The sequence below is a fragment of the Galeopterus variegatus genome, unplaced genomic scaffold (genome assembly GCF_000696425.1).
Source record: "Galeopterus variegatus unplaced genomic scaffold, G_variegatus-3.0.2 Scaffold2849, whole genome shotgun sequence".
NCBI lineage: Eukaryota > Metazoa > Chordata > Mammalia > Dermoptera > Cynocephalidae > Galeopterus > Galeopterus variegatus.
In genome coordinates this window covers 141,646-207,799 of record NW_007728960.1, presented here as the reverse complement: position 1 = coordinate 207,799, position 66,154 = coordinate 141,646, and the positions used below count along the sequence as shown (strand labels likewise).

At 38.7% G+C, this 66,154-nt stretch overlaps 3 protein-coding genes across 3 annotated transcripts; all 3 read left to right on the top strand.

Moving 5' to 3' along the window:
* Window positions 1–6,971: 6,971 nt before the first annotated feature.
* On the top strand, window positions 6,972–8,060 carry LOC103599103 (olfactory receptor 1L3). The gene has a single exon (XM_008583196.1). It carries the CDS (start codon window positions 7,055–7,057, stop codon window positions 8,030–8,032), a length of 978 nt encoding a protein of 325 aa, XP_008581418.1. The 5' UTR covers window positions 6,972–7,054; the 3' UTR covers window positions 8,033–8,060.
* A 21,553-nt stretch (window positions 8,061–29,613) lies between these two features.
* LOC103599102 (olfactory receptor 1L4-like) lies at window positions 29,614–34,642 on the top strand. Its single transcript, XM_008583195.1, is given in 3 exon segments — window positions 29,614–29,635; window positions 33,617–34,202; window positions 34,205–34,642. Coding segments are annotated over 2 exon segments (948 nt in total). The 5' UTR covers window positions 29,614–29,635; window positions 33,617–33,692.
* A 20,236-nt stretch (window positions 34,643–54,878) lies between these two features.
* LOC103599101 (olfactory receptor 1L4-like) lies at window positions 54,879–55,910 on the top strand. Its single transcript, XM_008583193.1, has one exon. The coding sequence runs from the start codon at window positions 54,975–54,977 to the stop codon at window positions 55,908–55,910; it is 936 nt and encodes a 311-aa protein (XP_008581415.1). The 5' UTR covers window positions 54,879–54,974.
* Window positions 55,911–66,154: the final 10,244 nt, after the last annotated feature.

The window sequence follows — 66,154 nt, the reverse complement described above, 5'->3', positions numbered from 1 at the left end:
CACACACACACACACACACACATACACACACAAAAAAAAAAAAAAAACCGGGGGTGTGAAGAGGAAGATATAGCAACCACACCTTTTTTTTTTTTGAAGTTCTTACAACAAGAAAATGGAGGGGACACACCTGGGTGGGAGGGGTGAGAGGGAGCAGGGAGGGAGGTTTCGGTGATTGGACACAATAACTAACTACATTGTATATTGACAAAAGAAAAAAAAAGAAAAAAAGAAAATATAAGCTTCCTACAATAGAAAAAATAAAAATAAAAATAAATTTAATCTGCATTTTAAAAAAAAATAAAGAAAACTGAAGGAAACATATCACTACCAAAAAGAACAGAATAATTTTTCATTACATGACCCCCCAGAGAAATGGAGATCTACAAACTCCTTACAAAGAATTCAAATAATTGTTTTAGGGAAGCTTAGTGAACTCCAAAAGAAGACAGAAAAAAAATTCAACAAAACAATAAATTCTAAAATATTAGAAAGTTGGAGATTAAAATCATAAAAAAATCAAAAATAAATTCTAGAGCTTTAAAATACATTAAATGAAATGAAATTTGCAATAGAAAGTTTCAAAGTCAGACTTAATCAAACAGAAGAAAGATTCTGTGAGATTGAAAACAGATTATTTAAAAATATACAGAGAAGAAAAAAGAATAAAAAGGGAAGAAGAACATCTACAGAAAATAACAAATTCTGGTGAGGATATGGAGAAAGGGGAACTCTTACACAGAAAGAGAAATATCACATTTTCTCATTCATGTGGAAGCTAAAAAAGTTGGTCTCATAAAAGTAGGGAGTAACACAGTGGTTACTAGAGACGAGTAAGAGGAGGGGTAGGGGAGATGGGGAGACTGTGGTCAGAGGATACGAAATTGTAGAGATATAGGGAGAATAATATCTAGCAATATAGGGAAACAACAGCCAACAACAAAATACTGCATATCTTTGAGCAGCTCATCAAGAAAATGTTGAATGTTCCCAACACAAGTAAATGGCAAATGTTTGAGGTGATGGATATGCTAATATGACACCTTGATATGATTATTGCACACAATATGAATATATGCAAATATCACATTGAATGCCATAAATATCATGGATCAAATAAGAAAAATAAATTTAAAAGAAAAAAAAAGAAATAGAGAGTAGAATAATTGTCACCAGAGGCAGAAAAGAGAGGGAGGAAGGGTGATGGGGAAAGGCTGGTAGACTGGTACAAAGTTACAAAATTACAGTTATATAGGAAGAAAAAGTTCTGGTGCTCTAGGGTGACAATAGCTATTAATATTGTATTGTATCTTTCAAGATAGCCAGAAAAGAGGTTCTTGAATGTTATAACCACAAAGAAATGACAAATGTTTAGGTGATATATATGCTAACTATTCTGATTAGATCATTATACAATATATACACGTATTAAAACAACAAACTATATACCCCACAAACACGTACAATGAAAAAAATAAAGAGAAAAAAAGAGCCAAGACTGGATGTCTCCATAGCTAACTTCTACCAAATATTTCAAGAAGAACTAATAACAATCCTTCTCAAACTCTTCCAAGAAATTGAAGGTGAGGTGATATTTCCAAACTCATTTCACAAGGCCAGCATTACCTTGATACCAAAGCCATACAAGAGCACTACAAAAAAAGAAAATTCCAGGCCATATCTCTGATGAACATAGATGCAAAAATTCTCAACAGACTACTAGCAAAGTTAATACAACAGCACATTAAAAAGATCATTCACTATGTTCAACTGAGATTTATCCCTGGAATGCAAGGATGGTTCAACATATGCTAATTCATATATGGAATACAACACAGCAAAAGAATGAAGGATACAAACTATATGATCATATCCATAGTTGTGGAAAAGGCATCAACAAAATTCAACATCCTCTCATGATAAATACCCTCAACAAATTAGGTATGAAAGAAATGTACCTCAACACAATAAAGGCCATATGTGACAAGCCCATAGCTAACATCATACTGCATTATGAAAAGTTAGAAGTTTTTCCACTAATATCAGGAACTAGATAAGGATGCCCATTCTCATGACTTCTATTCAGCATAGTACTGGAAGTCCTAGCCAGAGGAATTAGACAAGAAAAAGAAAGAAAAGGTATTCAAATCAGAAAGATAGAAGTTAAATTGTCTCTGTTTGCTGATTATATGATCTCATATATAAAAAATCCCGAAGGCACCACCTAAAAACTGTTAGAACTATTAACTAAGTTCAGTACAATTCCAGGATACAAAATCAATGTGCAAAAATTAGTAGCATGTCTATACACTAACAACAAACTACCTAAAAAAGAAATCAGGAAATCAATTCCATTTACAATACCTGCCAAAAATATACTTAGATATATATTTAATCAGGGAGATGAAAGATCTGTGTACTGAAAACTATAATACATTAATGAAATAAATTGAAAAAGACACAGATAAATAAAAATATACCTCATGTTCATGGATTGGAAGAATTAACAGTGTTAAAAAGTTTATAATACCTAAAGTGACCCACAGATTGAATGCAATTTCTACCAAAATTCCAGTGACATTTTTCACAGAACTGTGAAAAAATTTCTAAAATTTGTATGTAACAACAAAAGACTTCCAATAGCTAAAGTAATCTTAAGGAAAAGATCAAAGCTGGAGGCATTGTACTACTTGACTTCAAAATACGCTACAAATCTGTAGTAATCAAAACAGCATGGTATTGGCAAAGTAACAGATGCACCAACCAATGGAACAGAATAGAAATCCCAGGAATAAATTCATTTAAGGTCAATTGATTTTTCAACAAAGGTGCCAAGAACCCACAATGAGGAAAGGACAAACTCTTCAATCAATGGTGCTGGGAAAACTGAATTTCACATGCAGAAGAATGTAGACCTTATCTCTCCCCAGAAGTAAAAATCAACTCAAAATGGATAAAATACTTAAATGTAGGATGTAAAACTGTAGAACTACTAGAAGAAAACATAGGGGGAAAGCTGCATGACATTGGCTTGGGCAATCATTTTTTTAGTATAATCCCCAAAGCACAGGCAACAAAAGTGAAAATAAACAAATGGGATTACATCAAACTAAAAAGCTCTACACAGCAAAGAAAACAATCAATAGAGTGAAGAGACAATCTACAGATTGGGAAAAAATATTTTCAAAATGTATATCTGATAAGGGGTTAATATCCAGAATATATAAGGAAATCAAACAACTCAATAGCAAAAAAAAACAAAAAACCTGGTTTAAAAATGGACAAAGGACCTAAATAAACATTTTTCAAAAGAAGACATACAAATGGCCAGCAGGTATATTGAAAAATGATCAACATCACTAATCATCAGGTAGATGCAAATAAATTATACCACAATGACATATCACCTTACACCTGTCAGAATTGCTATTAACAAAATGACAAAAGATAACATGTGAGCAAGCAAAGATGTGGAGAAAAGGGAAACTTTGTACACTGTCGGTGGGAATGTAAATTAGTACATCCTTTATGAAAAATGGTTTGCAGGTTCTTCAAAGATTAAAAATAGAACTACTATATAATCCAGCAGTCCCACTTCTGTGTGTACATCCTAAAGAAATTAAATCAATATGTCAAAGAGATATTTGCACTCCCATGTTCACGATAGTCAAGATATAGAATCAACCTAGGTGACCATCAACAGATGAAAGGATAAAGGAAATGTGGCATGTATATGTATACACACACACTTCATTTATACACGTGCACACATTATGTATACGCACACACACATTCATACACAGTGGAATGTTATTCAACCATAAAAAGGAAGGAAATCCTATCATTTATAACAACAGAGACGAACTTGGAAAACATTATGTTAAGTGAAACAAGCCAGACACAGAAAGACAAATGATCTCACTTGCCTTCGAAATCTTAAAAAGGTAAAAAGATCTTTGAAATGATCTAACTTATCTTATGATCTCACTTATCTTTGAAATCTTAAAAAGGTAAAAAGATCTTTGAAATGATCTTACTTATCTTTGAAATCTTAAAAAGTTGAACTCAAAGAAACAGAGAGTAGAACAGCAGTTGCCAAGGGCTAGGGGTTAAGGGAAATGAGGAGATGTTGGTCAAAGGGTACAAAATTTCAGTTATAAGTCCTGGGGATCTAACCCATAGCACGATGACTATAGTTAATAACATATTGTTTACTTGAAATTTACAAAGACAGTAGTTCTTAAGTTTTCTCACCACACACAAAATGGTAACTATGTGTGGTAATGGATGTATTAACTAGTTTGATTGTGAAAATCATTTCATATTGCATATGTATATCAAATCATTGCATTGTACACCTTGAAAATATGCATTTTTATTTGTCAGTTATACCTCAGTAAAGCTGGTAGGCGGAGAAAAGAAAAAAAAGAAGTAAAGTTAAGTGGTTGAATTGTAAGATGTAATCGGAAATAAGCAAGTGACAGGAAATGAACTATACATATTAGGCAGGGCATTTGGGGACCCTGATGTATGGATTTTGTGTGTTTCCATGAATCAAGAAAAGAAAAAGATCTGAAGCTGGTTCTTTCCCTAGTGGTCACGGCTAAGAATGGGAATCGAATATTTGAGCAGCAGACTTGGAGATTGCCTAATATGGGAAGGGTGATCTGAGGTTGCGTCCAAAGGTTATGACACTACCTTTTATTAGAGAATAGTGTCATAAGGTCACAGACACTAAACTAGAAGTTGTACCTAAACTTGGGAGGGTTGGGACAAATGTACCAATGATGTTGGAGTACTCTGGGGTAGTTGTCTTTGGAGAAATGGTGGCACCAGGGGAAAGCCAAATTGAAGTTATAGGTTCAAGGGGGAAACTACTCAGGTATCAATGCCTGGTACTCTGTCCTCAGTACTATGTAAAGCTTGGAAGAGCCAGTAATGGACATTTATTGTCCATCTTAAACACGTACACAAAGCTAGGCAGGTATTGCACTATAGCTGGAGGTTCAAAGGATGTGAGGCCACCCGGGGAGAGAGAACACTGTAATTCCTCTGGATTCTTGGAGACAATTCTTCACAAAGCTGATGAATGTTTGTTTTCTTACTCTCTCTCCCACCAAACACTAGGGATTCAGTGGCACAGTCTCAGAAGATACTCCCATGAGAGAGTAGGAGCTATGAATATCTACAGCTTGTGAATGACAGTCAGAATCCAGGTAAGGAAGCAGCAGATTCAAAAAGCATTAGGAGATTTTCTTCGGTTAGGTACCTTTTCTGTATGCTATTTCTTGGCACGGATTTGTCTGGGGTTTTTTGGGGGGAGCAGGGGGAGGCCAGCTGGCTGATACAAAGATCCAAACCCTTGGTGTAATAACACTGTGCTCTGACCAACTCAGCTAACCAGCCAGCCTGGTCTTATCTTTGACTAACAATTCCATGGAGCAGAAATGATGGCAGTGGAGTAAATACCTGAGGCAAGATGTCAATGTCCTTTCCAGGTAAGAAATAAACATTGAGAGCCCTTGTGAGAACGTGGGAATATCTGATCTCAGAAAGATAATTAGTCATCACTGGATACTAAATAAGAGAGCTAACTTATGTTCATCCTACATGCAGATGTTCTATATCTATATCCTAAAGTTGAATCTTCCTTTACCCCAGTCTACCTGAGTCACATTCCCCTGACCTCAGGATATGAATTATCAGCCAAAGAGCAGGGAAGTTTGGGAGAAAATTTTCTCACACAAGTTCACTCCCTCCCTCTCACTTTCTCTTCTCAACCTCTCCTTTCCCTATAACGGTTTACGTTCAGTTCAATGTTCTTTAGGTGACTTTCTTGCTTCCATTGTAAATGATGTTAAAAGAAACATCTCAATTTAAAAGAAAGGTTATTGAGGGCTAGCAGGTTAGCTCAGTTGGTTAGAGGGCAGCCTTATAACCCCAAGGGCACAGGTTCAGATCCCCATACTGGCCAGCTGCCAAAAAAAGTAAAAAAATTAAAGAAAGGTTATTTATCAACCACAAGCTAGGTGAGATGCTATCTCATTCTCTAGATGTAGGTTAGCCACTGATAATCTTTAATCAGAATATGACCTGTAACCTGCAATTATCAGCCACAGAATAAGAAGGAGGAAAAGGGAATTAGTCTCTAATCCCAATTCTCTCTCTCTCTCTCTCTCTCTCTCTCTCTCTCTCTCTCTCTCTCTCTCCCCCCGCCCCACCCACACCCCTTATATCCGTTTTCAAAAGATCTTACTATAGATTAAATTAAATGTTTGTGTTCCCCCAAAACCCTAATCCCCAATGTGATAATATTTGGAGATGTTGCCTTTGCAAGATAATTAGACCATGAGGGTTGGAGCCTTCACGATGGGATTAGTGCCCTTATAAGAAGAGCTTGCTTTCTCTTTCTGCTCTCTGCCATGTAAGGATACAATGATACAACGGCCATCTGAAAACCGAGAAACAGGCCCTCTCCAGACATCAGATCTACAGGCACCTTGATCTTGAACTTCCCAGTCTCTAGAACTGTGAGAAATAAATTGTTTAAACCACCCAGTCTATGGTAATTTGTTGTAGCAGCTCAAACTGACTAAAACAGGTCTCTACCTCAAAGATTTAAAAAGAAGTGAAAACATACTTTCAGCTCTGATTTTTTTCATACTCAGGGGAAAAAAAATAAATATCAGGGCCGGCCCAGTGGCGCACTGGATAAGTGCGCCGCTTGGGAAGCGCGGCAGCGCTCCCGCCCGAGGGTTCAGATCCCACATACAGACCGGTTCCCACTCACTGGCTGAGCGAGGCGCGGGAGCAACACCAAGGGTTGCAATCCCATTGCCGGTCTCTGGTCTGGTACGGGGGCAACACTGTGGGTTGCGATCCATTGCCGGACACGGAAAAAGACAAAAAAAAATAAAAAAATAAAAAAAAACATCAGAGTAAACACTCTATTAATAAATGCTTAGTGTAAAAGCAAGATGGAAAGATGCATGCCGTAGATGACATAAGAACCTTTCGTTGACAGTGTTGTTTGTCTTCAGGTGCATACAAGTCCATGAGAATGTCAAACCTGACAGAATTCTCTGAATTCATCCTCTTGGGACTCTCCTCTCGGCCTGAGGACCAGAAGCCACTCTTCGCCCTCTTTCTTGTCATATACCTGGTCACCTTGATGGGAAATCTGCTCATCATCTTGGCTATCCACTCCGATCCTCAACTCCAAATGCCAATGTATTTCTTCCTAAGCATCTTGTCCTTTGCTGATATTTGCTACACAACAGTCATAGTCCCTAAGATGCTGGTGAACTTCTTATCAGAGAAAAAGACTATTTCCTATGCTGAATGTTTGGCACAGATGTATTTCTTTCTGGTCTTTGGAAACATAGATAGTTACCTCCTCGCAGCTATGGCCATTGACCGCTATGTGGCCATTTGTAACCCCTTCCACTATGTCACTCTTATGAACCGCAGATGCTGTGTGTTGCTACTGGCCTTCTCCATCACTTTCTCCTGCCTCCACTCCCTCCTACACGTCCTCCTAGTGAATCAGCTCACCTTTTGTGCATCAAATGTTATCCTTCACTTCTTTTGTGATGTCAGCCCTGTTCTGAAACTGTCCTGCTCTTCCACCTTTGTCAGTGAAGTTGTGGCCATGACAGAAGGGCTGGCCTCTGTGATGGCTCCATTTGTCTGCATCATCATCTCTTACCTGAGAATCCTCATTGCCATTCTCAAGATTCCCTCAGCTTCTGGAAAATGCAAAGCCTTCTCTACCTGCAGCTCCCATCTCACTGTGGTGACCCTGTTTTATGGGAGTATTAGCTATGTCTATTTGCAGCCCTTGTCCAGCTATACTGTCAAGGACCGAATAGCAACAATCAACTACACTGTATTGACATCCATGTTGAACCCATTTATCTACAGTTTAAGAAACAAAGACATGAAACGGGGCTTAGAGAAACTGATAAACAGGATTAAGTATCAAATGCAGGGATTTTCTTCTATAAAGGCCAATAAAATCTGTGGACCCTGATTCTAGGTGTGTGTGTGTGTGTGTGTGTGTGTGTGTGTGTGTGTGTGTGTGTGTGTGTGTGTGGCAGCACCTGATGCAAGTCTTTTGATGAGAAATTCTTTTTCATCAATTGGTACTGCACCTTGCACTTTTTCATCCTGTGGTCTCTCATTCCATGATTGAACAGTTAGGATGCTTTGTATCTACGCTCCAATCGGTCCTAGGCCTCTTCTCACTTTGCATTATGTCCCTAGATCATCTCAACCACTCCAATGACTTCAGCCCAACCTCTCCCATGTGTGATAACATCCATCTCCCAGATGCCAGAACTTTTATTAAATAAAACACCTTTTTCCCACTGAGTTTAAAAAAAAAACTCTTGTATCATAGAGTAAGTTCCAATATATACTTGAATCTATTTCAAAACTCTTTATTCTGTTTCACTAATTTAATAGTCTCTACTTGTGTCAAACCATAATGTTTAAAGGTCATAGTTTTAAAAAATATATACTAAGGAAATTCTTCCTTCTTTGAATCCTTTTCAAAATGTTATCGACAATTCTCACACATTTATTTCTTCATGTGAAATTTTAAAAAGTGATATTCCTATTACCAACAATTTTTATGTGTGGTATAAATCAAGAACTAGGCGGCTTAAACTTGACTGTGTCCTTAGCTGTAGGATGAGGTAATTTGATAGGCAGGTGTATAGATAAATAATAGATAATTTCAACCATTCCCATGTCATAGATAGATAGATAGATAGATAGATAGATGGATGCAGATATATGGCAAAATTGCATATGAAAATTTCTTTAATCACTGTATATGTTTTCAAAAACCCCATTGGTCTTCTGGTTTAAAATATACATAGTTTGTATATGGATTTGGACAAAACTGACATTTTTATGATATTAGATCTTCCCATCCAAGAAATTTTTTATCTTTCCACAAACTCAGATCCAGAATGAAGAACTGATCACTCTTGATTTTCATACTAACAGTACGCACTGGGAATGTTTAACCAGAAGATGACATCTCCCTAACCTCTTGTTTCTAGGTTGTTTCTAGGGTAACATTTTTGCTTCAATTAGCCCTATGTTCCTGGATATCCCAAAATCTCACCTTAAATTTAGACAACAGTTTGTGTGTTATAAAACTTATTTCCATTCTTATAATGTACCCATTTCCATACTTTGACCCTTCCTACAAGCTGAGCACACTCTATGGTCATCTAGCATTTGTTTGCCTAAAATAATGCAGAATTCGTAACATAATGTGATAATATACCCAATTGTTGGATAGCTCCTACATTGATCAGAATCAGCCTCCCTGCTATGATGCCTTCTTATATTTTTGGTAATTTTCAATGTATTGAAGTTATTATTATGTTGTCAAGTTTGTCGGTCTTTTCTGTTCATTTTCTATTCCTTAGAAAGGTCTTTCTCTCTAGAAAATATCTCCTATAGTATCATCAGTTATATTCTTTAGTTGTACATATTTTGTAGCTGGATAAATGTAATAACTTCATTTTATCCAGATACATCCAATTACTCTGATAGCATTTATTGTTACTAATTTGAATGCTATCTTCAAAATATTCTAGGATTTCTGGTCAAGATGGCAGAATAGACGGTCCCCAGCATCACTCTCTCCCACAAATCAGCCAATTTACAACTATTAAAAAGCAACAATAGCCAAGCTGGGACTGCTGGAGCTCAGAGGAAGAGGAGGAGAGACCTACGGTGTTCATGAAGGCAGGAGAAGCCATGATGAGAGAAAGAAAGGATCGCTGCCACCATTTCAAGCCCCGACTGCTTTAATGCTGGAGCTGATGAGCACACAGAGCGAGAGCTGGCAAAAGCCGCAGCTGTGCCCTTCATATGAAGTTGCTTGGAGGTGGCAGAGGAGTAGAGGGCCTTGGTAGTTCCCGGGCCAGCAAGACCATTAACAGGGTTCCCATGGACCCACATAGGAGTGAGAAGCCACAACACCTGTAAAAAGAGCCACTCAGAGGCTGGTGAGTCATCTCAAGGGACTGGCGCATGGCCCATCCTATAAGAGGTATTTGTGTGGGTGATGGGGGAGACGGGCCACCAGGGGGACACTGGGGCACAGCCTGGACAGCTGATCTACCCTCCAATCAGCACAGGCCCACTCAGTGTAGACTGGTCAGGAAAATAGAACTGCAGGGGCTGCAGTTTGCTGAAAAGACCCAGGCCCAGACCAGAGTTTCCACACAACCCAAGTGTTCCAGACTTCACAAGACCCAGAAGTACTTACAAGGTCAACAATTAACACCTGAGCTGCACCCCAGAGAATCAGCAGAAAAGCAGCAATTTAGCTCAAGTGCTAGTTCCCTTAGGAAGTTCTCCATTTTAGAAGTAACCAGGGCCAGCCCGGTGGCGCACAGTGATAGTGCGCCGCTTGGGAAGTGCGGTGGCACTCCCGCCGAGGGTTCGGATCCCACATACAGACCGGTTCCCGCTCACTGGCTGAGCGAGGTGCGGGAGCAACACCGAGGGTTGCGATCCCGTTGCCGGTCCCGGTCCGGTACGGGGGCGACACTGAGGGTTGCAATCCGTTGCCGGACATGGAAAAAGAAAAAAAAAAAAAAAAAAAAAAAAAAGAAGTAACCAAAGGACAACAAATTAGTTCCAGTGCAGAGTTTAAGTGGTGGGAACAGCAAATAATCCAACACCGAACTGAAAGAAAAACCAAAATACCCACAGATCAAAGTTTGATATTAACCAGTAATGGTCTAATACCACCAAAGAACACCTCTATAACCTAGAAGGACCAGAAGCCCCCCAATCCAGGGAGCGGGGAAGGCCATAGGCCTCAGCCATGCCCCCCCAGTGAGCACACCCAGTCCAGCGACAACCACCAGGCCACCACCAGAAGTGCCCCGGGCTCCCAAGCCTGGGCAGTGGAGGACCGAGGGCCTCAGCCACGACCCCCTGACATCCGCAAGCAGCCCAGCAATGACCATGAGCTGCCACAGGAAGCACCCCAGGCTCCCGAGCTGGGGCAGTGAGGGGCCAAGGGCTTCAGCCACACCTACCTGATATCTGCATCTAGCCCAGCAACAACCAAGCCACTGCTGGAAGCCCCCTGGTCTCCCCTGCTGGAACGAGGGGGGTGCCATGGGCATCAACCACACCCCCTCTCATTCCTTCTCCTACCTCCCTATTTTCCTCCCCTTTTCCCTCTTCCCCTCCCCCCAACTGCTCCACATCTTACAATATAAAAAATAATATTGATAAATAAATTTTTGAAAAAGTGAGAAAAAATAAATAAATAAATATTCTAAATGCCCACACATACATTTGTCTCATTCTGGGTTTCTGGTTTTTTTCACTGATATGTTTGTCTATTTCTATACCCTTTTAATTGCTATAGCTAAAGAGCATATTTTTATTGAATATATTTAAGGTGTACAACATGATGTTTTGATATACATATACATAGTGAAATAATTACCACAGTCAAGTAAATTAACATATCCATCATCTCACATAGTTAGCTTTTTTCATGTGTTAAAAGTACCTAAAATCTACTCTTTCAGCAAATTTCCAGTAAACAATACAATACGGCTTCGTTGAATTTCTAGATACATTTGAGAGTAGGTTTATCCTTATAATATTGAATTTTCCCATACAAGAACATGCAGTATTCCTCTAAATATTTAGGTCTCTTTTTACAGTCCATCAGAAATCTCTTACTTTATTTCTATAGGTCTTCTATAATATTTTACTCTTCTGCCTATTTTACTTGTACTATATGACTGTGTCTCTTTACAAACCACCCCTGATGAAATAAATTATAGGTCTCCTCACCATTCTGGTCTTCTTTTTATGGATAGCTCCAATTTATCAAAGTCCCCAGTAATGTGTGACTTCAAAACTAAAAATGACTCTCCAGTTGAGGTCTAGCTAGCACAGACCCTCATAAATTCAGATTTGTTGACATGCCATTGCACTGCTGATTTATATGATGCTTGAGGTCAACTCAGCACCTCAAATCTCACCCTTCAAAAAATTTGACTCAAGCTCAAATTTTGACACAATTCTGTAAGATGTTGCCCCAGAGGAATGATTTTAAATCTCCTTCTTTTATCTCCTCCTTTATCCTCCTTGATTTCCATCCTCTGTGTCCAAGGGAAGATAAGGATTTGCTTCAGATGGACAGGATGCTGAATGGGGTACAATTCCTGCTGGGTGGAGTCACCTATATGGTAAAAGGTCATTTCTCAGATGTGCTTATCACTCCCAACAAGAATAAAAGCAGAGGTGGGTTGTTCCCAATTGGGAGGAGTCCCGCTATAGGGCAGCGATTAAGGCCACAGGCTCTGAAGTCCAAGTCCCTGGGCTCACATCTGGTTTTAACATTGACTAGCTATGTTATCTTTAGCAAGTTTCTGTACTTAATTCCTCAGTACCCGACATTTTTACCATAAAATGGTCTCAGTATAATAGAACTATTGTTAGAATTATATCGATTATATGTATAAAGTTCTTACACCAGTGCCTGGTTAATAGTAAGGATTCACTTAATAGTGCCTGGTTAATAGTAAGGATTCACTTAATATTGTTGTCAATATTGGTGTTGTAACTGTTACTTACTTGCTCTATTCACAATTCCTAATATGATAAAATGGAAGACTAGGATTTGAACATCATAAAAAGATTTTTAAATTTTTTTTCAGGCGAGCAGCTCTTAAATGTCTTTTTAAATATATATTTTTAATTGACACAGTTGTACATATTTATGGAACGATATTTTGATATGTGTAGAATGTATAATGATCAATTCAGGGTAATTAGCATATTCATCACCTCAAGACTTTATTATTTCTTTCTGTTAGTAACATTCAAAATCCTCTTTTCTGGGCCGGCCCGGTGGCGCACTGCTACAGTGCGCCACTTGGGAAGCGCGGTGGCGCTCCCGCCAAGGGTTCGGATCCCACATACAGACCGGTTCCCGCTCACTGGCTGAGCGAGACGCGGGAGCAACACCGAGGGCTGCGATCCCATTGCCGGTCCCAGTCCGGTACGGGGGCGACACTGAGGGTTGCGATCTGTTGCCGGACACGGAAAAAGACAAAAAAAAAAAAAATCCTCTTTTCTGACTATTTGAAAAAATACAATAAATTTTTGTTTGCTATGGTCAACCTACAGTGTTATAGAATACTGGAACTTATTCCTCCCATCTAGCTGTAATCTTGTATACGTTAACCAACCTCTCCTTATCCCCAGCCCTTCTACTCTTCCCAGTTTCTAGTAATCACTATTCCAGTCCCTACTTCTATGAGGTCAACTTTTTTAGCTTCCACGTATGAGTGAGAACATGCAGTATTTATCTTTCTGTGCCTGACATGTTTCATTTAACACGTCCTCTCACTCATCCACATTGCCATGAATGGCAGGGTTTCACTTTTTTAACAGCTGAATAGTATTCCATTGTATGTATGTGCCACATTTTCTTTATCCATTCATCTGTTGATATCCACTTATGCTAATTCCATATTTTGGCTATACTGAATAGTGCTGCAATAAACATGGGAGTGCAAATATCTCTTTTACATTTTCTTTGCTTTGGAAACATACCCAGTACTGAGATTGCTGGATCATATGTTAGGTCCGTTTTCAGTTTTTTGAGGAATCGTCATACTGTTTTCCATAATAGCTGTACTGATTCACATTCCCACCAACAGTATATAAGTGTTCCATTTTTCTACATCCTCACAGCATTGGTTATTTTTTGTATTTTTGATAATAGCCATTTTAACTGGGGTGAGATATCTCATTGTGGTTTTGATTTGCATTTCCCTGTTAATTAGTGATGTTGAGCATTTTTTCATATACTTACTTGCTGGCCATTTGTATGTCTTCTCTTGAGAACCGTCTATTCAGATCCCTTTTCTGTTTCTTTAAAAGGATAGTTTGTGGGGTTCTTTTGCTGTTGAGCTTCTTATATATTCTGAATATTAATTCCTTACTGAATTAATAGTTTGTAAACATTTTCTCCCATTCCTCAGATTGTCTCTTCAGTCTATTGTTTCCTTCGCTGCATAGCTTTTTAGTATGATGTAATTCCACTCATCTATTTTAGCTTTTGTCGTCTGTGCTTTTGAGGTCTTAATCATAAAATCTTTGCCCAGACCTATACTCTGAAGCATGTCTCCTGTGTTTTCTTCAAGTAGTTTCATACTTTCAGGTGTTAAATTTTAGTCTTTAATCCATTTTGAGTTAATTTTGTGTATGATGAGAGACAGGGGTTTAGTTTCATTCTTCTGCATATGGATATACAGTTTTCTCAGCACCATTCATTGGACATTGTTCTTTCTTCAATGTATGTTTGTGTTGCTTTTATCGAAATCAGTTGGCTATAAATACATGGCTCTGCTTCTGAGTTCTCTAGTCTGTTCTGTTGGTCTGGATGCCCATATCTCACTCGAGATTTGGAAAGTTCTTAGCTATTATTTCATTAAATAGATTTTCTATACCTTTTCTCATCTCTTCTTTTTCTGGAACTGCTGTACTTCAAATATCTGTCTGCTTACAGTTGCCCAGAAGTTCATAGGTTTCCTTCATTCTCTTTTATTCTTTTTTGTTTTATTTTGTTTTTATTTTTTTTTGTTTGGTTTTGTTTTTGTTTTTGTCTGACTGGGTTATTTCAGAAGACCTGTTTTCAAGCTCAAAGATTCTTTCTTCTGCTTGATCTAGTCTGTTGTTGACGCTCTCCACTGTATTTTTATTTCATTGATTGAACACTTCAGCCCCAATATTTCTGTTTGGTTCTCTTGAGGATCTCTATCTCTTTATTAAATTTCTCATTCAGCTCATGGATTTTTTTATTTCATTGAATTGTCTGTGTTCTCTTGTATCTCACTGAGTTTCCTTAATATTATTATTTTAAATTTCCTTTCTAGAAATTCATAAATTTTCATTTCTTTGGGATTAACTACTGAAGAATTTTTGTGTTTCTTTGGTACTGTCATGTTTCCTTGCTTTTTCATGTTTCTTGTATCCCTGCATTGATATTTGGGCATCTGGTGGAACAGTCACCTCTTCTAATTTTGTAGAGTCTCTTTCACAGGAAAAGACTTCACCTGCAGATGTGTCCTAGGATTTCAGGTGGATTGGGTGCATTGTCTTTGTTCTAGGTGGGTGCTTTAGTGTAATATCTGCGCAGTTTCTTCAGCTATAGTCAGTGTCAGCAATGCTTGAAAGTGCCTCAGTGGTTTAGGCTGCAGATGTTTGTGCATCTGGTCTGCCTATTCAGTATCTGATACCCTGGGGGCAAGACACCAGGCCAGTCTGTGCTCAGATGAAGTGCAGGGCGGGTCAGACAGTGGCTTGACTTGGGTGCTGCTCCCCTGGGGGCAGGGCACCAGGACAATGACCTAGCTCTGGTCAGGGTGCTATAGGCCCTAGGCTGGGGAAGATGGAGCACCTACTAGGAAGCTTGTTCTTACATGCTAGGGAGCCATAGCAGCTCAGCTTGGGAATGCTGCACTACCACATGTGAGCATGACGTAATGGCAGCAGAGCCTAACTCTGAAGCAGAACATACTCCAGCTGTGGCTTCAACTTCAAGATGGCACCTTACAGCAGCAGCTTGGGTAACAGGGAGGAGGGGCAAAAAAGGGGCTCCTCTGGAGCAATGCAGCCATGCGAACTCCCAGCAGTTCCCCTAACTGAGCTCAGAGCTTGTGAGAACGATATGATTCTCCAGCAGCAATAACTTCAGGTGTCCATGGCATTAACAGGGGCTGCTCAGGACTCCCTCTTACTTTCTCCTTGCACAGGGAAGGCCCTCCTGGTCTTGAGTTAGTCACCAGTGGAGAGGTGAGGTGGCAGTGGCATGGTGTCTTGCTCATCTCTCTATGCTACCATCACACATTTCCATGTTCTGCAGGATCTCTGCAAGTCCCCTGCTGTACTACGGTGTTTTCCCTCCAGACTCTGTAGTCAAAATATAGCTGTTTATTTGTTATTTTGGCCCCTTTCTGTGGAGAGGACAAGCACCAGACACCTGTAGTCAGCCATCTTGCTGATGTCACCTACTTTTTAAACATTTTTTTTTTTTTAAAGATGACTGGTAAGGGGATCTTTACCCTTGACTTGGTGTTGTCAGCACCACGCTCACCCAGTGAGCTGACCGGCCATCCCTATATGGGATCCGAACCTGTGGCCTTGGTGTTGTCAGCACCGCACTCTCCCGAGTGAGCCACGAGCCGGCCCAACTTTTTAAACATTTTTTTTTTTTTAAAGATGACTGGTAAGGGGATCTTTACCCTTGACTTGGTGTTGTCGGCACCACGCTCCCCCAGTGAGCTGACCGGCCATCCCTATATGGGATCCGAACCTGTGGCCTTGGTGTTGTCAGCACCGCACTCTCCCGAGTGAGCCACGAGCCGGCCCAACTTTTTAAACATTTTTTAAGTTCACAGATAACATATGTTTTTATATGTACACATAATGTTTTGAAGTATATATACTCATACATTGAGAAATAGTTAAATCTAGCTAATTAAAAAATGCATTACCTCACATAGTTATCATTTTTGTCATGAGCACACATAACCTCACTCTCTTTACATTTTTTCAGGAATACAATATCTTGTCATTAGCTGTAGTCACCATGCTGTACAAATACATCTCTTCCTTCTATGTAACCATAATTATGTATCCTTCAACCAACATCTCCTCATTCCTCCTCCCTTCTAACCATCCCAGTCCCTGGTAACCAACATTATACTTTCTACTTTTAGGAGATCAACTTTTTTAGATTCCACATATAACTGAGTTCATGTGGTTATTCGTCTTTCTGTGCCTGGCTTATTTCACTTAACATAATGTTCTCCAGGTTCATCCATGTTGTTGCAAATAACAGGATTTCATTCTTTTTTATGACTCAATAGCATTCCATTGTGCATATATACCATATTTTCTTTATCCATTCATCCATCGATGAACATGAATTGATTTCATATCTTGGCTATTGTGAATTATGCTGCAATAAACGTGGCAGTGACGATATTCTTTTCCATGAACTTCTCAATGTACCCTCATATACCCAGGTGTGGGACCGCTGGATCATATGGTAGTTCTAATTTTAAGTTTTTGAGGAACCTCTGTACTGTTTTCCACAGTGGTTGTATTAATTTACATTCCCACCACAGTGTGTAGGGTTCCCTTTTCTCCACATCCTTGCCAGCACTTGTTATCTTTTATATTACTTTTTTTAAAATAGCAGCCATTCTAACTGGGGTGAGGTGATATCACACTGTGGTTTTGACTTGATTTCTCTGATGATTAGTGATGTTGAGCATTTTTTCATACACGTGTTGGTCATCGGTGTGTCTTCTCTTGAGAAATGTCTATTCGGGTCTTTTGCCCATTTTTTAATCACATTATTTGCTATTTTACCACTGAGTTGGGTTCCTTATATGTTCTGGACGTTAATTTCTTGTCGAATAAATAGTTCGCAAACATTTTCGCCCTTCCCTGTCTCTTCACTCTCTTGATTGTTTCCTTTGCTGTGCAAAAGCTTTTTAGTTTGATGTAAACCCATTTGCCTATGTTTGCTTTTGTTGCCTGTGCTTTTGAGGTCTTATTCAAAAAAATTCTTGCCCATACCTATGTCATGAAGCATTTCCTTTATGTTTTTCCGAGATAAATTAGAGTTGCTTCATCCACAGCATGAGTTTAGTGTAAAGCTATTTAAATATAACTAGTTTAGAAACATTGTAGCCCATTGTAGCTTTCCAGAGTTCCCTGAATTAGAATTCTGGGCCCAAAGTCCGGACAACAATAAATTATCACTTGGCTTCCAGTTTTCCATTGCTCCCTGGGCAGCATTTCCCTTAACAACCTCGTGGAAAGAGGTACTTGGATCTCAGAGTGGAATCCAAATTTTTTTGAGTTTCCTGGTTGCAAAGCCCTCAAATAATTTCTATCACCTAGTGAACTAGCTCATACTTTTTATTGCATAATTTTAATAAATTTTAAGATGTCAACCGACGTGCACTAGGTTATCATGGTAAAGAAAAGGTAACTGCCATGACTAATTCTAAATCGCGAGTGCCTACCCTAACACCATGGGAATAAAGTGGAGATGTCTGAGGCCAGACCTTAACCTGTGCAACGATGATGTCACCAAGGACAGCCCTGTCCTCCCCCAGAGTCCCCTCTTGCTCTTATTTCAGTAGAGCTCTGAACCAGATGAGCCAATATTCAGATCAGCAGACAAACCCTTTTCCTCTCAAGGGATAACATGTTTCTCTAACTGGACTGTGGGATGGGTGTGCCTGGGTAGTCTCAGTTCTCTTTACCAGGAACTGTGTTGAGAGCAGCTGTGGCCATGGTTACATTGAGACTAACCTGAGGTGATGTGTTTAATTCTCAATCACCAATGCACCAAGGAGAAGCCAAACTTTTACCTCTGTACTTCGTTCAATTAGGCTTTCAAGAGCCACCCCGAGTGGTTAATTAGCATCAAAGAAAAGGAGCCTAGAAGTTCATCAGCAAGTCCTCCCCAGAGCCTCATTAAGAAAGCTGAGATTGGACCTGTCCCTCAGAGACAGCTTCTCCAAAGATGGTGGCTCAAAAACTTTCTAACACAACATCTTAAGTGAGGCCTCCTGGTTTTCCCACTGGGCTGCTTTCAAGGGACCACTTCCACTTTAATTTTAGAAAAGGGGAAGAAGATGCCATAACTCAGAGACTTTGCCTCCTCCCATTGGAAATGAGTCCTTCAGGGCAGCATTAGAAGGAGCTACTGAGTAACCAAGTTTTAAATGGAGAGCATTTTAAGCAAGTTCTAGTCAGGGCCTTTTTCTCTCATATTGTTTGAATAACATTGTCCTTTTGAGGCATACAAATGAATTCCCCCGTTTCTTTCCATCTCCTAATTTAAAACTTTTATGATGGTGTCTACTCAAACTAAAGCAGTGGTTCTCAGCCTCCTCTGCACATTTAGAATCACCTGGGGAGCTTTTAAAAAGATCCTCAAGCCCAGGCCACAACCTAGACCAATTAAATCAGATTCTCTGAGAATGCAACCCACATATCAGCATTTTTAAAGCTCCTGGGTAATTGCAAAGAGCAGCCAAGTTTGAGAACCACTGATCTCTTTAGAGGACCCCAGTTGGCTTGTAAAATTTGTTAGAGCCACTGTTGTGGGTTTAGGGTTCAGGCAATTAATGACCTTCTTCCCATATCTCCTAGATGTGGTTTTATCCATCATATGTTTTGCTTTGTTTTTTGTGGGGTTTTTTAAAAAATTTTTTTGTGTGCCAATATTTGATACAGAGGTCACAAAGTAAGCACTATGTTGAAAATACCTAACTGTTTTTCTGGTCTTCCATATTTTTATTTTCCATATTTTATTTCCTGAGTCCACAGATAACACATGAATACAGTCTAGTTGTGAAAATCAAACAGAAGTTAAGAAGTAAAAACTGAAAGTCTTTCTTGATTCCCACCCACAAACGCATTATATATATAAATATATCCTTATATATGCAAATACAAAGATTAATAGCCTTGAAATCACACTATATAAATAAATTTTGCAACTTGAATTTTTATCTAACGAGATGTATTGCAGTGGTTCAAAGTCATCACTATCTACAAGCTACACTATTGTTTTTAACTGCTTCATAGTATTGTAAAATACAAGGGTACTTCAAAAAGTTCGTGGAAAAATAGAATTGAAAGAGAATACTCATCTCTCCATGAACCTTTCAAAGTATGCTCATAGAAGACACCATAATTTATTTAAACATTTCCTTTTTCCCTTCCCCATTATGAATAAAGCTTCTATGAACATCTCGTACATATCCATTGTTCAAATGTGTACTATGCCTTATATACATAAAAGCGTAATTTGATAGATATGGTCAAATTGTCCTCCAAAAAGGCTGTGTGCATTTCTGTGCCAACCTACAGTGTGACGGCACCTGTTTCCTCACACAGTCAACCCCCTACAGTATCAACATCTTCCATGTTTGTCAATATACTGGTCATAAATAATATCTCATTGTTCCTTTAATATGCATATTATTTATATGTTTCCTGGTCAGTTCTATTTCTTCCACTGTGAATTAACTGTTTATATTCTTTTCTCAATTTTTACTGAATTTTTAGCCAAGAATAGACTATACATACTGCAGTAGCAAATTAATCCTAAAATCCCAATAGCACAATACAATATACAATAAAACTATTTTTAAAAGCACAGCTATAATTTATTTGAGGTTGGGAGTAATACAATTATATGAATAAATATACATCCACTTGACATAGTTGTTAGTCCTTCAGGTAGATAATAATTTCTATGTATACTTTTTAGATTCAGTTTCTGACATGTAAACTTGTGACATCCTATGGCTACATTTATAAGACAAATCCATTTATTTCTTTTTCTTAATTTTAATTGACACATAACACAACAAAACTTTTTCTCTCTCACACAACAGGTTCACTATGAGTCATGAGAGGTGCTCTATGGGCAGTGGCTCAGAGAAAACCACACTGATAGAGGTCCACCATGGTGCATCCAAATCACACCACCTCTTTAGCAGGGAAGGACTGCAGAATTGCATGTGGTTTTCCATTGCCTTAACCCAGAAATAACACACATTACTTAAACCCATATTCCTTTGGACAGAAGTAGCCATGTGTTCACATCAAGCTGCAGAGAATAAAAAATGTAAGTTTTCATATCGAATATTTGGTAAACATCACTGCCTCTGCCACATACAATAGAGAGAATAAAATGAATAAAATCAACATTCCTCCATGTTAATTTCGTACCCATCACACACCATGACAAACCACTTTGAAAACACACGGTGTCAACAAATGAGAGACTTTGAAGGATGTTGAGCAGAAAAATGACGAAATAATTATAAGATCATTTGTAATTTGTAAAGACCACTCTGGTCACCAGATGGAAGATAGAATAGGCTTGTGAGGACAGCTTCCATTTGTCTATTTAAGCTTCTCTCCACCCTTGCCCACCCTGCTCTGTGCTCCATGAGACTGAGGCATGTATCAAAAGTTTTCTATTCCCTTCTGCCAATGCCAGGTACTGGTAGGAGATCCAGAATACGGGAGGATGGTAAGATCAGGGTGTTTATTCTTCCAACTTCCTTTCTGCTGCTTATCGTGAATTACCTACGTCCACCTACCAAAGGCCACAGCACCTGTCAGGTGACCCTCTCCATACGGCCACTTTGTTCAGGTTCTGAAAACCACTTGTGTCATTCTCCCCTCCCGTCTAGGGATGTAATGGCTCCCTGCTGTGGCTAGCTCCAGAGCGCCACACTATCTTTTGACAATTTCCTTAAACCCTACTCCCACTTTCAAAAACAATCCCTTTTTCAGTGTTGTCTCATTTGGAGTGTTCCATCCCTTCTTGCTAGGACTGAATAACCTAAGACAAAAGATACTAGACCTATTAGGGGGTGGAGATCACACACCAAATAAGAGATGTTTACGTGCTGAGATAGGGCAGTGGCAGTGGAGACACAGAGGAGGGACAGAAGTGAGAAATTGTGACAGGAAGTTTTGGCAAGTGTTTAGTAATTGATTAAATTGGGGGAGGAAGAGGTGGCATTAACAGGGAGGAGTTAAGGGCTATTTCCAAGTTCCTGGCTTTGATGACCAGATAGATGATTGTGCCATCTGCAGGACTGTCTGTCATTGCCAACTTCATCTCTCCATGGTCTCCATTCCAGTCATTAGAGAATTTGAGCCATAAAAAGGAAGTTTCTGTGGAAATCTTTGATAAACCTCACTAAATCCATAAATATTCAGTTTCCTAACAACTCTGTTCCATTCTTCTCTTCTCAGCCTCCGCACAACTAGCCCAGCTCAGCCCAGGTCCAATTCCTTTTAACAAACATTTACTGAGCACCTGCTGTGTTACATAGAGTGTTAGGCATTTGAGATTCATATATTAATAGCAATAGTCCCTGCCCTCAAAAAATGCTCGCAGCCTAGTGGGGAGCATCCATACAATGACGATTACAATATAGTGGGAGGGGCTGTGATAGAGGATTAGCAAAGTATTGTGGAAGGCTCAAGGCAAAATTTTTTTGTTTAATTTTATCTAAAGCTTCACAAAAGAGATGGTATCTGAAGCAGGCCTCAAAAGTTAAGTGGAAATTTTTTAAACGGAAAGGAGCAAGTTTGAAAAAGACATTCCATTTAAAATGTGTCAGTTAGAGGTCTCGGTGGTATATTCCTGTGCAGTACAGATGGATGCACTCACCTAGAGTTCAGGAAAGAGCTCTTCCTATTCTGGTACCCAAGAGTGCCTGTCACCATAGGAATACACATAGTTCTCAAGATGCATCAGAGCCCAATCCGCTAGCTCTGTAGAGCTCAATAGGGTGGAGATGGGAAGGGAAATGGGCAGGAAGGTGAATATTGAATGGTCTGGGGACATCACATCATCGTTATCATCATCATTAACATTTATTGAGTGATAACTGTGTACTAGGCAGGACTGGATATATAATTTTCAGGGCCCACAACAGGTACATGAAAAAATGCTCAACATCAGTAGTCATCAGGGAAATGAAAATTCAAACCACATTGAGATATCATCTCACTCCAGTTAGACTGGCTATAATCAAAAACACAGACAATAACAAATGCTGACAAAGATGTAGAGAAAGGGAATACTCCTGCACTCTTGGTGGGACTGTAAATTAGTGCAACCACTATGGAAAACAGTATGGAGATTTCTCAAACAACTACAGAGAGATCTTCCATATGATCCAGCAATCTCACTTCTGGGCATATACCCAAAGGAATGGAAATTATCATGTCAAAGGGATACCTGCACTCCCATGTTCATCACAACTCTGTTCACAATAGTCAGGATATGGAACCAACCTAAAGGTCCATCAATGGATGATTGGATAAGGAAAATGTATATATACACCACAGAATACTACTGTGCCATAAAAAAGAATGAAATTCTCCCATTTGTAAAAACATGGATGAAGTTGGAGAAACTTCTGTTGAGTGAAATAAGCAAAGCACAGAGGGATGAACACCACACGTACTGATTCATAAGTGGGAGCTAAGAGAGAAAGAAGGAAGGAAAGAAAGACCACAGTGGTGCATTGGACTTGCAGAAGGAGAGAGCATATCTACAGACAGAAAGTGGAATGGGGACAAGGGGGATGAGGAGGGAGGTTGGGGATAATTGGGTGGGGGACACAGGGTACAATCACAATTTGTGGTAATGGACATACTGCCAGTATGGATCTGGCCATTACATCTTGGGAATGAGTGGTGACAATCAGCTTTATACCCCATGAATATTCACAACCAATAAAAAAATAATAATAACCTTCAGGGCCCACCCAATGCTAAGTGAAAATGTGATGCCCTTGTTCAAAAGTATTAAAAATTTTAAATCAGAGATAACAGAGCATTAAACCAAACCTGGGGTCCTTCTGAGCACACCCATGAAGCTATCCCTGGTACCAGGCAACCTGACTACTGCAAAACTAAAATCTTATTCAATAAGGTAATGAAGCCAGGATTACTATTATCCCTATTTTATAAATGGACAAACTGAGGCACAAATCTATTTAGTAATTTGCCTAATATCATTCAACTGGTAAGTGGTAGGCAGGGTTTTGAACTCAGGCATTAACTCCAAAACCTGTTCTGTTAACATACCATTGACTTCCTCCACTCTGCCCCAGTTCTATGTCCCTCTAATATACCCAAAATTCCATGACTTCCATGCCTTCACCAACTGACACACCAACCATGAGACCCTAGATGTCAGGGAACTCACCCAAGGTTACACAGCCAATGAGTGTAGAGCTGGGATACAACATGAGATAATGGGTCTCCATGGCTCACCCCTTACCCACTACACCAGAGTTCACATCCTGATTTACGACTTACCTCACCTTGAGTAAACTGCTAATCTCTAATTACAAAAGTAAAAATTAAGTCTCACCTAGGAATAGACCCACATAAATATAGCCAACTAATCTTTGACAAATAAGCAAAGCCATTTGACAATGGAGAAAAGATATTCTTTTCAACAAATAGTGCTGGAATAACCAGACATCCACATATAAAAAGAGATGAATCTAGACATATAGACCTTCCACCATTCACAAAAATTAACTCAAAATGTATCATAGACCTTAACGTAGATATAAAACAATAAAACTCTTAGAAGATAACATTTAAAAAAATCTATGTATCATTGAGTTTAGGTAAAATATCAAAAGAAAGATCCATGAAAGAAATAGTTGGTAAGCTAAAATTCATTAAAATTAAAAACTTCTATTCTGAGAAAGACACTGTGAAGAGAATAAGAAGACATACCACAGAATGGATGACAATATTTGCAAAAGATGTATCTGGTAAAGGACTATTCAAAATATACAAAGAAAACATTAAACCCAACAATAACAAAATAAGCAACCAAATTGAAAAATGGCCAAAAGATCTAAACTGACACCTTATCAAAGAATATATAGAAATGTCAAATAAGCATATAAAAAGATGCTCCACATTATACATTGTTAGAAAAATGCACGTTTTTTAAAAAATGAGATACAACTACACAGTTATTAGAACGGCCAAAATCAGGAACACTGACAACACCAAATGCTGATGAGCATGTGCAGCAACAAAAATTTTCATTCATTGCTGGTGGGGATGCAAAATGGTACAGTCACTTTGGAAGAGAGTTTGATAATTTCTTACAAAACTAAACATACAATCCTGCAATTGCACTCCTTGGTATTTACTCAAATGAGTTTAAAACTTATGCCCATAGAAAAACTGGCACACAAATGTTTATAGCAGCTTTACTCATAATTGCCAAAACTTGAAAGCAACCAAGATGCCCTTCAGTAGGTGAATGCACAAATGAACCGCGGTACATCAACACAGTGAAATATTATTCAGCACTAAAAAGAAAAGAGCAATCAAGCCATGAAAAGATACGGAGGAAACTTAAATTCATATTACAAAGTGACAGAAGCCAATCTGAAAAGCCAGTTATACTGCTTGATTCCAACCATGTCACATTATGGAAAAAGCAAAACTCAGGAAACAGTAAAAAGGCAAGTGGTTGCCAGAGGCTGGGGGAAAGAGGGACGAACAGGTGCAGCACAGATGATTGTTAGGGAAGTGAAACTGCTCTGTATGATACTATAGCGGTAGAGCCATGTCATTACACGCTTGTCAAAACCCATAGAATGTACATCACCAAGAGTGAGCCCTAATGTAAACTATGGACTTGGGTGATAATAGTGTGTCAATATGAGTTCATCACTTGTAACAAATGGGCCACTCTGGTGGGGGTGCTGATACTGGGGGAGGCTGTGCATAAGTGGAAGAGGGGTATATAAAAACTCTGCGTACCTGCTGATAATTTTGCTGTCTCTTAAAAATAAAGTGTATTTAAAAGGAATAAACAGAAAAAAAATTGCTGTGATTGCTGTGCCATTTATAGATGTAGACAGTGTGGGTTAGCAAGGCTAAATAACTTGTCCAAATTTGCCCATTTAGTAAATGGGAAGACTGGGATTCAAATATAAGCAGTCTGGCTTAAGAAATTGAAGCAAGGGCCGGCCCGGTGGTGCACCGCTACAGTGCGCCGCTTGCGAGAGCGGCGCTCCCGCCGAGGGTTCGGATCCCACATACAGACTGGTTCCCGCTCACTGGCTGAGCGAGGTGCGGGCGCAGCACCGATGGTTGCGATCCCGTTGCCGGTCTCAGTCCAGTACAGGCGCAACACTGAGGGTTGCGATCCGTTGCCGGACACGAAAAAAGACAAAAAGGAAAAAAAAAAGAAAGAAATTGAAGCAATATCATTATTACAAATCACGACTTTTCTTTATGCCCTTTACCCAACCTATCCCTTCCAACCCACCCCCACCCCCATCTCTAGTATCCTTCGGTTTGTTTTCCCATTCTGAAAATTCAACACATTGCTTTGGTCTTCTCTTTCTTTCTTTCTTTTTTCTTTCTTTCTTTCTTTATTTCTTTCTCACAAAAAAATTAAAATAAAATAAAATAAAAAACAAAATTGAAGCAATAAAATGCTTAAGAAAGGCAGACAAAAAACATACAAACAAAAAATAGGCTCAGAAGAGTTAAGTATTTGCAAAAGCTACACAGTTTGTAAGATTCAGAGCCAACATCAAAATCTGGTCAGTCTGGCTCCTGGGCCTGTACCTTCAACCCTTTCCACATAACACTACACCTGAACCTAGATACAGCCATACATGCAGACACAGAACCTCAGGAATGTCAGAGGTCATCACCTCTCTTTCCACGTAGGCACACATAAGCCTACACACAGACGTGCACAAGAGACTATGCATGTACACAGAGTATGAACACACATATACATAGAGTACACACATTTGAATGAACACACCTTCACTCTTCCTGTTGCATGGCTCTAATTCCCTTTCCAGTTGTAAGAGGCTACACCTCTAGAGTCCAGGTTCCCCACAGTAATGTTCTCCCCTCCTGGGAAGATCACAGGGCCAATCCTCCCAGGGCTCTGGCATGAAGAAAAGAAAGGCTCCGGTCTCCCTTTCTATCATCAATTCCCACTATAGGTAGAGAAAAACCAGCACATTTGTGAGACTAAATCTCCACTTCAAGAGGGTTCCTTCTTCAGAGATTCAGAGCCTCATCTTAACCTTCTGGCAGCCCCACAAGCCTGTTCTTCACCATCAAGCCTACAGGTAGGCAGGTTGAGGGGTCTTTGGTAAAAAGGATCTTGGGGTCAATATCTTCATGGAATCATTCTCCCTTTTTCTGATCCTGTCTTCTTCTCCATCTCAAAAGCTGGAAAACACCATCTATCCCTATATTTTTCCCTCTCTCTTCCTTTGATCAAATATCAAACATTGAAGCACCTGCTCTATGCAAGACACTGCTCTAGGCACTGGCCCGGCCTTTAGAGGATGCAGCCCACATCCTGCAACCCAAGACCCACTTTGGGGGTGATCTCCTCCAGGAAACAGGGTCAGCAGAAGAACAGGTGAGCAGGAAGTTAGGACAATGCAGGGATTAAGAGCACACACTCTGGGACAAATCACTTCAGTTGTCTTTACCTCACTTTTGATATCTCTAAAATGGGGTGTTGTAAAGACTAAATGCCTTAATGCACATAAAGTTCTGAGAGCAGTGCCTGTCAGTAATAGGAAGGTAAATTCAGCTCATGATGAGAAGGAAATTTCGAAGTCAGAGCTATTCCACAATGGACCAGGGCAGCTCCAGATACTGTGAGATTCCTATCTCTGGAATTGTGGAATTTGGACAATCACTTTCCTCAAATGCTAAAATGACAGAGATGAAAAACACAAAGACTCAAAACTCCATAACATTTAAGTCAAGCAAAGCTCTCTGATTATCCGCAGCTCCCCTTCTTCTGGTCCAGGTTGCACAGTCTGTACTTTCTGTGTTAACGGCTGCACTTATGAATGCAGGCTGGTCACAGCTAAGCAAGGCACCAGGAGGAACTGACAACTTCAAAGCTTAACTCATTGAATTACTGAGAGAGAGGCAGAACCAATGATTTTCAGGAGAAGAAAGGCAGAAACAAAAAGTGGGGCAGAAGCTGGCTGAGAACAGTCCAGAGCTGAATGGACTGGGTTCTGTGAGGAATTGGAGGGTCTAAAACTTCCCAGAAAAACATGTCATTCAGAGTAAGCTGTGCCTGGGCTTGAGTCTTAGATACCACTTACCAGCTGTGTGACTCTAAATTTCAGTCTCCTTTTTTCTATAAAAAGGGAACAATAATTCTACTAATATCATAGTGTTACTTCAAGATTAAATGAGAAAAATGCTAAGCACAGAATATGTCCAATAAATGTTAGCTAATTTTTTTCTAGTTTAGTCCTTTCCCAACTGTCCTTGTTCATTCCGGGAAGCAAGTTGTGTGGATGACGATAGCTTTCCACCAGCATTTTTATCCAGTTTGGAAAGTGCATTCTGTGCTTCCAGTTTCCACTCCCTGGTTTCATGTGGGTCAATGGCTAAGAGAAGGAACCTGCTTAAGTGATCGGTAAGCAAGGAAAGGAAAACCGACCTGAGATGACAAATGTCCACAAAGTGAAATTCCAATGGAGAAAGTTGAGAAGTACAGAAATAGTTGATATTTTCTGCCTATTGAAGAAGGGAATAAACACCTCCTAAGGTGGAAAGTGTGATTTAAAAGGCTTGGAAAGGCTCCCACTCCCTCTTGGTTCTTCCCAACTACTAACTGATGTGTCATTTCTCCAAACTATTGTGTGAGCAGTAATACTAACTACTTATAGAGGGGTTTGCCAAAATCTCACTTTCTGAAGTGTATGTATGTATATGTGTGTGTATATATATATATATATATATATACACATACACACACACAGCTATATAATGAGGGTACTTCAAAAAAGTTCATGAGAAAATGTTATTAAAAGATAATACGGACATTTTCATGAACTTTTTAATACCTCTCATACACACACACACAATCACACAGAAACACACACACAATAATATCCATTATAACAATCTGCGAAGAGAAAAAAGCATATGAGAGTGTGATCCCAATTCTGTATATAGTATGAATATAGGTTTATGAAGAGAAAAAAAATTTAAATATGCACACAATGCTAGCTCTCTAAGGAGTGAGATTGTAGGGACTTTCACCTTTTTAATTATAAAATTAATACAAAGAATCAAGTGTCCATTATTTTTTAAATGTAAACAGTATAATCTCACCACAAAAAATAAGTATGTGAGGTAATACATAAATTATTTGGGTCAATATAGCCATTCCACAATGTATACATACTTCAAAACATCATGTTATATACCAAAAATATATGAAATTTTTATTTTGTCAATAAACTAAAATAAAATATACATCATATAAAGTTAAATATGAAAGTTAATCCTCACACCATCCCTCCAATCTCACTTCAGAAGACAAACACACACACCACAACAAACACAACATATAAAAGAGAATTTCTTTATAAAAATAAAATTATGATATATATATATATATATTGTTCTGCAACCTGCTTGTTTTACATAACAAAATATCACAGACCATAGTGTGATAGTGATAGCATAGCTTACTAATAAAGAGCTCCAGCTCTGCCATCAGACTGCCTGAATTCAAATCCCAGCTCCACCACTTACTAACTGTGGGATCTGGAAAGTTATTTAACTTTGCTAAACTCTAATTTTTTTAATCTATAAAGTGGGAATAATAATAGTGCCTATCTCTTAGGATTGGATAAAATAAAATGGTAAAGTATGTGCAAAGCACCTCGTTCAGTGTGAGATAAATATTGTTTGCTGATAGATGTCGGCTGACATTAGCCATCATTTCTTTAGAGACTGCATGATAGTGAATAAGAATGCACTATTAATTGCTTAACAATTCACCCATATGTACATATCTAGTTGCCCCCTCTGTGGGTTGTTTTGCTTGGTTGGTTGGTTGGTTTGGTTTGGTATTATAAGCAATCTACAACAAAAATGTGTGTACATACCTTTGAGTGACACATATATGACTATTTCTAAAGGATAAAGCTTTCTATAAGTAGAACTGTTGGATAAAAGGATGCAGTGTTTCAATTATGATAGAGATTACCAAAAGGCCTAGACTGATTTACCCTCTTACCACCAGTATATGTGAGGGTCTATTTCTCTATAAATACTGCCAAAAAAAAATTACTGCCCATCTAAGTGAAAATTGTATTTAAGTCTAATTTGAATTTTTGATAACCAATGAGCTTTCACATCCTTTCAAATGTTTTCTTTGGTAACTGTGTTGTATATATTTTCTTTGAGTCAAATTGTTAATATTTTAACTTATATTGTACTGTACTTATGGTCTCTTTTGGTGTAATTTTCAAATTTTTTACTACAGTATTTCTTTTTTTATTATTATTAAGAATATGCATGAGATACAAAGCTAACCGTCCCACCTCCTGCCCACAATGTGAGGGCCAGATTCATACTGGGGGCATACCCATTACCAGAAATTACTTCTGTACCCTTTGTCCCCTCCCAATTATCCCCAACCTCCCTCCCCCTCCCCCTGGCCCCTCCACTCCAATTTGTAGCCCTAGGAATGTTCCCTCCCTCTATTGGATCACTTCTTGTTTCTACATCTCACTTCTTCCTTGAAATACTGTTCCCATCCTGAGATCAGGAAACTATGCTCCTTTAATTTTGACTGGTGACTTATTTAATAGTTCACAATTTTTTGCTTTTATATTAGTCATCCATCTGGGTTTATTTCTATTTGTAGGATAGACAGAAACCTAGGCTCATTTTTTTTCAAATATTCCAATTGTCATAAATACAAGTGTAGTTTTAAAAGTTTGTGGAAAAATAGAATTGAAAGATAATACAAATCTCTCCATGAAGTTTTTGAAGTATCCTTTTATTATTCATTTAATACTTCATTCCCTCTCTTGCTATGAAATAAATCTTTATTACAAATTAAGTTCAATACACATCACAATCTGAATACATGTATAAATACACAAAATTCTTTTTTTTCTTTTGATCCATTTTTGGATTTTTCTATGTGTATGTCATGATCTTATTGTTTTCTATTATTCTATGCTTTGGTTGGGGGTTAGAAAAATTTCCCATTATTATTCTAATTTTTTCAGAATGATCTTGTCTTTCCTTAGCCATTCACTCCCCTACATGAATTTTAGAACAACCTTCTCAAGTTCCATTAAAACTTCCCTTGAGGAAAGAAAGACCACAGTGGTATGTTGAATTTGCAAAGAAAGAACAGACCTAGGTTGCCAGGGTGGGCTGCGTGGGGGGCACAGAGTGGGTATTGGGGAAAGTTTGGGTGGGGGACATGAGGAATAATTGCAATTTGAAGTGGTGGGAACGCTGACAGCATTAATTTGCTCACCACATCTTGGACACAGCTCTTGTCCCATGAGCGTGTATAATCAATAAAATTTAAAATAAATTTTTTAAAAATTTCCTTGGGGGCTTATTAGTGGTGCATTAAACTTCATTAATATGAAAATAATTGACATTTTTAAATATAGAGTCTTCATCTTCACTTATCCAGATTTTTATTTTGTGTTGTGTTCTATAGTTTCTTGAGATAGGTATCACTCTTTTTTTGCTGTTGTTGTTCCTCTGGTTTATTTCTAAGTATTTTTAGACTTTTGTGCCACTGTCAATCAAAACTATTTTCCCATTACATTTTTCTAACACAGAAACAGTATTAATACTTGTATGTCTATCTTGTGTTGGACAACTTTGATGAAATTATTATAGATTATAAAAGGTTTTCAGATATCATCCTGGATTTTCATGGTACACAATTGTGATACCTAAAAATAAAATAATGACAATGTCATCTTTTCTAATGTTTTTCCTCCCATTTCTTTCGTTTTACTTTTTTGCTAGCTTGCTCCTCCATCTGAACAATGTAGCTTAATAATGGTAAGGGGACTATCTTTGGCTTGTCTTTTTCATGATATTGGTGGAAACTGGACTTTTACACTCTGAGTTTTATATTCTTGTAATATTTAAATGTTTAGAATGAAGACTTCATAGTTTTGCAATCAGAACAATTAATATATTTAAAGAGCTAATCTCAGTTACATAGGCTGTTCCTGGTATTTCTATTTTGAGTGACATCCCTGGACCAAAAGCTTATTAAGTATCCAGGTCATATTAGCCAAAAAGAAATGCTTAAGTATCAAGCAGTTTTTCTCTGAAGATTTGAGAAAATCTCATCTTAATTCTCTAGTACCAAGAAGTATTAATTAATTCTGATGTTTATTTTTGTCCTATCCCCACTACCACTACCACCTACAACCCTATGAATAAGAGAAGACACTGAATGAGAGGACCTCGTTCACGTGGGTGCCTTGCATGAATGCATCATGAGTCAAGGTCGAACCCAGCTCCCTCTACCCCTGAAACAAAACACAAAAAACAAAAAAAGGGAGACTAAGGAATTGGTCAAGAAACAACCTAACAAGGACCTTTAGAAAGGGAATTGAAAAGAACTCAGACAAATTAGGCCACGTAGAAGTTCCTAAGCACACAAGGAAAACCTTCAGTTTCTAATCGGAAGACAGCTTGGAGTTTTCTAACTTTTCCCTTGTTGGGCTTTGCTGTCTGTTTCTCTGTAGTTTCTTTTTTCTTTTAATTGAAAAATAATTGATTATACATATTTGTGGGGCACAGAGTTGAATGTCAATACCTGTGAACAATGTGTGATGATTAAATCAAGATAATCAGCATGTTCATTATTACAAAACATGATCATTCCTTGTGTCCATTAACCAGTTTCTCGCTAACCTCCCCTTCCCCTTTGCCTCCTCTAGTAACCAATGTCCTCTTGTCTCCTTCTAAAAGTTCAGTACATTATTGTAATTATTTATTCTTTCTTTCTTTTTATTTTTTTTTTCTTTCTGTGCCTGGCCTGTTTCACTTAACATATGCAGTTTCTTGAAGCACACATTCTCTCTCTCTCTCTTTTTTTTTTCTTGTTTTGGTTCAACATGCTGTCTTGTTTGCCTCACCAGTAATAGGAACACCGTATTTGTTCCAATGTGTGGCCTATTTTAATACTTCTCTATTTAAACAATATGCACTGTATGTTTTACCTCCTAAAACCAGTGCCAAATGGTGAAAGTTGTTTCCAAGACAATGTGCAGACCTGAGGGTGCAGCCTTTATCTAATCCCACAGGAATCATTGAACTCAAATAAGAATATTGTGAGGTTTCCTTTTTATTGTATTTTTTAATTTTTTTATTATACATGTTCATGGGGCACAGTTTATTGTTTCAATACGTGCATATACTGTAAAATGATCTTATCAGAATAGTTAGCATATGTATCACCTAAACATTTATCATTTTCTCGTGCTTATGACATTTGATAACCTCTTTTCTGGCTATCTTGAAATATAAAATATGATATCATTAGCTATCGATACCCCAGGACACCAGAACTTATTCTTCTTACCTAACTATAACTTTGTGACTTTGCATTCGTCTACCAACCCTTCCCCACCCCACCACAACTCCCTTTCCTTGCCTCTGGTAACCACTATTTAAGTGAGCCTTCTTAACTCTCATCTTCTAATAGAAAACATGAGAGTAATAGCATTAATTAAAGCCAACGTTTTCTGAAGACTTTCTTTGGGCAAGCACTGATTTAAGCACTTCAAGTTAATCTACTCATTTAACTCTCACAAAGCCTGCTATCTCTACTTTAAAGATGAAAATACAGAGGCACAAAGAAGTCAAGAAAGTAGTTGAAGGTCACATAGTGGTAAATGGCAGGATTTGAATCCTGGCTCAGGGACCCGTCCTCTTGTACCACTGGGAGTAATTGCTGTGTATCTCCTGCACTAGTCCTGGTGTACGTGTGACACTCCACACCTTTAGATAGGCTACTCCCACTTCTGCTTATGCTTTATTCCTCCTCCACTGCCCGGCAAACTCTTGTGCAACAGATGTAAATGTTCTTTTAAAAACCTTGGTAATAGTAGTGTCCTTTATTTATAGGCTTGAGGTTAAGAAGAAGATGTCTTGATCAAATTGACATTCGCATGTCTCCCACTGCTTCTCTAAACCCTGTCCTGGAATTCCAGAGTATGGAGATAAAGAACTACAGTAGCAGCACCTCAGGCTTCATCCTCCTGGGCCTCTCTTCCAACCCTCAGCTGCAGAAACCCCTCTTTGCCATCTTCCTCATCATGTACCTGGTCACTGTGATGGGGAATGTGTTCATCATCCTGGCCATCCACTCTGACCCCAGGCTCCATACACCTATGTACTTTTTTCTCAGCAATTTGTCCTTCATGGATATCTGCTTCACAACAGTCATTGTACCCAAGATGCTGGTGAATTTACTATCAGACACAAAGTCTATCTCCTACGTGGGCTGCCTGGTCCAGATGTACTTCTTCATGGCCTTTGCAAACACTGACAGCTACCTGCTGGCATCCATGGCCATCGACCGGCTTGTGGCCATCTGCTACCCCTTGCACTACGATGTGATTATGAACCCACGACGTTGCCTCCTCATGCTGCTGGGCTCTTGCACTATCTCCCACCTGCACTCTCTGTTCCGTGTGCTACTCATGTCTCGCTACTCATGTCTCACCTGTCTTTTTGTGCTTCCCATGTCATTAAGCACTTTTTCTGTGATACCCAGCCTGTGCTAAAGCTGTCCTGCTCTGACACGTCCTCCAGCCAGATTGTGGTCATGACAGAGACCCTGGCTGTCATTGTGACCCCCTTCCTGTGCATCCTCTTCTCCTACCTACGAATCATCGCCACTGTGCTCAGAATCCCCTCCACAGCTGGGAAGTGGAAGTCCTTCTCCACCTGTGGCTCCCACCTCACCGTGGTGGTCCTGTTCTATGGGAGTGTCATCTATGTCTATTTTCGACCCCTGTCCATGTACTCAGTGGTGAAGGACCGGGTAGCCACAGTTATGTACACAGTAGTGACACCCATGCTGAATCCTTTCATCTACAGCCTGAGGAACAAAGATATGAAAAGGGGGTTGAAGAAATTAAGGGACAGAATTCACTCATAGAACAAAATGATGGAATGTCATAACTAGGAGATGACCTAAGAGATTTTCAGATTATCCTTCCTTCCTACCCCTTTTCCACATGGCCCTCAAAGAGGACATGAGAGGCAGAGCTGGATACCATAAGAGCATTGGCCCGGTAGTAAAATGCTTGTCTTTTGTCAGTGCCCTTGACCCACTACATATTCAGTCCCTGGCTAGGTTCTGCTAGAAATCCTGATTCCAGGAAAGCATTTTCAGCAACCTTCAGTGGTCTGGCACCCATACAGTGAAATAAAGCTTTCCTACAAATAACTCTTCAGTAAGCCTGACCATGGCCAGAAGTGAAGGAGTGATAAAATCCCATTCATTTCCAAAAGAAACTACATGGGTTTGGTAGGAAATTGGGAAAGACTTCTTGAAAGAAGGACATAGTCATCCCAAAGGACAGACTAAATTTGTGCAGAGGAAGGTTCAAAGGATGAGGAAATGAGCTGATCATTTCATATAGTAAAAACTACCAGAGCATGTAGAGGTAATAAACATTGGAATATGATGGAGGGACAGTGAAGAGCCCTATGAGGCTTTTCTAATTTGAGAGTAAGGAAAGAAAGGAAAGTATGACTTGAAAGACAGCAGAATCTGCAAAGAATATTTACTGCACCTATCAACACCAAAGTGTCATGACAGTGTGAATTCTCAATACAGATGTTCCTCGACTTTTGATGTGGTTATGTCCAGATAAACACATTGTAAGCTGAAAATACAGTAAGCCTAAAACGCATTTAATACACCTAACCTACTGAACATCATAGTTTAGCCTAGCCTATCTCAAACATATTCAGGATACTTATATTAGCCTACAAATGGGCAAGATTATCTAACACAAAGCCTATTTTATAATAAAGTATTGAAGATCTCAAAATTTGAAGTACACTATTTGGGGAACGTGTACACTTTTGCACCATCGTAATGTCAAAAAATCCTTAGTTGAACCATCATATATAGGTAAACATCTGTACCCATCTCATTTTCTGTTCCCCCTTAATTCTTACTTTCTCCACATGCCCAGCATCCTCACTAACTTCCTCTTTATATTCTGGAAAAAGCAATGTATATTGGTCAGAATAACACAGGATTTGCTAGAATACAACATCAAAGTCTTAAGGTTTATTTCTTATTCACATTGCATGGTCACCATAAAATAGTGTAAGGGTGCTGCTTATTTTAAATACTCAGCAACCCACAATGACAGATCATGCACCATTGTAAACATTAATCATCACTCTGTCAGGAGCTGAGAAAGACTCCTCAAGATTTCACACTGCCCATTAAATAATCCGAGTAGAAGTTACCCACAACACTTCTGACCATAATTCATTGTCCACAACTAATATCATAACTTCACCCAAACACAGGGAGCCAGGAGACACAATCCAACCATGTGCCTATGAGATGAAAAGGCAGAAGTATTTTGTGAACAGTTTTGATGATGACTGCACAACTGTGTTAACACACAAACACAGTAGTGTGAATTAGTTGCTTCATCAATCCCCCCTCATTCTGCTACTGTCAATAGCAACAAGAGTGTCAGACTTATACTCTCTCTGGAGTCCTTTAGCCTCAATTATTTCATCAAGTTCTCACAATGAGCAGCTTTTCAGGGTCACAAGCTTATTAATGACAGGACCTGAAGTTGAATACAAGTCTTTCAGCCTTAAAGATATGGCAGGAGGTGTGTGGTTGTCTAGTGGAACACAGGGACATCTAGGATCCAACATCAAGGTCCCTGCCATTGCTTTCACTATGTCCTCCTCCAATCATCAGGGAGTAACTACCAAGCCAGGAAAGAAACTCAATTTGCAGTAGCCTTCATATTTGTACAGGCACACTGGTCTTCACCACTGTCTCCCCCCAATCACTTGGTTTGGGGAATGCCGGCCTAGAAGATATGTGTACTTTCCACTCCCTTTATTTATTTGCCACAGTTTTCTCATGTTTAACCAAGTACTCTAAGCTCCTTTAGAATGTGAGAAATTCCTGGCATATACTAAAAAAATAAATTTATCAATTACAGACTACATTCACTCATAAAAGTAAAAATCCTTTGATCCCAAGAATCCCAGCATATATTTTTTAGTTCTGACCTAATGTCGCCACCAACCCAGACTTATTTTCCTCAACTAATGCATGGCCACTACAAAAACCAGATCTTTTATGTGTAATCCTATATGTATTCCCAAATGTTCAAACCAAAACGAATCCTAGATAACAAAGGACAATAAGATAGCACTTTAAGGTAAAAGAGTTCCCAGTCTGGCCCTCAGATAAGTCCTACACTTCTCATTTGCACCTGAAGTGCTGTGTTTGTCAGAATATGAGACTAAGTCCCAGAAGACATCCTGTTACCTTTCACGAGGAGTGAGCTGCAGTGGGTAAGGAGTATCTGAAGACTTTAATATTTTTGTTATTCAAACAAGAGAGCCCAGAAGTTAACCTGGAAATTTGCTAGTAAGCATCATAAAAGGAAACAAATTTCTTATGAAGGTAGATATAATCAGAGAAAGGGTCTAAGCAGTCCTCTGAACATCTTGCCACACTGGATGTAAAACTTCTGCATAGCCCTTGAGAATAGACCAGAAACTTCTTTGCCAGCTTCTCCTTGCACCATATAGGTACCTGGGAGGCTGATTGATTACAATAGGAGAATAATGCTATAATGCTGTGTTATGATAAAAGAATCGTAAAGAGAATGTATTGGGTCTTTCTAGTACAAGCTCATTCTGTGTACATAAATATTAGAGATTTTAATCAATTCTGAACTATGGGAAATATCATTTATTGAACATATTTTGCCTGTTTATCAGAGTAAGTGATATCAACTAAGAAGAGTGTGTAGCATGAGATCTGAGGACCTGGGGAGGAGTGCTGAATACGGTTGTCATGGAAGAGTGTGATAGAGAAGGTATTAGCAAAGGGGATTTTTAAAAAAGAAGTCATAGAATCCGAAAATAGGAAGTTTCAAGAGGCAGAGGCTATTAATCAGCATCAAAATATGATGACAGTTAAGCAAAATAAGCTCCAAAATTGTCCATGGGTTTTAGTAACATGATGGCCATTGATAAGCTTGGCAGATTTGCAATGAAGGAATGAAAGGAGCTAGACTGTAGTGAGTTAAGGAACAAGTACAGAGAGAATATGGAGGCAATGATTTTAATTTGTGTTCATATTGTTCCATCGTCTCATGGCTTGCATTGTTTCTAAAAAGTAAGCTGTCATTCTTACCTTGGTTCTTCCTGTAGGAAAATTGTCTTTGCTCTGGATGGTTTTATTTTTGGTTTTCAGCAATTTGACCATGGTTGTGTACAGATTTCTTTGTGTTCATCCTTCTTGGGGGTTATTGAGACTTTTAGATCTATGAATAAATATTTTTCTCTATATTTGAAAAAAACAACTAGTTCAAAATTTCTTGAAATATATTTTTGCCCCAATCTCTTTCTCTTTCTCTGAGGCTCTAATTGTATGATCATTAGACCTAATAGGGCAGCTTAGATTTTGAGTTCCCCTGTAGTCTTATGAAAATAGCACAACTGGAATAATAAAACAACTCTAAGACAAAAGCATCCCCATAGATCCTAAAATACAAGGAGGTATGGACAAATGACCAAAAGCTACACGACCCATATGGTGTCAGCATCTAAGCAAAACGAAACAGAAGCAATTAACAGTATCTCCCTGAGCTGATGATAGGAAAAACGCAAAAATTAATTAGCTTAAACTCACCAAAATTTATGGCAGGCAAATTTAAGAACAGAAGCTAAAACTTATAAAGGTTTTGTCCATTCAACTGTAAATGCAAAGTGATCCTTAATAAGGCTTAATGATGCTGGAGAAGTGTAGGCATACAACAAAATGAGTGAAGAGACACCAACTTAAGAATTGGTGATGAACAGAAATCATATATTTACCTGTAGAACTAATACAAAATGATAGTTATAAAGGAGAAAGTACAAAATTTAATGAATAAATGCTCTGGCAATGTACATATACATGACAATAAACAAATTTGGGGGATAATGGCTACGGGATATGAAAAATGGAATAAGTTTGATGATTACCTATTATGTGTTAACTTAGAATTAAGGAATGTTTTTTAAATCAGGTTTTAAGAGAGGTAGAGAAGAAAAATTACGAAGTAGGTTCAATATGCCCTATTTTATTGAGTACCAATAAGCAAGCAATACCCAAAAAGTAGTTAGAAGGCTATTATAGATTAAGAAATATAATGACAAAAATGTAAATTGTGGACATTATTTTGGGTTCTGATTTTTTAAAAATCAACTGGAAAAGGTAATTTTTAAGACAAAGGAATTTGAACATGGTTTAGGATTAGGTGATATCAATGAATTAATGTCAATTTTTCAGGGATGATCATGATATTGTAGTTTTTAAACACTTTTTCATTCCTTAAATATGCATCCTGAAGTACACTGATGAAATTATGTGATATCTGAGATTTTCTTTAAAATACCAGCAGTTAAACAATTTGAAAGATGAACCAAGATTGGCAAAATTTTTACAATTATCATACTAGGTCATATGTCATGGCATTTAATTATACTATGTTCTATATTTTTCTTTGAAATTTTTCATGATAAAATGTTTAATAAATCAGACAGCTTATTAGCAGCACATCTAAGACCATCTAAGTCTTGTGGTTCCTGGGCCAGTATCCTCTCCCTGTCATCATTCATTTTCAGGGGAAAGAAACTGATTGTAAACTCATTCTTATCTGTAAGATCCTAGAAGTCCCTGGTATTCCCCCAAATCTCCGAATGAAATTCTAACATTAGAGAATTCATTGAAGTCATCAATCACCTTTAAGATATGCAACCCATAGCTGCACTATCTTCATTAAAAATTGCAAAGCAAATGAAACTAACATGTTAAAGAGCTCTCTGAATCGTGAAGAAAAATCTGTACTCCAAAGAAACTGGGTAAAACTGTAAATAAGACATGAAAGCAGAGGTCTGGACATCAACAAGATGGCAAAATAGTGCTTTCCAGAACTCACCCTCCACAGTAGCATCAATTTGAACAACTGTTGATGCACAAAAATACCTTTGTAAGAGCTAAGGAAACCAAGTGAGAGATCAAAGCACCTGTATATAGCACAGAAACCAGAAAAAATGCATTTAAGTGGGTAGGCATAGATTTATGTTACCTACATTGCCACTCCCCCAGCCTCAGGCAGTACAGCATAGAGAGAAAAACCTTCCACTGGGGGAAAGAGAGGGCAGTGAGCACTGGGCTTTGCTCAGACATCAACACTTGGCCCACCCTAGTAAAACTCAGTGCCACAAAGATAAAGAAGTAAAAATTTTATTTAAAGCAATAGCAGAAGATAACTGTCAAAACCTGGAAAAAAACGTAAATATCCAAGTATAGGAAAACCAAAGGTCTCCAATCACATTCAATCCAAAGACTACCCCAAGACATACTATAAGCAAACTTTCAAAAATCAAAGACAGTAAAAGCATCCTGAAATCAGCAAAAGAAATGAAGCAAAACAACATACAAGGTCATTCCAGTACAGCCAGCCTTGGACTTTTAAGCAGAAACCTTACACGCCAGGAGAAAGTAGGAATAACATATTCAAAGTACTGAAGGAAAAAAACTGCTAACCAAGAATAGTATACCCTGAAAAGTCGTCCTTCAGAAATGAAGGAGAGATAAAGACTTTCCCAAACCAACAAAAGCTGAGGGCATTTATCACAAACAGATCTGTCTTACAAGAAATGCTAAACGGAGTTCTCCAAGATGAAAGAAAGGGATGCCAATTGGTAACACAAGTACATATGAAAGTATGAAACTTGCCACTAAAAGTAAGTACACAATTAAATTAAAAATACTCTAATACTGTCATGGTGGTGTGAAAATCATTTATATCTCTATTGTGAAGTTTAAAATTCAAAACTATTAAAAAATAATAACAGCTACAATAAACTGTTAAAAGATAAACAATATAACAAGATGGATATTGTGACATCAAAAACCTCATATGGGAGGGAGATGGGATCAGGTACATGATGAAGTGAAAAAGTACACTGATTTTTTTTTTTTTGACAGAATAGAATCATATATAACTACAACAGGACACATAGTGATGTTATATGTACACAGTGTGGAATGATGGATTCAAGCTAATTAACACATTTTTCACCTTAAATACTTACTTATTTCTTCTAACTCTAAATTTCTACCCTTTAACCAACATCTTTCCTTTTTCCCTACCCCCTAAGCTCTGATAACCACCATTCTCTCTGCTTCTGAGTTCAATTGTTTTAGATTCCACATAGAAGAAAAAATGTGCAGTTTATGCCTTTCTCTGTCTTCCTTGTTTCATTTAGCATAATTTCCCCCAGGTTCATTCATGTTGTTGAAAATGACAGAATTTCCTTCTTTTTAAATGCTTAGTAGAAGTATTCCATAATGTGGATAAGAGTTGTCTTCAAAAAGTTCATGGAAAATGGATATTATGAAAAAATTATGCTCGGATTGCAAATTTGGGGGACCAAAATAAACTTTCACTAACTTATCATAATATATCTGAAGTCACTGGGAAGGATAAGACATCAGTTTGAAATGAGTCCCTATCAGAACAACATGAATTCTTCTAAAATTGAAGCAAGAACATTAAATTTATGGGAAAGCCTGGGTGGAAGAAGGGTGAAATCTTTGATACTTAATGGAAAGTTTACGGAAACAATGCCTCCTCCCACTAAAAAATATCAACAATTTACAAATGGATAACTCATTTTAAGACAAGACAAGCCAGTCTTGAAGATTAAGCCCACAGCAGCAGTTTGCAAGAAAAAAAATTAATCTTGTTCATACCTTAATTGAAGAGGACTGATAATTAATGGCAGAAACAATAGCCAACACAAGTCTGATGAAAAAGTTAGTTGAGCACTTAGTGGTCCATGGAAACCAAAACTATTGAGCTCATATCAGCTGCAGACAAGAGCAGAGCTTTCATTGGATATTTTGAAGAAGTGGGATCAAGATCCTGAAGCATTTCATCAAAGAACTGTAACAGGAAACAAAACATGGCTTTACCAGTTCAATCTTGAAGACAAAGCACAATCAAAGCAATGGCTACCAAGAGGTGGCAGTGGTCCAGTCACAAAAGCAGACCTGTCTGGAGCAAAGGTCATGGCAATAGGTTTTTGGAATGCTCAAGGCATTTTGTTTGTTGAATGTATGGAGGGCCAAAGAACAGTAACATCTGCTTATTATGAGTGTTTTGAGAAAGTTAGCCAAAATTTAAGCAGAAAAACACCTGGAAACCTCCACCAGAAAGTACTTCTTCACCATGACAATGTTCCTGCTCATTCCTCTCATAAAACGAGAGCAATTTTGTGACAGTTTTGATGGGAAATTATTAGGCATCCACTTTATAGCCCTGATTTGGTTCTGTCTGGCCTATATATTTCCTAATCTTAAGAAAGATTTACATTAACTGAAGAAACAATTAATAATGTTTAAAAAAAAGACTTCATTGACATGGTTAAATCCCCAGGATCCTCAGATCTTTAGGAATGAACTAACTGGCTGGTATCACTGCTTACAAAAGTGTCTTGAACTTGAGGGTGATTATGTTGACAAATAAAGTTTATTTTTTTTATCTTTTAATTCCATTTTCCACAAACTTTCTGAAGTCCCTCAGATATGTTTTCTTTATCCATTCATCTGTTGGTGGATGCTTAAGTTGATTCCATAACTTGTCTATTGTAAATAAACCTGCAGTGATCATGGGAGTGCAGATATCTCTTCAACAATGATTTCAATTTCTTTAGATATATACTGAGAAGTGGAATTTCTGGCTCACATAGTAATTCTATTTGTAGTTTTAGAGGCTTCTTCATAAACCATACTGATCTACTTTATCACCAACAATGTATAGAGTTTCCAGCTCTCTACAACCTCACCAACATATGTTATTTTTCTTTATTTTTATTTTTTTTTATTGTAACATAGCTGATTGTACATTTCTGTAGGGTAGAGAGTTGAATACCATTATCTGTGTGCAATATGTGATGCTCAAATCATGATAATTAGTATATTCAACATTATCATGGCCCTTTACCAATTCCTCCCTTACCTCCCTTCCGATCCCCCTTTCCACATCTAGTAACATCAGTTCTGCTCTCCTTTTGGAAGCTCAATATATTATTGTGATTTTTGTATCTTGTTTGTTTGTTTGTTTGTTTGTTTTTTAGTTCCCATTTATCAGTGAGGGAATGTAGTATTTCTCTTTCTGAGCCTGGTTTATTTTACCTAACAAGGCATTCTCCAAGTTCATCCATGTTGCTTCAAATGGCAGTATTTCATTCTTTTTATGGCAGAATAGTATTCCATTGTGTATATGCACTGTATTTTCCAAATCCAGTCATCTGATGATGAACAATCATAAATATATACGCACCCAACATTACAGCACACACATATATAAAGAAAACACTGCTAGAAATAAGGAAAGAGATAGACCCAAATACAATAATAGCTGGAGACTTAAACACCCCTTTCTCAACACCAGATGGATCATCCCGACAACAAATCAATGGAGAAACACAGGACTTAAACCACACTTTAGGCCAATTGGACTTGGCAGATATCTACAGAACATTTCATCCAAAAAGCACAGAATATACATTCTTCTCAACTGCACATAGAATATTCTCCAGGAGAGACCTCATATTAGGTCATAAATTAAGTATTAACAGATTTTTTAAAAGTTAAATCATTTTATAAATATATTTTCAGACCACAACAAATTAAAACTATTAATCAATAACAAGTGAAACTCAGGAAACTATACAAAAATATGGAAATTAAACAACATGCTCCTGAATGACTTCTGGGTCCAAGAAGAAATTAAACAGGAAATTAAAAAGAAATTCTTGAAACTATTGATAATACCAAAACCTGTGGGAGACTGCAAAAGCAGTACTAAGAGGAAAGTTTATTGCAATAAATGCTTATTCAAAAGAATAGAAATATTTCAAATAAACAATCTAATGATACACCTCAAAGACCTAGAAAAACATGAACAAAATTAGAAGACAGAAAGTAAAGATCAGAGCAGAACTAAAAGAAGTAGAAACCAAAAAAATCATACAAAAGATCAATGAAACTTTCTCTGATCACAGCCAGGAGGTTCTCTGCCTTGAAAGATTTATGTAATTGGGTTGAACCCACTTGGATAAACCTGAATAATCTTTCTATCTTAACGTCTTCAACTTTAATCACATTTGCAAAATACCTTTTGCCAGGTAAGGTAACATATTCCCAGGTTCAAGGGATTTAAAATGTGGACTTTTTAAATCCCATTAGGGGGCTATCCTTCTGCCTACCTCAGTAAGTATTTTATCCAATGAAGAAATGAATGAAAATAAAGATCCCAGGACTGGTGGGGGAGGATGGTGCAGCAATTTCCCAGGTGAAAGGGGGTGAGGGAAGATTAGAATCAAATGCTTAAAGAAGTGTGTTTGAAGAATGTAAATAGTTTAGTGGTGGGAAAACAAAGCAGTAGGGTTGAGGTGTGGGAAGAGGGGAAAAAATGTTTGTAGTCAGATTACAAAGGTCTTGAATACCAGGTAAAGTCATTTATTCTCCATGTAAACACCCCGAAAAGTATATATGAGCAAGATAGAGATGTGCACACCCCTGAAAAGTAAGTATGACATCAGTGTAGACAAGGAGGCGCCTATGGAGCCTCACAACACCTGGAAACCCACTGAATTTGGCTCTGAGGAGCTACGATGTTGGTATGGGGGAGGCTGTGCATGTGTGGGAACAGGGGGATATAGGAATGCTCTATACTTTCTGATCAATTTTGCTAGGAATCTAAACCTTCTCTAAAAAATAAAACCTGTTTAAATGGAAAAAAACAAGAATAAAAAAGAAAATACCTATCTTAAAGTTGTGGTTGCTGTGCCATTTATAGATGAGGGCAATGTGAGTTAGTGAAGCTAAATCACTTGTCCAAAATTACTCACTTAGTAATTCGGGGAACTGGGATTCAAATGTAAGCAGTTTGGCTAAGGAAACTGAAGCAATAAAATGTTTAAGAAAGGTATACAGAGAACAAACAAAAATTGAACCTCAGAAATGTTACATATTGCAAAAGGTACCCGGCTTGTAAGACGCAGATTCAGCATCAGAATCTACTCAGGGGGCCGGCCCGGTGGCGCACTGGATAGTGCACTGCTTGGGAAGCGCCGTGGCGCTCCCGCCCGAGGGTTCGGATCCCACATACAGACCGGTTCCCGCTCACTGGCTGAGCGAGGCGCGGGAGCAACACCGAGGGTTGCGATCCCGTTGCCGGTCCCCGGTCCGGTACAGGGGCAACACTGAGGGTTGCGATCTGTTGCCGGACACGGATAAAGACAAAAAAAAAAAAAAACGAGAATCTACTCAGTCTGGCTCCAGAGCCCACACCTTAGCCCCTTCCCGACACCACTACACCTGCACCTAAATGAAGTCATACATGCAGACACAGAACCTCAAGGATGTCAGAGGCCAAAACCTCTCCTTCCAAGTAGGCATTCATAGGCCTAAAGACATGCACCAGACTACATGAATGTATATAGAATATACACATATGTGCATGAACACACATGCACATAGAGTACACATGTGCATGAACACACCTCCATCCCCTCCTGCTGTATGGCTCTAATTCCCTTCCCGGGCATGAGAGGGTACATGTGTGGAGCCCAGGTTCCCTACAGAGCTCAGTGAGGGCATCAGTAATGTTCTACCCTCCTGGGAAGACCACAGGGCCAATCCTCCCAGGGCTCTGGCACGCAAAGAGGACAGGCTCCTGGGTCTCCCTTTCTATCACCAATTCCCACTGTAGGTAGAGAAAAACCAGCACAACACTGAGGCTGGATCTACATTTCAACAGGCCTCCTTCTTCTGATATTCAGAGCCTTATCGCAACCCCCTGACAGGCCAGCAAGCCTGTCCAGGACCCTGAATCTCCTCTGTCAAGCTCACAGGTAGGCAGGCTTTGAGTGGTCTTTGGTAACGGACTGTGAAGTCAACATCTTCACGTGATCTTCTGCTTTGAAAGATTTATGTAATTGGGTTGAACCCACTTGGATAAACCTGAATAATCTTTCTATCTTAATGTCTTCAACTTTAATCACATTTGCAAAATACCTTTTGCCAGGTATTTTGGCAAAATAAAATTTGCTGGAAACTTTTCCTGACCCTATCTTCTCTCTTCCATCTTAAAAGCCAGAAAACAACATCTATCCCTACTTTTCCCCTCTCTCTCCCTTTGGTCAAATATCAAATATTTGAAGCACCTCCATGCAAGACGCTGTTCTAGGCACAGGACCCTTTAGAGGATGCAGCCCACATCCTGCAACCTAAGACCCACGAAGTGATCTCCAGGAAATGGAGTCAGCAGAAGAACAGGTAAACAGAAAGTTAGGACAACGCAGGGATTAAAAGCACACACTCTGGGGCTAGAACTCACAACCATCTGGCAGTGTGTTCTTAGGCAAGTCACTTCAGTTCTCTACACCACAGGAGCTCACTTTTGATATCTGTAAATGGAGAGTTGTAAAGACTAAATGCCTTAACGCGTGTAAAATTCTTAGAGCAGTGCCTGGCACTATTTAATTACTACTCATTATATTACCATAACTGAGAATATCCATGGAAAAGGACTGTAAAATAGTGGATATCTCCAAGCAAGAAGCATCTGGGTGAGGCACTGCCAGCTCAGCAGAAAACAAGCAATTGGTTCTCATCAAATCCCACCTGAAGCATCTCTAGTTGAACAGATTGACACCAAAGGTATGTTAAGACAAAGGGAAGAAATTTACAAAAAGAATTACTATGAGAACATTTTAAATGTGCACTTGCCCTGACCAAGAATTTCACAAGTGGGAAAGGCTAGGGAACTCATCTTAAACTTCCTGACATTACTGGTATAGAAATGAGCAAATTTCTCAGGGATATAACTCAGTAAACTCATAGCAAAGCTAGAACCAGAAAAATGCCCCTGACTGTTAGCCCTGTGCCCACTGGAATAGCCGTAGAGAATCCCAGTTCTGTGGAGCTGTACTCACGATCACACTCAGAGATAGTGGAGAGGTGACATGCCAGACAACTTAAGATTAGTGGGTGCTACGAGGCATGCAGGACCGACCAGACAGGTAAGGAGAAAACTATTAGGAGATAGTGAAGGAACATGAGGTCCCCATCAGAGAAGATATCCAAGCAATTGGACAGTCACTTGGAGGTTTGGAGATAGAGAGGACCTAATCATTGGAGCAAAGAGTGGATTTGATGACCGGAAGATTCACATTTCACCCTCGTATTTGTGTAGCCCAGTTTATTTAGGAAATGTCTCATTTCTAACATCTCAATTAAACGTGGACACTCTTTAAAATCTCATTGGACAGATGTTATCTTGTTCTGTTTTGTTTTTGTTTTATTGTTTTGTTTTTGTAGAAACAATTGATTATACATATCCGTGGGGTAAAGAGTTGAACATCAATATCTGTGTACAATGTATGATGATCAAGTCAGGATTATTAGTATACTGATCATGACAAAATGTAATCATTCTTTCCAACCCTTTACCAAGTTCTCCCTAACCTTCCTCCTCCTCTCCCTTTCTCACCCCTCTAGTAATCACATCAAAGAGGAAAGTCTGTAGGGAACTTCAGACCTATCAGATCTATCAGATCCTGAGCTACAACAGCTCTCTGATTTTGCAGCACTGGTACCTCACCTTAGGATGTTCCTGGGGCTAAGTTTTTGGAAGCCCTGCTTCTCCCCGTCTGTCCTTTTCTCATTGCCAGCAGTAGGACAAACAGATTGGCAGTGTTGGGAGTATGGTCTCATTGAAGGGATGTTCTTCAAGGGATCTGTAGGGTCCTTTTTAGGCTGGGTCCTTCTCTTTCAGCCTCTGAAATCTCTCCTTTCTGCCTAGTTTTTACTTATCCAGTTAGAGCTTCATCTCACGTCTGCTGGCTCCAGAGAAGGTGGTATCTCAGCCTAATTTCTCATTTCCTACTTAGTTTAGATTGAATGCAGCCTTAGGGATCTCAGATTCCTCACTGAATCCAGTTCATCCAGCTCTAGACTGTTCTTTCTTTCTTTCTTTCTTTCTTTCTTTCTTTCTTTCTTTTCTTTCTTTCTTTCTTTCTTTTAGTTCCCACTTGCAAGTGAGTACATGCAGTATTTCTCTTTCTGGCCAAGTGTCATTGACTTCTTTGAAATTAACAAAACCAAGGCTAACATACATTAAATAATTTTTTCAAGATTACACAGCAGCAGAGACAAACTTAGAACCCAGTTCTTCTGGCTCCAAGTCCAGGGGCTTCTCTGCAACAGTAGGCTGACTTTTAAAATGGACATCAGAGAAATTAACAAATAATGGAATTAAAAGGAGAAATCCAGAATCTGGGGTAGCTTTAGGATAGCCAAGGACTATTTTATTTCAAACCTGCTGTCCAAGTTTGCTGGAAACTTCGAAGACTCAGTAAACAGTACCTGTCATCACTAGGGTCAGCCTGTCACTGAAATCAAGTACCGAATGCTGATTCTCTGCACCCCAGGTTTCTAAGTCTCATGGAAGACACTGGGGGTGTCCCAAGGCTGCTGGTCTCTTCAGTGACTTGCTGAGGCTCTAGGTGTTGTTAGCCTCTTCCCATCTTTTGGAGAGGAGGGCAATATCAGTAGTAAAGAGTGAAGCCAGACGTCTTGTGCACACCATCCGGGGAATCTTATATTGGGTGGTGTTCATAAATAGGACGGGTTACACTTTTTCGACTATGTTTTCAGGGATGAGAATAGGGCAATAAACCAGAGCTACTAAATGGCAGTAATAGGAAGGCAAACTTCACCTCACAACGAGGAAGAATTTTCAGAGTCAGAATTGTTCTACAGGGGACTGGGCTGCCTCTGGATATTGTGAGCTCCCTTCTCTGGAACTGTGGAAATTGAACAATCACTTTCCTGGGACACTAAAAAGTCAAGCAAAGCTTTATGATCATTCACAGCTCCCCTTCTTAATATCCAGTATACATAGTCTGCACTTTCTGTGTTAACAGCTACGTTTATGAATACTGGCTGGTCACAGCTAAAGCACCAGGAGCAACTGACAACTTAAAAGCTTATCTCATTGAATTACTGAAAGAGAGGCAGAGCCAGGCATCTTAAAAACCAGTGAGTCCCAAGAAAAGAAAGGCAAAAACAGAAAGTAGGGCAGACGTTAGCTGAGAACAGTCTAGAGCTGGATGAACTGGATTCAGTGAGGAATCTGAGATCCCTAAGGCTGCATTCAATCTAAACTAAGTAGGAAATGAGAAATTAGGCTGAGATACCACCTTCTCTGGAGCCAGCAGACGTGAGATGAAGCTCTAACTGGATAAGTAAAAACTAGGCAGAAAGGAGAGATTTCAGAGGCTGAAAGAGAAGGACCCAGCCTAAAAAGGACCCTACAGATCCCTTGAAGAACATCCCTTCAATGAGACCATACTCCCAACACTGCCAATCTGTTTGTCCTACTGCTGGCAATGAGAAAAGGACAGACGGGGAGAAGCAGGGCTTCCAAAAACTTAGCCCCAGGAACATCCTAAGGTGAGGTACCAGTGCTGCAAAATCAGAGAGCTGTTGTAGCTCAGGATCTGATAGATCTGATAGGTCTGAAGTTCCCTACAGACTTTCCTCTTTGAAGGCCTGGAAGAAAGGCGAGTATATGGCCTTATGAAATGAGAGGCAGAAATGGGAGCAGAAAGGAAGGAAATCAAAAGAATCCTAATGTGTGGAAGCAAAGTATGGAGGAGAAGGAGTGGGTCAGCAAGGAGGCTCAGGGTCTTAGCAGTAAGAGGACTTCTGCTTGCAGAAGACACATCTGCTTAGTTCTCTATTACATGTGTTTGGTTTGGAGACAAGGTAAGATAGAGTAGCTTAAAGCACATAATTTGGAGTCAGGTGTACTGGGGTTTGAGTCTTACATGCACCATTAACCAACTGTGGGACTCTTTGAACTTTAGTCTCCTCATCTACAAAAGAGGAGCAATAATGCTACCTACAGCATGGGTGTTATTGAAATGGTTAAATGAAATAAGAGCTAAGCATAAAACTTGTGCAATAAATGTTAGCTGAATGTTTTCCAGTTTAGTCACTTTCCAACTGTCCTTGCTCACTCAGGGGAGCAGGTGCATGAATGATGGGTAGCTTTCCCCCAGGGTATTATCCACACTGCATTTTTATTCAACTTGGCAAGTGGATTCCATGCTTTGAACATGTGCTCCCTGGTTTCATGTGAGCTGGTAGCTAAGGAAAGTACCCTGTATAAGTGGTGGGTAAGCAAGGAAAGGAAAACCAACCTGAGATGACAAATGTCCACAATGTGAAAATTCCAGTGGAGAACACTGAGAAGCATAGAAATAGTCTATTTTCCTATCTATTAAGGAACGGAGTAAAATACCTCCTAAGGTGGGATGGTGTGACTTTCAGAGGCTTGGAAAGGCTCCTAGTCCCTCCTGATCCTTCCCAGCCACTAACTGATGACAAGACCCATCACTGAAATGTCATTTCTCTAGCTTCTTATGTGAGAAACAATGCTAGCCACCTGTAGAGAGCTTTATCAAACTCTTTCACTCACCTGTCACTTGAATCTGCAAATGACAAGGGGCTGGGGACAGAAGGAGTATTAAACACACTTCCCATCTTATTGATAGGTATAAGAAATGAAATTATTTGCCCAAGGCATGAGGAAATAGACACTGTTGGCAGATCCAACTAAATGGGAAGGGCTAAGTTATTGCTCCTGAGAAACATCACATACATCTGGGGAATTCCTGGTTCAAGCCCAAATGTGATCAGATAGCCCTTCACCACCAGGGAAAAAAATGTCTCAGGAGTGAAGCTGAAAGACATAGTGAAAGAAATGAGGAGAGAGTCCAGAGGGTCTAATGAACATACTGCCCAGAAGTAGAAGGAAGGGTAGTTGTCTCTGGTTAGGAATATCTATTAAACTTTTCAACATTCATAAACTCCAACTTACAATTCTGTATCTCAGAATCAATTCTACACCATAGAAATTCCTTCTGAATGCAATATATACACACACACACACACACACACACACAAACATCCATTATAACACTATCTGTTGGGGAAAATGCATTGTTAATAGTATGTCTCCACTCCTATGTAGTGTGTGTATAAATCCAAGCAGAGAAAAAACTTTAAAACATTCACACAGTTCTATTTGTTTAGGAAGTGAAACTATAAAATTAGTTATAAATCTAACACAGAGAATTATGTGTCCATTTTTTAATATGAACGATATAAAGTTAAATATGAAAGTTACTCCATCCCTCCAATCTCACTCCAACCACATACACAAAAACACATATGCCACAACAAAGACCACACATAAAAGAGATACTTTTCTTTACAAAAGTAGGATTATTCTATATACATTGTTCTGAAACTTGTTTTTATTACTTAATAAAATATCATAGAAAATAGTGTGATACTGAAAACATAGCTGAGCAATAAAAAGCTCCAGCTCTGCACTGCCTGAATTCAAATCCCAGCTCTACCACTTACTAACTGTGGGATCTGGTAAGTTACTTAACTTTGCTAAACTGTAATTTTTTTTATCTATAAATGGAGATAATAATAGTGCCTAAGTCTTAGAGTCTGGATAAGATAAAATGATAAAAGGTGTGCAAAGCTGTTAGGTCTGTGTGACATTTAATGAATGCTAATAAATCTTGGCTAACATTAGCCATCTTATTTCTTTAGAGGCTCTATGATATTCAGTAATAAGAGTGCACTATAAATTGCTTAATAACTTACATATTTGTGAATTTTTAGGTTGTTTTCTATGTGGGTTGTTTTGTTTTGGTATTACAAGCAATGCTACAATAAAAGTGTATGTACATGTCTTTGTATTACACATATATGACTATTTCTAAAGGACAGATTCCTATAAGTGGAACTAGTGGGAAAAAACAGATGCAGTTTCAATTCTGATAAAGACTACCCAAAGGCCTACCCTGATTTACACTCTTACCACCAGCATATGTGAGGGTCCATTTCCCTTTGGATATTGTCCCAAAAAACGTATTGCCAATCTGATGGGTAAAAATTGTGTATCAATCTAGTTTGTATTTTACGATTGCCAATGAAGTTGAACATCTTGTCATTTTTTTTTTCTAGGTAATAGACTTTATTTTTATAGCAGTTTTACAGAGAAATTGAGTGGAAAGTAGAGGTAGTTGCCTTCCCCGGAACCCTCCTGCCCCTGTCATATGTTTTCTTTAGTAAATGTGTTGCAGATCTTTTCTTTGGGTCAGTAGTTTATATTTTAGTTTTGCTTACAATTTCTTTTGGTGTAATTTTCAAATTTTTCGGTACAGATTTTTGTCATTCTTGTTTTTATATTTTATTTTTTGCTTGAAATGGCATTCTCTACCAGAGACAATAAAAATATGCTCCTATATTTTGAGCTAGAATTTTTCATAGTTTGTATTTTTCACTTTTAGATTGCTTATTCATCTTGGTTTTATTTCTATTTGTGGGTTAGATAGGAATCTAGCCTTATTTTGTTAAAATGATCAACCAATTGTCATAAACATCATTAATTTAAAATTTCATCCTTTCACCATGAAATAAATCTTAATTATATATTAAGTTCCATGTAAATTGCAAGCTGAACACATGTGTAAATACAGAAATATAGAATTTTTATGGTGATCAATTGATTTGTTTTTCTCTGTGTGTGCCAGTATCTCATTGTTTTTCATTATGTCTTTTAATGTAGAGTTAGAACATTTTCTTAACATTGTTCTAATCTTTTCAAAATTTTCTTGTCTGTCCTTAGCCATTTACTTCTCTAGATGTATTTCAGAATGACCTTCACAAGTTCCGTTAAAAATTATCATGGGATCTTATTAGAGGTGCATTGAATTTTATTAATTTGTGAAGAATTGATATTTTTAAATATTGAGTCTTCTTTTTTAGCAATATATTATCTCCATTTATTCAGATCTTCATTTTGTGATCTGTTATAATTTCTTTATATAGGTCATAATTGGTTTTTTTCCTTCAGCTTTATTCATAAATGTTTTTTAGAGTTTCTTTCCATTGTCAATTGAAACTTTTTCCAAATGACATTTTGCTAATACAGGAAAGTATTTATATTTGTATATTTATCTTGTACCTGGCCACTTTAGTGAAATCTTCATAGGTTTTTTAAGTTTTTCCGGTGATTATCTTGGACTTTCTCAGTAGACGATCGTGTCATGTAAAAATTATGACAATTTTACTCTTTCTGTTCTTCCTTCTCCTTTTTCACTAGCTTAGACCACCATCTCAGAAAAATAGCTTAATAATGGCAACAAAAGCCATTCTTTCCTTATCTTTTCAATGATATAGGTAGGATTTGGACTCTTACACTTTAAGTCTCATATTCTTGTACTCTTTAAATGTTTCAAATTAGAACATCACATTGTTTTGTAATCAAAAAAATAATAAATCTAAAAAACTAATCTCAGTAACTCAGGCTATTCTTGGTAGTATTCCTATTTTTAAATGACATCCCTACACCAAAAGCTTATAATTAAAGTATACAGATTATATTATTTAAACAGAAGTGTTTAAAGAAAGATTAAGTAGGTTTTACTCTAAAGACTTAAGGCAGTCAAATCTGAATTCTGTGGGTACCAAGGAGCATTAATTAATTCTGATGCTCATTATTGTACTTTCCCCACTATCACCACCATCTCTGAAACTATGAGCAGGAGAGCACCAAAATGAAAGGATCTCATTCCTATGGTTCCCTTTCATGAAAACATACTGACTCAAAGTGGAACCCAGTAACCTCTATAACTGGACCAAAAAATAAGAGGCTGAGGAGTTGGTCAAGAGACAAGAAGAATCTCCACAAAGAGAATTTAGAAGAACTCAGCCAAATTAGGACACATGGAGTTCCCTAAATACACTTGATAAACTTTAGCTTCTAATTTAGGAGTCAGCTCTAATTTTTTTAACTGTCCCCTTTCTTACTCCCAGTTTCTCTGTACTTTCTTTTTTTTCCCCATGGAGCTTATATTCTTTTTTTTATTATTATAATTATTATAAATATTCATGAGACATAAAGCTGATTGTCACCCCTCATGCCCATGATGTGAGGGCCGGATTCATACTGGCAGCATACCCATTGCCACAAATTGCCTTTGTACACCATGTCCCCCACCCAATTATCCCCCAGCCTCCCTCCCCCTCCCCATTTTCCCCCCACTGTTCTTTGTAGCCCAGGGAATGTTCTCTCCCTCTGCAAGACCAACACACTACTGTGGTCTTTCTTTACTTCCTTCTTTCTCTCTTAGCTCCCACACATGTGTGAGTACATGTGTTATTTATCCCTCTGTGCTTTGCTTATTTCACTCAACATAAGTTTCTCCAGGCTCATCCATGTTGTTGCAAATGGGAGTATTTCATTCTTTCTTATGGCAGAGTAGTATTCCATGGTGTATATATACCTCAGTAGGTCTGAGCATAGGCTTTATGGACATGAGCCCAAAAGCACAAGCAGCAAAAAAAAAATAAGTAAACAAATGGGACTATATCAAACTAAAAAGCTTCTGCACAGCAAAAGAAACAATCAACAGAGTGAAATGACAACCTAAAGAGTGGGAGAACATGTTTGCTAACTATGCATCCGACAAGGGATTAATATCCAGGATATACAAGGAAGTCAAGCAATTATACAGCAAAAAAACAAATAACCCAATTAAAAAATGGGCAAAGGAGCTGAATAGATATTTTTCAAAGGAAGACATACAAATGGCCAACAGATACATGAAAAAAAATACTCAATATCACTAGTCATCAGGAAAATGCAAATTAAGACTACGTTGAGATACCACCTCACCCCAGTTAGAATGGCTATAATCAAAAAGACGGTGAATAATAAATGCTAGCAAGAGTGTGGAGAGAAGGGAACACTCCTGCACTGTAGGTGGGGCTATAAACTAGTACAACCACTATGGAAAACAGTATGGAGGTTTCTCAAACAACTACAGATAGATCTTCCATATGATCCAGCAATCCCACTTCTGGGTATATACCCAGAGGAATGGAAATCTCTGTACTTTCTTAAAGAAAATATTCTTTAAAATTCTAACAAATAGCAGTGGGGTTTTTTTTTTATAGACTCAAGGTTAGGGAAGAAAATATCTTGATCAAATTCACATTTGCATCTCTCCCGTTCCTTCCCCAAACCCTGTCAAGGAGGTCCAGAGACATGGAGTTACAGAATTACAGTAGCAGCACTTCGGGCTTCATCCTCCTGGGCCTCTCTTCCAACCCTCAGCTGCAGAAACCCCTCTTTGCCATCTTCCTCATCATGTACCTGGTCACTGTGGTGGGGAATGTGTTCATCATCCTGGCCATCCACTCTGACCCCAGGCTCCATACACCTATGTACTTTTTTCTCAGCAATTTGTCCTTCATGGATATCTGCTTCACAACAGTCATTGTACCCAAGATGCTGGTGAATTTACTATCAGACACAAAGTCTATCTCCTATGTGGGCTGCCTGGTCCAGATGTACTTCTTCATGGCTTTTGGGAACACTGACAGCTACCTACTGGCATCCATGGCCATCGACCGACTGGCGGCCATCTCCAAACCCTTCCACTATCATGTGATTATGAACCCACGACGTTGCCTCCTCATGCTGCTGGGCTCTTGCACTATCTCCCACCTGCACTCTCTGTTCCGTGTCCTACTCATGTCTCACCTGTCTTTTTGTGCTTCCCATGTCATTAAGCACTTTTTCTGTGATACCCAGCCTGTGCTAAAGCTGTCCTGCTCTGACACGTCCTCCAGCCAGATTGTGGTCATGACAGAGACCCTGGCTGTCATTGCGACCCCCTTCCTGTGCATCCTCTTCTCCTACCTACGAATCATCACCACTGTGCTCAGAATCCCCTCCACAGCTGGGAAGTGGAAGTCCTTCTCCACCTGTGGCTCCCACCTCACCGTGGTGGTCCTGTTCTATGGGAGTATCATCTATGTCTATTTTCGGCCTCTGTCCATGTACTCAGTGGTGAAGGACCGGGTAGCCACAATTATGTACACAGTAGTGACACCCATGCTGAATCCTTTCATCTACAGCCTGAGAAACAAAGATATGAAAAGGGGGTTGAAGAAATTAAGAGACAGAATTCACTCATAGAACAAAATGATGGAATGTCATAACTAGGAGATGACCTAAGAGATTTTCAGATTATCCTTCTTTCCTACCCCTTTTCCACATGGCACTCTAAGAGATCATGAGAAGTGGTGTTAGATACCAGTGAGAACACTGAACAGGGAGCAAAACACTTGGTTTCTATCAGTGACCTTGACCATATACATATGCAATCCCAGACTAGGTACTGCTACGAATCAGATTTCAGGAAAAGAGTTTCTGCCATCCTCAATAGACTGACAACCATACAGTGGGATAAAGCTATCTAGAAATAACTTTCATAACCCTGACAACAGCCAGTACTAAAGGAGTAATAAAGGTATATTCACTTTTGGAAGAAACTACATGAGGTGGTAGGGGATTAGGAAAGACTTCCTGGAAAAGAGAGCTATGATTTCCCTGAAGGAAGGACTGAACCTTGACATATGAAAGTTCACAATATGAGGGAACTGGTAGAGTTTTTTAGATAGTGGAAACCACCCAAGCATGTAAGACAATAAACACTGCAGTGTGTTGAAGGGACAGCTAAAAGCCCTGTGTGGTTTGTTCAATTTTAGAGCAAGGAGAGTAAGACTAGAAAGATAGAAGAAACTAACTACAAAGCAGATTTACTCCCCCAACCAACACTTAAGTGTCATGACGGTGTGGATTCTCAGTATCCAACTCCTTTCCTATTCTTAATTCTTCCTTTCTCCACATGTCCAGCATTCTCACTTAGGTGCCCCGTATATCCTGGAAAAAGCAATGTGTATTAGTCAGGACAAGCTAGGTTGTTCTGTGAAAACAACCAACCTCAAAATCTTAGGACCTTAAAACCAAAGGCTTATTTCTCATGTACACTGCACGTAGACTGTAGAAAAGTGTTAGGGGGCTGGTCATCATACACACTTTAGGATCCAAGCTGATGGAGGAGCCACCATTGTAAACATTAATCACCACTCAGTGAGAATCTGATAAAGACTATAGAAGATTTTACACTGGCAATTTAGTAAACTGCTCTAGAAGTGACCACGCTTCTGATCATAACTCATTTTCTGCAACTAATCTCATGACCCCACCTAAACACAAGGATCCAGGAGGCACAATCCAACCATGTGCCTCTAAGAGGGAGAGCCAGAAGTATTTGCTAAGCACCATTATGACTGTTACATGACTGTATTACCACAAATACATCAGTATGAATCAGTTGCTTCATCAATCCTCCCTGATGCTGTTATTGTCAATAGTAATAGTAATGTCAGTCTTATACTCTCTCTGGAACCTTTTTTCTCTCTCTTCTTTTTCTTTTCCTGTTTATTTCTTATTGAAATTCATTGATTATACATATTTGTGGGGCACAGGTAGAATATCAATACATGTATACACTGTGTGATGATCAAATCAAGGTAATTAGCATGTTTGTCACTGCAAAAAATAATTTCTTTGTGATGAGGACATTAGATCTCCTCTCTTCTAGCCATCTGATAACACACAGTAAGTTATTGTTAATTATAGATGCCTAGCTAGACTGTACACAAAGAGAACTTTTTACTGTACAGCTGTTTTGTATCCATTAACCAACCTCTCACTATCCACCTCCCCCTACCCCTTCCCCACCTCTAATAGCCACAGTTCTGCTCTCTCCTTCTGAAAATTCAACTTACTATTATTATTGTTCTTTTGCTGTTTTTAGTTCCCACTTATGAGTGAGAACATGTAGTTTTTCTCTTTTTGTGCCTGGCTTATTTCATTTAACATAATGATCTCCTGGTTCATCCATGCTGCTGTGAAAGGCAGAATTTCATTCTTTTTCTATAGCTGAGTTGTATTCCATTGTGTATATATACCACATCTTTATCCAATAGTCTGTCAATGGACATTGAGGTTGGTTCCATATCTTGGCTATTGTGTACAGAGCTGTGATAAACATGGGAGTGCGGGTGTCCCTTTGACATGATGATTTCCATTCCTTTGGGTATATACCCAGTAGTGGGATTGCTGGATCGTACAGCAGTTCTATCTGTAGTTGTCTGAGAGACCTCCATACTGTATTCCATAATGGCTGTACCAATTTCCAATCCCATCAACAATGTACAATCATTCCTGTTTCTCCCCAGGCCATTTTCTGTCTTTTTGATAATAGCCAATCTTACTGGGTGAGACGATATCTCAACGTAGTGTTGATTTGCATTTCTCCGACTAGTGATGTTGAGCCTTTTTTTCATACCCCTGTGGCCATTTGTATGTCTTCTTATGAGAAATATCTATTCATCTCCTTTGACCATTTTTTAACCAGATTATTTGTTATTTCACTACTGAGTTGTTTGAAGTCCTTGCATATTCTGGATATTAATATCTTGTCAAATACAGTTTGCAAATATTTTCTCCCATCCCATAGGTTATCTTTTCACTCTGTTGACTGTTTCCTTTGCTGTGCAGCTTTATAGTTTGATATAGTCACATTTATTTATTTTATTTTATTTTTCACATGTGCTTTTGAGGTCTTCATAAATTCTTGGCCCATTCTTACAAATTGAAGAGTTTCCCCTGTGTTTTCTTCCAGGAGTTTTATAGTTTCAGGTCTTATATTTAAGTTTTGAATCTATTTTGAGGTGATTTTGGTATATGACAAAAGATAGGGGTCTCGTTTCATTCTTCTACACATGGATATCCAGTTTTCCCAGTACCATTTAAGAGGCTGTCCTTTCCCCAGTGTATGTTCTTGATGCGTTTGTTGAAGATCAGCTGGCTGTAAATACATGGATTGATTTCTGAGTTCTCCACTCTGTTCCATTGGTCCATGTGTCTGTTTTTATGCCAGTACCATGTTGTTTTAGGTAATATGGTTTTGCAGTATATTCTGAAGTCAGGTAGAGTAATGCCTCTGACTTTGTTTTTACTCAAGATTATCTTGGCTATTCAGGGTCTTTTTTTGTTCCATATGAACGTTAGGACTGGTTTTTCCATTTCTGTGAAGAAAGTCATTGGTATTTTGATGGAGATTGCACTGACTCTGTAGATTGCTTTAAGTAGCATGGACATTTTCACAAAATTAATTCTTATAATCCATGAACTTGAAATGTCTTTCTATTTTTTCATGTCCTCTTTAATATATTTCATCAGTGTTTAGTAGTTTTTGTTGTAGAGATCTTTCACCTCTTTGGTGCAATTTATTCCTAGGTTGTTTTTGCTTTTGTTTTGTTTTTGGTACTTAGTATAAACAGCATTGCTCTCTTGATTTCTTTTTCTGGTAGTAGATTGTTGGTGTATAGAAATACTACTCATTTTTTGTATGTTAACTTTGTGTCCTGAAACTTTACTGAAGTCATTTATTAGCTGTAAGAGTTTTTAGGTAGAGTCTTTAGATTTTTCTCTATGTAAGATTATGTCATCTGCAAACAAGGAAAATTTGACTTCATCTTTTACAATTTGGGTGCCTTTTTTTCTTACTCTTACCTAAATTACTCTGTCTAGAACTTTGGCTAGTACTACATTAAATAAGATCAGTGAAAGAGGACATCATTGTCTTGTTCCTGTTCTTAGGAGAAAAGTTTTCGGCTTTTCCACATTCAGGATGATGTTAGCTGTGGGTCTGTCATATAAGACTTTTGTTTTGTTTGTTGACATAGTTTCCTTCTATATCAAATTTGTTGAGAGTCCTTATCATGAAGAGATGTTGAACTTTGTCAAATTTTTTCCAGCATCAATTGAGATGATCATACAGCTTTTTTCTTTCATTTAGTTGATGTGGTGTATCACATTTATTAATTTGCAAATGTTGATCCATTCTTGCATCCCTGGAATAAATCCCCTCTTATCATGGCGTATAATATTTTTGGTATGCTGTTGAATTCTGTTTGCTAGTATTTTGTTGAGGATTTTTGCATCTCTGTTCATCAAGGATATTGGCCTGTAGCTTTCTTTTTTTGTTGTGTCTTTGTCTGATTTTGGTATCAGGGTGATGCTGGCCTCATAGAATAAGATTGGGAGAATACCCTCTGCTTTGATTTTTTGGAATAATTTGAAAAGAAGTGGTATTAATTCTTCTTCCAAAATCTGGTAGAATTTATCAGAGAAGCCATTCAGCCCTGAGCTTTTCTTTGCTGGGAGACTGCTGATTACTGATTCAATCTTGTTTCTTGTTATCGTTTTTTTATCTGGTTTTTTATCTGTGTTCTGTTATTACTTCTTGGTTCATTCTTGGTAGGTTGTACATATCCAGAAATTTATTCAGTTTCTCCAGATGATCAAATTTGTTGGTGTATAGTTGTTTGTAATACTCTCCAATGACTTTTTGTATTTCTGTGGTTTCAGTTGCAATGTCTCCTGTTTCATTTCTTATTTTTGTTATTTGGGTTTTCTCTTCTTTTCTTAGATAGTCCAGCTAATGGTTTGCCAATTTTGTTTATCTTCTTAAAAAACAAACAATTTGTTTTGTTAATCTGCTGTATCTTATCTTTTTATCTCTATTTCATTTAATTCTGCTGTAATCTTTATCATTTTTTTCCATCTACTAATTTTAGGATTGGACTTTTCTTTGTGGTGTAATATTAGGTTGTTTATTTGAAATCTTTCTGTTCTTTTGATGTAAGCATTTATTGCAATAAACTTTCTTCTAAGTACTGCTTTTGCAGTATCCCATTTCTTTGTGGTGTAATATTAGGTTGTTTATTTGAAATCTTTCTGTTCTTTTGATGTAAGCATTTATTGCAATAAACTTTCTTCTAAGTACTGCTTTTGCAGTATCCCATAGGTTTTGGTATGATGTGTTTTTATTTCCATTTGATTGAAGAATTTTGTTTGTTTCTGCTTAATTTCTTCTTTAACCCATAGGTCACTCAGGAGCACATTGTTTAATTTCCATGTATTTGTATCATATCCAATGTTTCACTTGTTATTGATTTCTGATATTATTTTGTTGTGATCTTATGAGATACTTGAAATAATTTCTTTTTTTTTTTTTTTTTTATTTTGTTGAGACTTGACTTGTGGCCTAACATGTAGTCTATCCTGGAGAATGCTCCTTGTGCTGATGAGAAGAATGTAAATTCTGTAGTTGTTGGATGAAACATTCTATAGATGTCTTCAAGTCCAATTGGTTTGAAGTGTCATTTAAATACAATGTTTCTATGCTGATTTGCTGTCTAGATTATTTGTCCAACACAGAGGGAGGTGTTCTGTCCCTACCTATATTGTACTGAGGTCTATCTTTAGATCCATTAATTTTTGCTTTGTACCTCTGGGTGCTCCAGTGTTGGAGGTATACATATTTACAATTGATATATTCTCTTGCTGAGTTGATCCTCATATCAATATATAATTACCTTCTTTATCTCTTTTTATAGTTATTTTTTTAATTCTATTTTATCCAATATAAGTAGAGCTACTCCTGTTCATTTTGGTTTTCATTTGTGTGGAATATCTTTTTCCATCCCTTCACTATTTGTCTATGTGTGTTTTTACAGGTGAAGTGAGTTTCTTGAAGGCAGCATATAGTTGGGTCTAGTTTTCTAATGCATTCAGCTAAGGGGGGAATTCAATTTATTCACATTCAGGGCTATTATTGAAAGGTATTGCCTTAATCCTGGCATTTTACTAATTTTTATGGTTGTTTTATATATCTCTTCTTTCTTTCCTTTTTATTGTTCAACTTTGCTTTGATTATTGTAGTGATAAGGTGTAGTTTCTTTCTCTTTCTCATTGGCATATCTACTCTGCCAGTGGGTTTTATTCTTTCTCATGTATTCATGGTGGTGATTATTGTTCTTTGGATTCCAGATAAAGAACTCCCTTGAGGATTTCTTGTAGAGTCAGTTTTGTGGTGGTGAATTCCCACAGTTTTTGTTGGTCTGGGAAGGTCACTACTTCTCCTTCATTTTTCAAAGATAGCTTTTCTGGGTATAGTGTTCTTGGTCGGCAGCTTTTTTTCCTTTAGAATTTATAACATGTCATCCCATTCTCACTTGGCCTGTAAGTTTTCTCCTGAGAAATTTGCTGTTAGTCTGTTGGAGGTTCCTTTATAGGTGACTTAATGTTTTTCTTTTGCTGTCTTTAGAATTCTCTGTCTTTGACTTTTGACAATTTGACTACAATGTGTCTTGGAGAGGCCCCTTTCTGGGTTGAATCTCTTTGAGGATCTTTGAGCCTCTTGGATCTAGAAGTCCATATCTCTTCCAATATTTGAGAAGTATACAGCTATTACTTCATTAAATAGGTTTTTCATGCATTTTTTCTTCTCCTTACCTTCTGGAATACCCATAATTCAGACAGTCTGGTGTTTGTACAATTAAGGTTGTCCCATATATCTCATAGGCTTTCTTCATTTTTTAAATTACTTTTTTTTTTTTTTTTTGTCCTCCTGGGCTATTTCAAAAAGCCTGCTTTCAAGTTTAGAAACTTTTTGTTCCACTTGCTCTAGCCTTTTGCTTAAGCTCTTAGTTATATTTTTTTCATTTTGCTGAATGAATCCTTCAGTTCTGGGAGTTGTGCTACATTCTTTTTTATTTTATTTTTCTTAATTTTTTTTTATTTTATCAATATACAATGTAGTCAATTTTCATGTCCCTTTACCAATTCCACTTTTTCCCCACTTCCTCTCCCACCTCTCCCCCCCATCAACATTATATCTGTTTACTTGTCTTAACAAGTTCAAGGAATTGCTACATTCTTTTTTAAAGTATCTATCTCTTTGTAAAAATTCTCATTCAGATCCTGGATTGTTTTTCTCATTTCATTATGTTGTCTGTCTGAACTTTCTTGCATCTCATTAAGTTTCCTTAAGATTATTATTTGGAATTCCTTTTCAGGCATTTCATAGATTTCCTATTGTTTGGAGTCTGATACCAGAGAATTTTTTATTCCTTTGGGGGTGTCATTTTTTTTTTTCATATTTCTATTATCCCTATATTGATGTCTGGACATCTGGTAGAGCAATTGCTTCTTCTAATTCTCTGGAGTAGCTTTTGAGGACAGAGACTCTCTCCCATAGGTGCACTCTATAGTAACAGTTGGGTAGGGTTTTTAGGTTTGGCTCTGCATAGACACAGTAGTGTAGTCTCTGTGTGATTATTTTGGTCACATTCCACCTCAGAGTTGCTGTGAGTGCCTTTGTGGCCTAGGCACTAGGGCAGTAAGAAATTTATTCCTGAAATGACACTGGGCTGGATTATCAGGGTTGTGGACAAGTCTCAAGCTCTTGGGAGAAGTGCCAAGGTGGCCTATTTCTCCTTGGCTGAAGTGGATTATCCTGAGCAGGCTCATTTGCACCCTTGCCAGGATCCCATGTCCCTGTTAGATGCACCGTAGTGTTCTGAAGCTCCTTGGATTAAATTGGTGACCCTCAGTGGGATTTGTGGGGGTTGAGATTAGGATCTTGGGCTTTGAGGGAAACAATTAGTTATTCAGCAGCTCCTCAGCTAGAGTAGGTGATTCAGTCGAGTCACTGGGGCTTCAAGCTTGGCCCTGTACCCACAAAAGAGGTACTCTGATGCTCTGAAACTCCACAGTTGAAGTTGGGGAAACTGGAAGAGGTTGCTGGGTCCAAGGGTAGCACCCTTTGCCCCCCAAGAGAGATGCAAGAGTCTTCTACAGTTTTACTGTTGATGTGGACCACTCTGGGTGAGACCACCGTGTTCACGAGTGGGGCTCTGCACCCTCAATAGAACACTGGATGACTCTGCAGCACCACTGTTGAAGCAAGCCACTCTGGGTAAAGTGGCAGCAGTTTTGGGTGTGACTCTTCACCCCCAAGAGGGGTGCTAGTACACTCTGTACCTGTTCTGCTAGCATGACCACCTTGAATCAGGCCACTATGGTTGTGGGTAGGACCTTGTGCCCCCAAAAAAGATGTTGGGTCTCTCTGAAGCTCCTAAGCCAGAGTGGGATGTTCTGGTTAATGTTACTGTAGTCATGTGGAAGACCCTGCACCTACAAGAGATGCTAGCATTTTCTGCTGCTACTTTGCTGAAGTGGGCCTCACTGGGAGAGGCCAATGCAGCTGTGGGTTGGCCTCCATGACCTCAGCAGAGGCACTGGGTCACTGTGGAGCTCCTCTGGTGGGGTGGGCATCCCCACGTGAGGTTGTTGGGGCTGTGGGCAGGCTGCTGTGCCCCGAAGAGAGATGCTGGGTTCCTCTGAACCCCCCCTGTTGGGCATCCCTGGGTGGGTTCATTGGTGCTGCAGATGTGGGTCTGTGCCCCCAAGATAGGCATGTAGGGCCTCCACAGTCTCCCTCTTGGTGTGTGTGGGTCTCTGCTTGTCCACTGAGGCCACAGTGTGACTCCATGCAGCTGTGAGAATTTCAAGTACCCTTCACTAAAGAGAGTGGGGCTGCCATCACTGGCAAAGGCCCTGATTAGTCAGCTTTCTGGCTCCAGAAAGTTCTCACACCAACCCCCTCTGTCCTAAGAGTGACCTTCTCACTTCAGTGGGGCACAAGACGCCATGAGGACCCAGATATAGGCAACTCAGCATGATGATAGGGCCTCAGGGCTATGGAACCACTAGGGTCATTGGGCCCCAAAGCAAAATGCACTCAGGTGTTGGGTCAGATCCCAAAGCAGCCGCTGCAGCAGCAGCATGGGACCTGGGGAGTGGGAATGGCTCAGTGTGAACTCCCTCCCAAATCAATGAAGTTGCATGGGCCCCCAGCAACTCCCCACACCAGATGCATAGCCCACAAGGGCAGCACAATTCCCCTGTGGTTTGAACTACTGGTCCTGTGGTGCCACACTCACTCACCTCTCTCCTGCAGGCAAGAATTCTTGTTGGGTCCTTGCTGCTAATGGCTGTAGGATGGGGTCGTGGAGACCAGGAATTTCCTTTCCTACTCTATGTGGCTATCCTGAGCTTCTGCATTCAACAGCATCTCTGCTATTCCTTTGATGTGTTACTGCTTTCTCTTTTAGTCATTTTCATCCAAGTGTAGTTGCATGTTTATTGTACTCTCTGTCTTTGTGGGGGAGCAGTGGATCCAGTGGTGGATGTTTCTAGTCTGCCATCTAGTTCTACCTCCTCTCTCTGGAATCCTTTTACCCCTATTATTTTATCAAGCTCCCACAACTCCAGCCTTCTGAAGTCACAGTTTGTTTTAATGTTATTTTCTTTTTTTTTTTTTTAGTTTTACTTTGGTTTTGATTGACATAATAATTGTATATATTTATGGAGTATAATGCGATGTTTTGGTACAAGTATACATTGTGCAATGATCAAATCAGGGTAATTATCATATTTATCACCTAAAACACTTTTTATTTCTTCATAATGAGAACATTCAAAACATGTTTCTCACAAGACCTAAAGTGAAAGAAGTCTTTTGGCCTTAAAGATATAGCAAGAGACATGTGGTGTCTATTGGAACACAGGAACACCTTGGCTTCAATATCAATGTCCCTGCCATTGCTTTTACCATGTCCTTATCCAATTATCATGAAGTAAGTAGCAAGTCAGGAAACAACCCAATTTTCAGTAGCCTTGACATTTGTAGAAGGACACCTAATTTTCACCACATGGTTTGGAGGATGCTGGCCTAGAAAATATGTACACGTTACACTTTCTTTATTTATGTGCCACAGTTTTCTCATGCTCAGTCAAGCACAATAAGCTACTTGATAATGTGAGGAATTCCCAGTATATATTAAATAAATAAATTCAGAGCCGGCCCGGTGGCGCACTGCTATAGTGCGCCACTTGGGAAGCGCGGTGGCGCTCCCGCCGAGGGTTCGGATCCCACATACAGACCGGTTCCCGCTCACTGGCGGGAAATTTCTCTTACCTCCCACATATGAGTGAGCACATGTGGTATTTATCCCTCTGTACTTTGCTTGTTTCACTCAACACCGAGAGCTGCAATCCCGTTGCCAGTCCCGGTCCGGTACGGGGGTGACACTGAGGGTTGCGATCCGTTGCCAGACACGGAAAAAGACAAAAATAAATAAATAAATAAATAAATAAATAAATAAATAAATAAATAAATAAATTCATTTACTCCAGACTCCGGTAACTTACAAGTTAATGAAGTCCTTTGGTTCTGAGAACCCTGATTTATTTTTTTAGTTCTCACTTCTCTCTGCCATCAGACCCACACTTCTTTTCTCAATAAATTATAAAATATCTTTTATGAATAATCCTACATATATTCACAGAAGTTCAAAGTAAAAGGAATTCTAGATAACAAGTTACTATGAGATAGCACTTTGGGATGAAGGAGTTCCTAGTCAGGCCCTCAGTTAAGTCTTAAACTTCTCAATCAG

What these genes read in the sequence shown, in the direction of transcription:
- LOC103599103 (XM_008583196.1), top strand. Translation starts at nt 7,055, where the DNA reads ATGAGAATGTCAAACCTGACAGAATTCTCTGAATTCATCCTCTTGGGA.
- LOC103599101 (XM_008583193.1), top strand. Translation starts at nt 54,975, where the DNA reads ATGGAGTTACAGAATTACAGTAGCAGCACTTCGGGCTTCATCCTCCTG.